A 72,089-nucleotide genomic window follows, 5' to 3' on the forward strand; every position below is an offset into this window, starting at 1 on the left:
GCTTAAGCTTGAGTTTCGCCGTAGATAATTCTCTTGATAGGTAATTTGTAAAAGCCAAAAAAGAGCTTAATATGCTCTAGCTTTGAAATGAAGTAGTCTCATCCCCTAAATTTAATGTCAAAAAAAAAACTTTAAGAAAGTTACGCAAATTTGAGACATGTAAAACAAATATTAACAAAAAAATAAGAAGGATATTTTTAGGTCTAGCCAGAAACGAGAGGCAAGACTTGGCGTATGGGACTTTCTGAAAAGACTGCTGATGTCTAGTATTTGTGAAAAGTTGGGAAAGCAAATATAATATACAGGAAGTACCAACTCGGATTTTGCTTAGATACATTTTTGTTTTTATCTCTTTATTTATTTATCCAATTGAGATAAAGCTCTACATAGATCAAGTGATGGACTTGAAAAGCACCCACATCCACTTGGCAGTCCCCTCAATGACACGAGTTCAACAGAAAACCGAAGCTGCTTGTGTTGTTTTGTGTTGCGTTGTGTTATGTGTGGCAGTTGGATCCACAACTTTCTTAATAAGTTTATTGTGGTAATCGAAAGTTGTTTGATTGACTAACCTGCGTTATCAAAATTCAAATGTATTTTGTTACGTCTCTCTTTGTTATAAATTACAGTTTGACACGTATATACAAATTATTATCAAAACTTCAAATAGAAAAATCCATCGATAGAGTTCCAACTTAGTGAAGGAGGGTGGTATGCTCCATTTGTTATTTCAATTACTTAATAATCTTTTTTTCGTCGCCCACATTTTCTCTCTTTCTTGATTGAAAGAATACGTGGCAAGTCATCTGTCATGATCAATAAAGCAGCAGCCGATATGCATGCTACAATCTGTTGTGCCGACATGCACGCTACAATCTTTTTCATGTTCATGAAAATAAAAAAGAATGAAAAAAATAAGAAATAAAAAAAGAATATTAATTAATCAGCACGCAATTTGAGCACGTGGAGTATGGGATGAGATGGGATGGCTCTAATTAATTAAGCAAATAATTATACATCTGCGGCGTGTTCATCCCTTCTACTCTATGATGTTGACTTAGATATCGGGGCAGGGAATATTGTGCTCAATTTTTTTCGATGAATATTGTGATTCAAAAGAGTATATAAATTTTAGTAATAATTAAGTAGTAAAATGATATCGAATTTAAGTGATTTTTTTTTTTTATAGAAATGATCTTTGAATGAATATATACAAAAGAAATTATTTGACTTAGTGAAATACAATGTAGAGTGGACCTTACAAAGGTGTTCATCAAATAAACTTATTTGAGGGATCCCTCAATAAAAGCTATATATATATATATATAGAGAGAGAGAGAGAGAGAGAGAGAGAGAGAGAGTTGTAGAGGGTCCCTTAATTGTGTATTTGAGTGTATTATATTTCCAAAATCCAAACTAACTATCTTTTAGATATTCCTTCAAAGAATATCTATGCAAAACACATTTGACCACTCAATTAATTGAGGAATCCATCAGTAGAAGGGGGTTGTGTGTGTGTGTGTGTATATAGTGTGGGAACTAAAAGATACAAGGCTAAGATGAAGACACAAGTAATTCGGTAAAACCGATAAATCACCACAAAAAAAAAGAGAACAAACAACTAAGGAAGAACACACGAATCTAATGATGTTTGATTATGTGTTTTATGCACTCTTTAGTGATCTCTCATTTCACTAGAATAATATGAATAACTTTGATTTACAATCAAACTCCCTTAGCCTCTATGCAAAACCTAGTTCTCTATTTTTCCTCACCCTTACTCAATCTTTTGGCGCCTCTCTTGTACTCTCGTCAACTTTATTTAACCCTCACAAAATCCTATTTATAGTACATAGGTTACAATTAGACTTGAAGTAGGAAACTAAAAGTCTCAAAAATAATAGATAAACCACCTGACTGGCTGCCTTGTTGCTGCTCCAAAAACCACACTCTCAATATTCAGGGCCGGTCCTCATATTCCAGTTGTTTTTCCTACTTCAAAACTTCAATCCAAAATGACGAGCAAACTATGACAATCTCCACATTTGCGAAGCATCACCCAAGTGTGGTTGTTGTACATTCTATGACCTCTTTAACCTATTGAAAACTGTCCTAACATTCTTCCAGAAACTTCACCTTGGGAAGAGACCATTTCCCTTAATGCGCCTCAGGAGAGGAAAGAATAGCACGAAGGTTAAAGTTTACCGGGATAAGTTACTTATTTGGACAAATTCTCTATTTGTCGGGAAAGATATAATTTCTTTGCAGTGAGGGAGCTGCCACATGAAAGTTATTATTAATTTTGAAAATCATAGAACCGGTCCGGATCTTGGAATTTAAAACCCATTTTTAATCGATTTATTTTAGAGATATCTAGTTATATATCCATTCTTAGCACTAATAATATGGATAAACTCTACACCATTTAATTTCTATAAACAAACCCAAAAAATAACAACTAGCCCTATTGAATTTAATTTTGATTATTAAATTACTTTGATGTAGGGGTGAGCATCTCATCCGAATTATCCGCGTACCGACCATACCGCACCAACGGTTTGGTTTGGTTTGGTTAAATAATTATTTTTTAATTTTAATTATTCCGATCCGATCCATACCGAAATGTTTGGTTTGGTTAACGGAAACAAAATTCCTAACCCGACGAAAACGTACCGATCCGATATTTATACTTATTTTATTATTTAAATACAAAACAAGAAACCAAAGGTAAATACAATCAGCATTTTGTATCACTCATTTATCACCACTGTATCACTACTTTATAACCATTTTATCACTACTTTATCACCACTGTATCACTTCTTTATCACAATTGTATTACTTATCATAATACTGTAGCATTGTTTGGTCAGAGAGGAATTTATGAACTTCCTATGTTTTTCAGTTTCGACCTTTGTCTCGTTTTTGACCTATAACTTTCCAAATGTTAGTCCAAATTTTATGTTCTTTATATAGTTAGATTTAACATGAAAAACTAAAGAACTCAACGCGGAAAAAATGTCAAAATCATTTACATAAATGTAGAAGAATTCAATAAAAGAACACTCAAATGTTCAAACAACAAATACAAGTGGCTCCTAGTACATCTTGAGTACATATTGAATGATATATATAGTTATTTGATTTCATACTAGGATGAATTGACTATGGATTTCAAGGATAATTTGATGTATTTTTTCAAGAACTTATGTTATGTGAAAATATTATAAATTGTATTTTTATTAGTATGTTTTTATTATCGTACTATCGGCGTACGGGCCAATCCGAACTGAATATTAGGTTAACCGATCCGAAATCTACCGAAGTCTTTGGTTTGGTTAACGGAAGAGAAAATGGTCTACCGAAGTCTTTGGTTTAATTAACGGAAGAGCCTTCTACTATTCCAAACCGATCCACGCCCAAGCCTACTTTGATGCCTTATTGAGTGTTTTGGACTTCTTTATGAGATTTTGGGGTTGGGTATGTTTTAAGAAATCAATGACAATTTTGTAATTTAAAAGAAGTTAAAAGCCTTTTTGTTATGTTGTAAATGAACTTTGGGTGTGTTTTTTTTATATATAATTTAGGCTCCTATATTGGGTATAATAGTGAATCTCCCTTTATTTCAGTCCCTTTCAGCCGGTTGTGGATTGTTCTTGTTCGGTCAAAATCCCAACCCTAAGATTTTTGTAACTATCTTAGTTAGTGGATGCGTTTGTACCTATCATATCTTTTCCAACCAAAATGGTGCACAATAATTTGTGCGCACATAATAATATTTAGAAAGAAAAAAAATTTAAATTTTCATCAAAATTATTGATGTTGATGTTCCTTCTTAGGAAATATAAAATAAAATAAAATAAATGCTGGACTTGGAGGCATGACAATAATAATGTGCATGTCCTTCTTTCCCTGCAGAAAGATGTTAACGTTTGCCTTGTCCTCCCTCTGTTGTGCCTGCATGCAACAGATGACCCAACTGGCTTAGCAATCAGAATTGACTGGCGTACCAGCACTGTGCTTGCTGGATAGGGATAAGGATATAAGAAAGTGACAATTAGGCCAATGTTTATATGCAAACCTACCAAGACAAATCCAAATTTTCAAAAAATATCCGTGAGGGACATAGGCATCGGTTTTCATGAATAAGATGTGATTTTCATATTTATTGTAGTCCTTTTCTTACGTGTTTTTTTGTCCGGTTTGAAAAATAAAAACAAAGAAATAGGCAAAATACGCGATACCGGACACAATCAATGTGTAAATGACTAGTTTATATGTTTGGACACGATAAATGCCTAAACCCTAAACCCTTTGCAAACCTCCCAAAACTTCAACAAAATGTTTTCAGCCTCAAGAAAGAAACAGGCGAACTATAATACTGCTGAGCTCAGCCAGAAAATGCTTCTGAAAATTGCACGGTAGTTTATGGCTGTCACTGGATTAGAGAGAAAGGAATATCAAAATAAATATGCACGGTTGCTTTCTTTGTACCATTCGAATTAAAGGGCGAATGCCATGTAGCAGCTGGCTACATGAGACAGACTAGTGGCTCACGAGAAAATCAGACGTACCCTAGGACACATGTCAGCAGGATGTGGTTTGTGACATTAAATGACCAATATTGTATTTTCCTATATATATATATACACAGTGGCGGAGGTAGAGTTTGATATTTGGAGGGGCCACAAGCTTAAAACTATGGGATTTTTGTGCAATCTATATTACACTCTTTATACAGTCAAAGAGGTGAGAAGATGTTATCTCAGGCCTATGTATAGCTCCTGTATATATATATATATATATTTTTTTTCTTTTGTGACATTAAATGACTGCTTCGTCATTGTAATTGTCTTTTTAGAATTTCTCAACAAAAAAAAAAAAAAAAAAAAGGAGGGGGGAAGGAGAAAGAGAGGTTGGTGAAATATTTAAACTACCAAAAAGTATCATTAGACCATCTTCAATGGAGCTATCAATTTAAAAACATCAAATTTTGTATTTGATGTATTAGAACATCTACAATCATACTCCTTACTTTTTAGTTAAAGTCTAGCTAAAAACACTATAAAGCAAGAAACTCCTTATAAAATTTTAACTCCAACCGAACTCCCTAATCATAAATGCTTTCATTCCTTTTTAATTTAACATAAATGCTCATAACATAAACTATTATTTTACATAATGTGGTATGTATACATCAGCTCCCACATCATGTGGTATGAAATTGTGGTATAAAAATGTGGTAAGATTAGTATTAGCAAAAAATTAGTTAACATTAAACAAAATGTTTGAAATAATAATATTAAAGTAAAGTAGTATTTAATTATAGGGAGTCACTACGAGTCATTTCTCTCTTCTCAGATTTAGGAGCTCTTAGATACATCTCTCTATTTTAGAAAGTGGATACAGCATATAGGTGAACTTGTATTTTTCTAATTCCTCCCTAAAATTTGTCTAAGAAGGTAATTTAAGGAGTCCATAATTAATAATTTAATATCTTTGCCTAAATCTCCTTCCATCCGATGTGTTAAATAATGGAGTTATTTTATCTATTGGATAAAAATTGCATCCAACAATGAAACTGATTGAAGCCAAAGCTCTAATACCAACTGCTGGAATGACACTTTCAGCAATATACAAATTACACGTTGTTGATTCTAAGAATACCCAATTAATTTCAGAAGAAACAAACGTTGAAGAAAAAAAAACTCAATTAATTTCGTTCAATATTCAGAATTGTCTATTTAGTTAGAGTATCTGTAATGATGAGGGTTATTTCAATAAATTGAACTTTCGAGTTGAAGTAGTAAAGTTCAATTCATTTCAGAGATCAATATTTTATTGGGAGTTTCACTAAAACACCCAAAATGGAGGTTGAAATTATAAAAAAACCCAACACCCAAAACACTTTATAAACACACCCACAACCCATCATTACACACACTCAAAACCTATTTATAAACACACCCAAAAAGTTGACTTTGGGATTGATTTTGGGTGTGTTTTTATGTTTAAATAGTACTTGGGTTTTTTTATAAATACATGTCTAGGATTGGGTTTATTTATAAATTTGTATATTTTATTTTAGGAATTAATAGTTCATTTCAGAGGTCAATAAAATGAACTCTGAAATTAAATTCATTTCAATAAACTGGCACATCATAACAACTCTACAACCTCTCTCTTATTGACACATGGACAACATTACTTTTTAATTTTTCCATTACAATTAGTTAGTGTAAACTAACCGTTACTTTTTATTTTTTCAAAGCAACTAGCTGTTTCTAATTTATTTCACTTTTAAAAAAACAAATATCTAGTTATTATATATACTAGCCATTACTAATTTGTTTCAGTTTTCGAAAAATGGATAGCTAATTATATATAATAGTCATTGCTAATTTATTTCACTTTTGAAAAACACAAATGGACGACTAATTATTTACCTATAAATACATATATAGCAAACAACTCTCCCAAAACTTCCTACACCCACAAAAAAATTGTTTGTGTTGAAATTTTATTTTTCAATAAAAAATGAGCAACCAAAGAAAGGGAACTCATTTAACTAGGGAGCAAGAAAAATTACTGTACACAGCCTATGTTGAAATTTCGCAAGATCCGATTGTATGTACCGACCAACATTTAGATGATCTTTGGGTTCGCAAGAAAATTTTGTTATTAATTATATGTATATATATATATATATATTAAAAATTAGTCACTTTTTAAAGATTTATTTAAAATTATTTTAATTCTATAATTCTTATTGTAATTTATTTTTTATTTTATTTTAGTCAATCATTTAAAAAGAGATTTAAAAAATATATAGTTTTTAATTTATAAGCTATTGAACTGCCCCAGTGCAAGTGAAATTGTGCTTCAATTCAATAGCTACAAAAAAGTTCAATAAATCGAACTATTGAACTAAATTGTTAAGCAACCATTCCGGATGCTCTTCTACGAGCAGGAGATAAGATAACACTTGCATTGAACCAAGGAAAACCTATTTATTATAAATAATTATATCATGAACCCAGATAATACTTAGCAGATCTTAACATAAAAAAATCTACTCCAAATGAATTTGCTTCCTCGTTCATGAATTTTATCTTAATGGTTCTGATGGTAAATACTATATGTTTGCATCACACTTCCTTGGTATCTGATTTTCCAATTCTCCTTCAAGTGAGACAACTAAATTTTTCTATGACGTACGAAATGTTAGGATCCCTAGGATAAATAAACTTATATATACATAGAGCTTCAATTGAGGGACCCTTGTAGGACCAATCCGCATTGTATTTTAATGATTCGAACTATCTAGTTTTTAGGTATTTCTTTAAAGATCTTCTTTACAAAAACTCACTTGAACCATGAATTCATTTGACTAGTCAATTTTATGAGAAGAAGATTTCATTCATAAGCCAAAATGGCATACAAAGACTAGCATGAATGCTATAGCCTCATTAAAACCATAGTAGGAAAACCACTTGGGACAAACCCTAGTGTACGAAAGAGTACCATACATGATAAAGACTAACACGAGTCCAATCCAGACTACAAAAAACCGTTGCAAGAATAGAAAAAACCCAACTAAACACCAACACAGTAGACCCATAAAGAGAACCGCATCGCATTCCAACTGTCAAAAAAAGACTTATATGAGAAAAACTCGTAGTCTTTTGACCGCCCACGAATTGCAAAAACACACCAAGAGCAGAAACCTAGGAGCACACGGGGGGAGAGTACAAAAACAATTATGTCCTGAAAAGCACCCTAACTCAACTCAGAACCGACAAAGAAACTCCTATGACCAAACATTGGTCTTCGGGCAACACATAGCAGAGACGAGCTGCAAAGGAGCAACATAACAATGGAAAAGGAAAGCAAAACAAATGCTAAAACCGAAGACGAAACCCCTCAAAAGGCACACCACCACATCCCAACAACTACCACCAGCGTCATTGTGGGAACATATATTTCGCCGGCCAATGAAAGACGACATGTGGAAAAGGAATATTCCTTATGTCAAACTAATTACCCTAATTATATTCTATTTAATTAGGGAAATTATCTTTGATTTAAGATATGAATATCTCCCAAAATCAAGAAACCAATTTCCACCAAATATCTTGGAGTAATTCCTATCATCTTTTTGGGGAAGAAAAATCCTAACTAAATAAGGTTTATTCTCCCAAAACCCTACCACACAAGGAGACTATAAATACATAGCTACACAAGACATTCGAGATTTTTCTAAATTTCTAAACTCACACTTAAAATCCTAGAAAAATCCTCTCTCTCTCTCTCTCTCTCTCTCTCTCTCTCTCTCTCTCTCCCCTTGCCATTCACCTCCCTCACTCTCTCTCTCACACTGCTAAGCGCCACCACACACGACGAAGGCCATCCGTTTCTCCTCGTGAGAGAAAAATCCATCCATTTTAGCTATTGTTGTATCTTTGTTAAGATCCAATTGAACTAACTTAGGCATCGGAGAGCTTTTGGCCAACACTCTCCTGGTATGGTCTATTTACTCCTATTTATTTCACAGAGATCAAGAAAGACAAAAAAGGAAGATCGAAGGTCGAGGAATCAACTTGCGAATATTCCCCGTGCGGAATTTTGATCAAACAACCGTTGCTGCCACCTTCGAAGTAGAGACAAAACATCAACCACCAGGTATCACAACTCTCCCAAAGAAAGACCAAATCCAGCGTTATTACTATTTCCGCCACCTAGAGAGAGGCAACACCAACTACTTAGAACATTGCAAAAACAACCAAACAAAACAAACACATGAACAAACCTAGATCCGAACAGATTGAGGCTAAAAACCCAATATCCAAGTAGATATGGGGAGGAGAAGAGGAAGGGAATAGAGGGGCCAGCAAGAGCCCCCAGGAAAGTGGAAAGAGATGGAGGAAAAAAAGGGAGAAGAGGAGAGGAATGGAGAAGATGGGTAGAGGGGAGGAGGGGCAGTGGCCACCTCCCCCTAGCTTGAGAAGGGTTGGTTGTCGGCAAGGAGAAAGAGGGAGGGTTTCTAGGGTTTTTTTCACTCTATGCTATGATAACCACTTTTTTTCTATTTAATTATACATATTTGAACAATCAATTAAATGGTAGTTATTTTAATAGTTTCTTAAACATTGTGTTAGTATATTTATTGGTCATAACTAAATGTCTAAATGATTTTTAATTTATTTTAATTTATTATAAGGATGATCTTTGAATTGCCTTAAAAAATTAGGGCTTGTCTAATATAGATCCCTACATTTTATATTTCCTAGACATATACTCATCACTCTATAAATCTATGTGTAAAACCCAATTTCAAATTTAAATGACTAGTAGGATATAAGAGGTCATAGTATTTCTATGTTTTTACATCATTGCCACCAAACTTTTATAATTTATTTCAAGCATTTCATTAACTGCCATAATTGTAATTAATATACTCCCTATTAATAGCATATCAATCACCCCATTCCTTTTAGTTGTCATTCCCTCTCACATCTCGCCCCCTAAAATTACAAAAAAAAAAAAAAAAAAAATCTGTAAATTACATATCCAATAATGTACCTATGAAAAATATAATATAAATATATACATATAAAATATAGGTATATTATTTACCCAAAAAAAAAAAACAAAGTCAGTTACTTTGTAATTGCGTATATTTTTCATAATTAAAAATAGCTACACAATAATTTATATAAAATATAGGTACATTATTTACCCACAGGTAAATTATTTTACAATATATCTGTAAATGTGTATAGGTACATTATTTGGAATAGATAATTATGTACACTTTTCATACTAGGTAAATTATGTTTTTCATAAAACAAACAAGTAATAGGTACATTATTTTTTCAACATAATTAGTATGTACAGCTTTATTCATAAACAATTATAAAGTGGATTATTAGTCATGTATAATTCATAAAAAGAAAATAACATAAACATTTTATTAAACAAACCGATTACCTAAATTTGAATTTATTGTTAAATTTTTTTAAAATGTTTCAAAATTAATTCCTACATCCATTACAACCATTTAGAGATCTTTCCAAATTCAACATCTGTCATTATATACAATCCAATTAAAAACTGTTTCTATATTGATTCCTACATTAATATACAAAATGCAATAATGGCTTAGTTGAGGGTATTTTTGGAATCTGAAAAGTACAATAAATCAGATTTTATGCTTAATTAGGTAACTTGCTGAGTTAGATCCTAGTCATGAGTTTTTACTTATACAAATTGGGTATTATTTAAGGGTTTTAAGTACGGCAAATTGAATTTGAAGGGTGTAAGCCAAATTTACTAAAAAAATTAAACAGACAGATGGTTAAAATAAAATTCATAATAGGCCTGAAAAAATCTATCAAATAAATTATTTGAGTCATACCTTATTCCTTAATAAAAAGGGACAGTGGTAGAAACGTCGAACAAAATGCAAAAGCACCATTTTCGAACAAGCGAAACAAGCCATTCAGAAAAGCACAAGTTGCCAATTCGACAAATCTTAAAACCACTATAAAAAATAAAAGTGGATATGCATCGATCAAGGGATTGTTTGTCTAAGAAATAAAAAACCATTTTATATATCTTTGAAAAGTGATTATTTGTCTAAGCATAAAACATTACCTTAACTTGATGAGCTGGGCCTTTTTACATTTCTACAGACAGGATATAGCTTCCCAAAATTATTTTTTTCTTTCTTGTTTTGGTTACAATTCCTTGTATATATATTCTTTTGGCGATAGGATAGAACAGAAAACTTGACTTGGTAGCCACTGAATCAAGAGCTCTTGGCTTTACGGCGGCCTTATTCTAGGCCTACCTGTCGAATTTTCTTACATATAAATAATCAATTATGTACATACATATATGTTTATCTTCTTTATAATGTGATCTGTTTTATGATGAGAAAAGTACGTAATTTTATACAGCTGGTTGTATGTAAGAGTTACTCATGTATTAGCTAGCTAACGTTATCTACATTTTAAATAGTGAGTGAACAAGCTAACGTCAGTTAAGTCAGTTGGTGAATGAAGTGTGTCTGACCGCTTCAATGCTCTTTACAATATTACTTTGTCCAAATAAAAATTAGTGGGTGGACATGAACTCAGCGGTCCCGTCAAGTTTTAGAGTCATAAATGACTGAAAATTCGAGGGGTCCCTCGAGTTCGACTTGCATTAGCCATGCACAACCTCCCCAGACCACCATTAAATCATTCTCTAGCAATATGCAACCACTCAAATAACCAAAAACAAACCACAAAAGCCCCATAATTTCAGAAATCTAAAGAAAACGACAAGGCCAGAGGTGGCAAAGGTGACAACGGATATCGCAAAAGAAGGGTTGGTATATGTACGTATCTTTCTTGATGGCACTGTTGTTGAGTATTTAATAAAAAGAGAAACAATGCCTTTTTAAAGTCAAAAGAAATGAGAAAGGCCCAAAAGAGGAAAACATGTTCATGCCATCTCATTCTTACATCAGTGGCAATGACACATTTGGCCGATTCCTCTAAATAGAGTTTACTTCTTAATCTGTTTTTATTTTATATTATTTTATGTATTATTCCAGTGATATTGAGGGGATTATGATTCAAATACAAAATTTCGAGTGAAAAATGGAACTACTCTTAACCAATTGAGTTACAAGCAGCTTGTTGTTCCTAATCTATTTTGTTTCTTATTTAAGGTTATAATTACAAAACACGTGTTATTTTAACTTTTTCACAAGGAGTCACAATTTTGTTTTATATAAACCCCCCAAACTCCCCCTACAAATTCAAATCAAACCTCATCATATTGGCATATAGCAACTCTTTTGATAATTCAAAGTCTCATATTTCATAATTCAGTGATGGCTCACCACCAAAACAACCAAAACAACACCCCAAATGGCTTTAACCAATCCCAAGTTGTAGTGGTCATGGTGCCCTTGCCAGCACAAGGCCACCTCAACCAACTCCTCCACTTCTCCCTCCTCGTCTCCGCTCACGACATCCCCGTCCACTTTGTGGGCTCTCCCACCCACAACCGCCAAGCCAAGCTCCGAGTCCACGGTTGGGATCAAGCCTCGGTCTCCAACAACGTCCAATTCCACGACTTCCAAATCCCTCCTTTCCCCTCCCCTCCTCCCAACCCCAATGCAAAAAACAAGTTCCCCTCTCATCTCCAACCCTCCTTCGAAGCCACCACGCATCTCCGCCAGCCTGTGGCGGATCTCCTACGCCAACTGTCACCCAAAGCAAGAAGAGTCATCGTCATCCATGACTCCATGATGGCCTCAGTCATCCAAGATGTTGCTTCCATACCAAATGGAGAGTCGTACACTTTCCACACTGTGTCTGCCTTTGCGTTATTTTTGTACCTGTGTGAAGCGATCGGACGGCCAGCAAAGCTCGAGGAGCTACACGTTGAGATCCCAGATGACACCCCATCTCTTGAAGGCTGCTTCACCAATGAGTTCTTGGATTTCATTGCTGCACAATATAAGTGCCAAAAGCTGAACAACGCAGGGAACATTTACAACACTAGTAGGACTATTGAAGGACCTTACATGGATTTTCTGAATAGGATTGGAGATCACCAGAAGCATTGGGCTCTTGGGCCATTCAACCCAAGTACAATATTGAAATCTGGTAATTCAAATGGTGGCAGGAGGCACATGTGTTTGGATTGGTTGGATAAACAGGCACCAAACTCAGTGATCTATGTTTCTTTTGGAACAACCACAGCCATGAAAGATGAGCAAATTGCAGAGCTGGCAATTGGGTTGGAGCAAAGCAACCAAAAGTTCATTTGGGTACTGAGGGATGCTGATAAAGGTGACGTTTTCAGCAATGAAGAGGAGAGAAGAGCTGAGCTGCCACAAGGGTATGAAGAGAGAGTCAAAGGAAGGGGATTGGTGGTGAGAGATTGGGCCCCACAGTTGGAAATCCTGGCCCACAAATCAACTGGAGGGTTCGTGAGCCACTGTGGCTGGAACTCATGCATTGAGAGCATCACCATGGGGGTGCCCGTAGCAGCTTGGCCAATGCACTCAGACCAACCAAGGAACACAGTTTTGATCACAAGGCTGCTTAGGGTTGGTGTTGTGATGAGGGATTGGGCCCACAGGGATGAGATTTTGACATCACTGAATGTTAAAAATGGTGTGGAGAAATTTATGGGATCTAAAGAAGGGGATGAGATTAGGAAGAGGGCGGCAGATTTGGGTGCTGCCGTCCGGCGGTCCATGGTTGAAGGTGGAGCTTCTCACATGGAATTTTCTTCTTTCATGGATCATATCACCAGATACTAGTTAAGCAAGTTAATCTATTTTTATTTTATTTTTTCTGTAAAATGGAATTACTATGGAGCTTCGTAATCCTGGTATTATAAGAATCCGATTTTCACCCTCCTCGATTCAAGTCTTCAGTGTTTTTGCACTAAAAACACGGAAAATTTAATACGCAAGAGGCAAAAAAGAAGGGAAAAAAAGAAAAGAAATATGCAATACCACACACTTTATCAAAAAATTTCAAGCTATATTTAAGAATCAGAATTCGACTCTCACCCTCCTCCATTCAAGTCTTTAGTGTATTTCGTACTAAAAGAAGAAAACAGAAATGCAATACCCCACACTTAATGCCTGTGTACTGGGGATAGCTTTTGCACCAACTGAGATCACTTTCAACCTATGGCCAAAGGAAAAAGGATCGCTTTCAACCAAATTTAATATTTATTTCGTCAAAAAAACAATATGGACCATTAGTTGAACAATATAGCCGCTTTTTAGAAATTAAAGTGATCTTGCCTAGAAATGGTTGCTGCACTTCCTTGTCTACTAACAAAAATTTGAAGTAAATTGAACTGGACATCGGGGAATCCTTGGATACCATTTTCTCACAATTACCAGCAAAAAACATTTCTCTGCAAATAAAACAACAATAATACTTTAGACATTAACAAATTAAACAGTACCACATCATGTTGGGGTGGAAAATATTAGGGGCCGTTTGATATCTTATTCACATAGAGAACTCAAAAACTTTGATTTTTCTTAAAAACAACGAGCTCTTAATCTATTTTAAGATTCAAAAACTTGTTTGGTATGCAACTTGAAAACTGTTTTCAAATTTTAAAAATTTGAGAACTTGTGGGTTGTCAGAAAAAAACTAAAAAAACATATATTTTTTATTTTTAATAATTGTGATGTTTTTTAGTTGTTCTTGAGTTTGAGTTTTTAAAAATAGGGTTACCAAACAGGTTTTCTTTATTTTGGACTCAAATTCTATTTTTGAGTTTAAAAAGTTGGATCCAAATTGAATACCAAACATGCCCTAGCATTACTCTAACGTTTGACTCTTTCCACCCAACACTTGATACATTTTGTCAATTCCACCTTAGTAAAAGTTATACATAAATTGTTAATTTTTTATTTTTAGAATAACTCATTAAGCTAAAACTATTCTCTATCCACACGTCATAGTCATCGTAATCCTTTCATCAAAAACTCACATACTCAAGTTACACTAAACCCTTTTGAAAGAAAGCTAAGTGAAAATTATTTCTGTCACAATTAAAAATATATATATATATTTTTCTATGACAGTAAAATTTTCAGTTGAAAATGATATGTATCGTTAAATTAACTTCTCATATTTCATCTATTGGAGCATTTGGACAAAAGCAGTTGGGCTTCATACATGGGCGAATCTAATTTTGATACCATATTAAAATGTGATAATCTAATTCAAAATCATTTGAGGCCCAATATCATTTAAAATATTATAAGCAAAGCTCAATTTCCCGATATAGAATTAACATCAACAAATGACTATGATCATGAAGGTTTAAACTAGGGATGTACAACATTCGAAACTAATACAATTTCACCAATCTGCATCCAATCCAATATAGATTGGATATCGAATTCCTTCACAAAGTCCTTCTTTCTACACTTTTCTTCGTGGTGCTGTTCTTTGATTTCTAGTTCGTGCACAGTTTTCTTCTGCGATACCTCAAGCTTTCATGGCGACTTCTTCTCCGTTCAAGATTGAAAGTCTTCTAGGCATGCTCACTATCAAGTTGAATGATGAAAACTATCTCAAATGGCGTTATCAGATTGAATCCGTTTTGGAAGGTTATGACCTGTTTGGTCACTTCGATGGAACGCTAATTGCTCCTCCTAAGTTTGCGATTGTGGGAGAGGAACGCGTCACTTCTACTATTACAGCTGCTTATCGTGAATGGTTGAGGGCTGATAAGGCGTTGCTTAGCTTACACATTGCGACCTTGTCTGATGAAGCAATTGAGTATGTTATTGGAAGTAAGACTGCTCGAGAGGCTTGGTTGAGTCTTACTGATCGCTACGCCACCGTCTCCCGTGCTCGCTTTAATCATCTCAAAACAGAGCTTTAGACTGCTCAGAAAGGTGCTGATACGATTGAGAAATTTTTGCTTCGGCTTAAACATATTCTCGACCAGCTTTCGATTGCTAGAGTCTCTGTGTCTGATGATGATCTCATGATTGCAGCCTTGAATTGACTCCCTGCTGAATACGATATGATCAAGACCGTGCTTGTGGCTCGTGACACTTCTATTTCATTGAAAGATTTTCCTAGTCAACTACTTGCTGCTGAGCAGAGTGTATGGGCACGTGTTGTGTCTTCTCCGACTCCAATTCATGCTATGGTTCATCGTCATACCTCCACTACTTCTACTCCTGGATTTTCTCAAGAAACGGCCCTGTCTGGGGGTGCTGGTTTACTTCCTACTCCTGTTGCCTTTTTTGGCACACAACACAGTTCTCGACCTTCTTTTGGACGTGGTTGTGCATCCATGGGGCGCTCCGTGAATTCTATCCCAAGGCCCGGTGTGGTACCGGAGTGTCAAATTTGTAGTAAGGGTGGACACACTGCTCCAAACTGCTACTATAGGCATTCTTCTTCAAATTCCTCCACTACTGTGATCTCTTGTTAGATTTGTGGCAAGAAGGGTCACAGTGCCTTAGACTGCTATCAACGTTCCAATTATTTGTTTCAAGGCTCTGCACCACCTCCTATGTAACTACTCGGTCCTAAATAAACAGGTAAATATTAATTTATTCAGATAAAAGACCATTTTACCCATAGAATATTTTATTAGGGTTAAGTTGACTTTTTCACCTGGAAGAAATTTGGGAATTTCGACTATACCATTGCATAGAGCACGGTGAGATGAGTCCGTAGACATGTAGTGAGCTTGAATTGGAGCTGTGACGAAGAAGTTATGAGCAAAACATCACCAGTGGTACAATCGTAAATATTGTGAAAAGGGTTTGATAAAAATCAGAAAAACCCTCATCTCTCTCTCTCTCTCTCTCTCTCTCTCTCTCTCTCTCTCCGCGCACTCTCTCTCTCTCTCTCTCTCTCGCGGCAGCGGCCACGTTTTGGCTGGCCGTTCTCTCGTCAGCCACCAAAGTTAACTGGTGGTACCAAAATGATCAGGCCACCATCCTCTTCCAACCTCAGCCAAGCCATGCCGCTTTCTTGTCGTGATTTCGCCAGAAAATTGAGGAGAAAGCGGTCGATTTTAGCTGAATTTCTCGACTTCGTTCCCCATCATCCCGCCACTGATTCCGGCAAGTGAGGTATACTTTGTCACCTATTTTTCATGATCTAGCTAATGGTTGGGTAGGATTGCATCAATTTTGAGCATAGGTTGCTTGATTTTCGAATTGGATTTCGGCCAGTTTTGGGATCGAAATTTCCAGCTACTTCCGGTCAGTTTTTGGGGTAGGTCAAAGAACAAAATTGGTTCCAATTAGGGTGTTATACTTTGGGTAGGAGTCTTGAGCCGTGATTTTGAGTTTTTCTAGCGATGTGTTATCGCTTTGGACACCCAAGCACTGCCGGCGAGTGGGCAATATAGAAAAAGGGCATTGTGTCCCGACGTAATCTCCTAGTCCTCACGAAGGCATAGGTGTTATCGCTTTGGATATCGCCTATTGTGCGTTATCTGGGTTCGATAGGTTTGAACTGTTGGATAGTCTTAAATTTAATATATGTCAATCTAGACCTTCTTAGGATCGTGTAGGAATTCACGAATCGTGGATCGGAGCCCCGGATGTTCCGATTTAATAACTTGAAGTTTGTGTTTTATAATAACCATCCGATCGTGCGATTGGGAGTGATCCAACCGTTCAATCGGGACCACACTTGCAGGATGTGTATCCTAAACCTTGTGGGACCCATTGGAATTTTTAGGATCGGAAATCAAAGGTTGTGGGCCCCGTGGGCCCGTTTGACTAAGTTTAGGTAGTTTGACCCCTCGGGTGACCGTGAACCTTTGAGGTAGCTTCACCCTTCGAGGAGTACTAGAATGACCGTTATTTGAGTTAAGTTGATTACGTGGGATTACGGGATTAATTTATTATTTTAAACTGGGGGATTGTGAGTGTTTTATATTAGTGTATGAAAGCTCTTGGATATTAGGTTAATAATTGAAATGATGGGTTAGATGAGTATGGGTAAAGTGATTTGGTAAGTTGTGAAAGGGCATCGTGGGCTTGGATGTGATTTATTAGGTCTCACGTGGCATTGGATTTTCCGGCGTGAGACAGACCCCATATGTGGCTTTGGATTTTTCGGCGTATGGGGAGATTATGTGATGGTTAGGTCACACGTGGCGTTGGATTTTCCAGCGTGTTGGCAGACCCTATACGTGGCGTTGGATTTTCCTGCGTATGAGGAGATTATGTGATGGTTAGGTCACACGTGGCGTTGGATTTTCCGGCGTATGGGGAGATTATGTGATGGTTAGGTCACATGTGGCGTTGGATTTTCCGGCATGTTAACAGACCCCATACGTGGTGTTGGATTTTCCAGCGTATGGGGAGATTATGTGATTATTAGGTTTCACACGTGGCATTGAAATTTCATGCGTGTGAGACAGACCCCATATGTGGTGTTGGATTTTCCGGCGTATGGGGAGCTTATGTGATGGTTAGGTCACATGTGGCGTTGGATTTTCCAGCGTGTTAACAGACCCCATACGTGGTGTTGGATTTTCCGGCGTATGGGCAGATTATGTGATTATTAGGTTTCACACGTGGCGTTGGAATTTCATGCGTGTGAGATAGACCGCATACGTGGCGTTGGATATTTCGGCATATGGGGAGATTATGTGATTATTAGGGAGATGAATTAAGGATAAAGGTTTGAAAAAGATTAGGTTTGGTAGGTTATGATTTAAAGAAAAGGGAAATGGATAAATTCTAGAGTCTATCTTTTTGTATTGCTGTAATGGATTGTATGTTGTTGGAATCGGGATTTTTGTGGAAAGAACTATGTGTGGCTTGATTCCTTAGTAAGGGTACGTAGGCAGCCTAGGGTAGTGCCTAGGTGCAGCCACGGGCTAAACTTTACTCATGTTGTTTTATTGAGATTGGTTCGGACCTTGTCATTGGTCTTGAAATTTGGGTGAAAATGAGATGTAGTCGTGTTAGGAGGTTAGAGCCTAGTATGTTGGATATTTGGGAAGTTAGATGATGAAAATTGCATTTGGCATTAATAATTATGTTTGAGCTTGTTATTTGCATTAGTTAAGGTACTATTTTTGACTTAAGAGTTTTTTTGGTAGGTTGTTGGGAGTATTTGAAGGCCGAAGGCCGATTATGTGAATTGCATGGAATTATCTTATGCATGCTGCCGGTTGGTGATATCAAATGTGTTTTATGCAGGTTGAAAATGTTAGGAAATGTTCAAATTACAGGGGAGACTCTGTGAAATTTTGGTAGAAAGTCTCATGCCTTTATTCCTTTTTGGAAAATGAGGTTATAGTTTTAGTGAGTGGGCCCGACATCGGTGTGATGTCGGGAATTCCACAGGATTTGTCATGGGTCCTGTCATCCTACCTTGGCAGCTATGATAGCTTAGACCTCGTTTTCTCCAGACACAGTATGGTTTGCTGACAGTTGTGCTAGTCATCATATGGTTTCTGATATGCATATGCTGGAAACTACTGCACCTTGTGTTAATGAGGGCAATGTTAGGCAATGGTGCAGGTATGAAAATTGATCATGTTGGGACTACTAGTATTCCCTGTGCTACTACTGCTCTTAAATTGCCTATTGTCTTTCATGTTCCTCATCTAACTGCTAATCTTCTTTCACTGCATCAATTGTGTAAGGACAGTGATTGTCTCATTGCTTTTGATCAATTTGGTTTCTCAATACAGGACAGAATTAGCAAGCAAGTTCTTCTCACGGGCAAGAGTGATTTGAGTCCTATATTGTTGTCCCAGCTCTTTAGCACTTCAGCATAAAAACACAGAGGCAAAAGCTTATCTTGGACAACTTGTCAAATCTTCATTGTGGCATGCTCGGTTAGGTCATCCTACTAATATTGTAGTTAAGCAAATGCTAAATAAATCTCACATTTCAGTTTGTGATAATAGTCAGTCTTTCATCTGTCCTCATTGTTTGAGTGGGAAGATGCATCAATTACCATTTTCTCGTTTTCATAGCAAGTCTACTGTTACTTTTCATAGAATTCACAGTGATGTTTGGGGGCCATCATCATGTAAATCCTTGGATGGCTATCGGTATTATGTGTCATTCATAGATGAATGCATTGGTTTTGTATGGTTGTATCCCTTACATAATAAATATAAGGTTTTTGACAAGTTTGTTTTCCAACCATTTTTCTGCTTCCATTAAGTTCTTTCAGAGTAATGGTGGGGGTGAGTATGTTAGCAAAGCATTCATTGAGTTTTTGTCTTCTAAAGGGATTGTTCATCAGCTGTCTTGTCCTTACACCCTTTAGCAGAATGGACTTGCTAAGTGGAAACATAGGCATTTGGTAAACTTCTCTTACTTTGATGAATGATGTTGCTTTACCAACTCAGTTTTGGTTTCATGCTGCATTCTTGATTAATCGTATGCCCAGTGTGGTGTTGGAGCATCAATCTCCTTATTATCGGTTATTTCATCATGAGCCTGATATTAAGCACCTTAAAGTCTTTGGTACTGCTTATCTCAAACCCTATAATTGTCATAAGCTACAACCTAGGACCACACAATGTGTTTTTGTTGGATATGCTGCTGGTTATAAGGGGGTTTTATGTTATGATAAATTGCAAGACAAGTGTATTGACAAGGTCATAATTTCACACATTTGCATCCCTTCTTTGCTTAGTAATTTTGTTTAGTTTTTCTTTATTTTGAGTCACTTACCTCTTTTTGTTTGTTTTATAGGTTAAGACAGCAAAGATCACATTTGATGCAATCCATGCTTGTTAAGGGCTGATTGGGATAAGAGGAATATGAGCTTAAAGACAAACCCAATTTGGGCCACACTCCTTGTCAGTTCAGTTTTGTAGGTCATTTTGCAGGCCTCATTTCAGCAACTTACACAGGTCGGATGAGGAGACATCCTTGATGGAAGTTATTCCAATGGGTGTCTATTGTAACATATCCAAATTTCAGCCCAACTGGATAATCTGGAGCCCTCAGCACGTCAAAGACTGAACCAAGTTCACAGAAATGTCATGTTTGCTGCCATCACATTTAATGTGGCTACATCCCTAGAGCCATGTGCTACACATGGGCAGCCATACATGGGAGTCAAATCAGCTTATGAACTCAGAAGGATGAACAAAAGTCAAGATTTCCATAAAGAAACCATACCAAAGCATGTACTTGGCAGCTGGAGCAGTTGGCAAGTATGGGCAGCGATTGGCAAGTATGGGCAGTTGGAGCATTGGCATGTATGGGCAGCTGGAGTAGTTGGGAGCAGCTGGGAGCAGCTAAGTGAGGTGTGCTTTACCAGCCAAAGGGGAGGATGAAATTGCACTCTATAAATAGAGAGCTGCACACTCATTCAAGAAGGAGATAGGGAGAGTCAGATACACATTTTCACTTCATCCATTACTCTCATACACACATTCAGCTTCACCACAAAAAGAGAAGAGAGCTTAGAGCTGTCCTGGGAACTACATTGCTGCCAGCTAGTTCTTCTCTTCTCTTTTATCTTATCTATGTATTTCTTATTTTCTATATTCATAGTTATGTTTAACTAATCCATTTAGTTAGGGCTTAGGATGAAGCCCTAGTCATGAATATTCAATGTTATGGATGATTTTATAGTTAATTGATTTCCTTGCTTTCATTATCAAGTTGTTAATCTCTAGTTTATTATGTGCTTGATATATGTTTTCTTGGAGTAGCTAACTAGGATTTTATGCATCTAGCACAGGTTGGGAAGGGGTTTAGATTCACAAATTCTACTCTCCTTTTACAAACAACATATGAATGGCCTAAGAATCATTCAAGGGGTTAATAACCATAGGTTGACTAGGACAGATACCATGTTCTAGGACTTGTGTGATTATCATATTCTCATGGAGCTTAATGACTCTTGTATGCTTTATTCTAAGTAGATACCATGCTTAGGTTGCATATTAGAGATCACGTGTTGTGTAGATACCATGCACAATTACATGCCTTAGGAGAATCATGCATCCTGCACCTAGATACCATAGGCTTGTATGCGATAATCTATTGTTGATGAAGCTTGAGTCAATTTCTATGCATTCATAACTTGGATAGGAAAACTAGTAGTGAATTCCAATGCTCTAACACCTCTCAATTATTGTTTCACAATCTGTCCAGTGTTCACTTTCAAGCACTTTCATTTCACTTTCTTCCTTTCATTTCAACAACAAAACCCCCCATTTCGAGTGCGTGTGTGGTGCTAGGATTCTGTCCTAGACCTTGAGTAATTAGCAAGAGGCATTGTTGAATTCGACCTTGCCTTTATCTAGTTAGTCAGTTTCTTTGTTCTATGTTTTTCTAGCATTCTAAGTAATTTAACTTGAAACCAAGTTACCATTCTCCGTGGAATTGACCTAGTATTTACATAAGCTATACTATAAACGGTTCATGCACTTGCGAGAATTAAAGTTGCTGTTTTTAATAACTCATTTTAGTTGTTAAGGATAGACTCAACATGTATCATCTCCAGACATGTAATTCATGATGAGAATACTTATCCATTCAAAATTCCAAAGTGTGCAAAGCCTCAGTCTCAGCCTGTTCCAGTATCCACATCTCCTAGTTCTATTCCTATTCTAGTATCTCCTTTGCCTCTCACTGCAGAACCAACATTATCTTCTTCCTCCTCTCCTTCTCAACATCCTAATGTGCCTCTTGATGATGTTAGTTCAGAATTACGCGCTTCAGATTTTGCATTACAATCTTCTGATCATTTTCTGGCTTCTTTAGCTTCCAAACTTCAAGTGATGTCATTCCCTCTTGGGTCATCTTCTAATGTTGATACTGGTTCACAGCTCGTAGCTACAGCTGCATCTCTTTCTTCTACTACTATGTCTATTCCTCATAATACACATAGTATGCAAACTCGAGCAAAGTCTGGTATTTTTTAGAAAAAGGATTTCTCTGATTATCAATGTTTTAGTTCGTGTTTTCACACAGCATTGGATGAACCAAATAGTTATAGGTTGCTTCCTCTAGCCCTGATTGGATTAAGGCTATGAGTGAAGAAATTAAGGCTTTACAGATGCAAGGGACATGGTGTTTAGTTCTTCCACCTCCTAACACCAACATAGTTGGCAGTAAATGGATTTATAAGATCAAGCGGAATGCTGATGGCACAGTATCAAGGTATAAGGCTAGGCTTGCCGCACTTTGTAGGTTTAGCCGAAGCGGTTTTCACTATACTGAAACATTCAGTCCAGTAGTTAGGCACACTACTGTCAGGATTGTTTTGAGCATGGCTGCTATGAAAGGTTGGGATCTTCGACAATTAGATGTTAAAAATGCATTTTTGCATGGAGAGTTGGAAGAGGAAGTGTACATGAGGCAGCCACAAGGATTTGAAGATCCTATACATCCTCACTATGTGTGTAAATTGCATAAGTCACTATATGGCTCGAAACAAGCACCAAGGGCGTGGAAATCAAAGTTTACAAGGTGTCTCCCAGCTCTAGGATTCAGGGCCTCTCATTCTGATCCTAGCTTGTTCGTGAAGTCCACATAATATGATCTAGTTGTGTTACTTTTATATGTGGACAATATAATAATTATTGGTTCTAATGAGCAACTCATTCAAGAAGTTATTGGTGATCTTGGATCCGTGTTTGATATGAAAGACATGGGTAAATTGACTTACTTTCTAGGTCTGCAAGTGTCATATCCTACACCTAGTACAATCTTTGTCAATCAGACCAAGTACATACGGGATCTATTGCATAAGGCTGGTATGACTACAAGTAAACCTTGTCCAACACCTTGTAAGCCGCATACTCAGGTGTTGTCGACTAGTGGTGAACCTTTGAAGGATCCTACTCTATATAGAAGCATTGTTGGAGCTTTACAATATTTAACTTTTACCAAACCAGATATAGCGTATTCAGTAAACACAGTCTTCCAGTACATGACCAATCCAACTGAAGTTCATTTTCATATGGTTCAAAGGATATTGAGGTATATACAGGGTACTCTTACATATGGTATTCACTTTGGTCCTGGTCCTTGGCACTTGTCTACATATAGTGATTCTGACTGGGCTACAGACCCTTCTACCAAAAGATCTACAACAGGCTGTGTTGTTTTCCTTGGTGCAAATCCAATTTCATGGCAGTCTAAAAGGTAAGGATCTGTGTCTCGCAGCTCCACTGAGGCAGAATATTTTGCATTGGCTCATACTGCGGCAGATTTAGCATGGATTCATCAAATGCTTGCAGATTTACTTATGTGTCTTCCTACACCTCCTATCTTGTACTGTGACAATCTATTTGCATTGGCTCTTATCTCCAATCTAGTGTTTCATTCACGTATCAAACATATGGATATTGATTTTCACTTCGTGCGAGAAAGAGTTCAATGCAAAGATCTTGAAGTACAATATGTGCCAACAGAAGAACAACTTGCAGATGTTTTTACAAAAGGATTGCACAACCCCATATTTCTTAAGCATTGTACCAATCTCATATTGAGGAATCAGCTGAGTTTGAGGGAGGGTAATTGTATAAACCATTTGTATAACAGCTAAGCTGAGTCAGCACTAGATTAATTATGGTGTCACATGCTGTTAGTTAAGTTGTTACTGTGTTATTTAGAAGCTAAGCAAAGCTAAGGCCAAGTATATAATGCAATCTCTCTGTAGAAACTGATTAACAGAACGATTCAAGAAATACAATTCTCTTTGAAATTTCCTTTCTTCTTCTTCTTATTCTTCTTATCAGTACTATGAATGTTATCACATTAGAGGTTTAAATTTGATCTGATCCGATCAAATTGATATTGGATTGGATTGGATTTGATGATCAGTTTCCATAATGAAAAAAGATAATAATGAAACATAAAACATTTATCATCAATTAATACAATCAAACATTTTAATATACATAAATGTAAAATATAAATGAAATGTTAGAGAAAATTATTTTGATTTTATATTATATTAAACATAACTTCATCAAATTACTTAAAATGTTTATAACTTTCTTAATGAAAATTACCTAATGAGCAAAATACCCATGAAACTAACTAGATTGGATTGGATCCTCACAAGCAAATCCAACACCCGATCCAATCATGTCATTTTGGAAATTAGGGAATCCAATCCGCCAAATCATCGAAACCGATTAAAGTTGGATTGAATTGGATTTGATCGATCAATTTAGGCGGATTAAATTGGATCTTGTACCCCTAGTTTAACTTTCAAGCCCCCAAACTAGCATAAAATAATTTTATAAATTGTGTTTTTTGAACAACAAATGGAACTTATGTTCAAACCCTACATAGACCACTACACGTGGGTCCATGCACAAACATCATTAAATGTCCATTTAACATTATTTACTTTGTTGCCTAAAACTAAAAATAATAATTAAAAAGTTGAAGGCTTGGCCATGTATTTCATGTTTTCAATCTTATGTTCAATAATAAAAATGTGTCCCAACATATTTGCCTCACCATAATTTCCCAATATGAACATGTGTGTCGGTTGGGTGAAACTTTTACATCAAGTTATGAATGCACCATAATGTATGTCTAGTCAATTTAGAATGCTTGTTGCTCCTTTTTTTTTTTTTTTTTTTTAAAAAAATTATTTTATTTTATTTTATTTTTTACACATTGGTTTGCCAATTAAATCTCTAATTAAACAAAATGTAGCCAATTTGTTTTCCCAACCCAATGAAATTGAATTTTTTCACAAGTGCTTTTTCATGTAGACATCAAAAACTTTGGTGACATAAAAACACATTGAGGAAGTCACATAACGTAACATGTAACTCATCAATCACCAACATGTCAAGCACTTTTTGTTTTTTTATAGCCGCAACAATTTCATTAATAAATTGGCATTACAAATACAGCCCCATAGAAGGCTCTTGCAAATAATAACCACACTATTGCAAGACAATGAGCAAACAATTTTACATCTTGAAAACCCAACTCATCGGGAACTGAAAACATAAGAGGATCCATAAAGCCACTGCATCCGGTGCTGTAAGAAGACTATATGAGTGATGATAACTTTCTACCGATTTGGGACTTGAGGATAGGAAACACCTACAAGTGGAAAAGAAAATCCCACTAAACTTCCACCAGGACACATGGTCACAACGTCTCCCAAACACCCCTAAACTCAACACACCAATTGATAGTAGATCCCCAAAATCAAAAGTTCCACTCAATAAGGAGATTTGATGGAGATCCACCTCATCAACATCAAAATTCAACCAAAAAGTTGGTAAGAAGACCCTAGAACAATTAGGTAAGTATGTGCTAATATATTAGTATGATACCATGAAGTTAGGTATCTCATTAATTACGAAAAAGCTCATTTCTATTGATTAGGTTTTGGCATTGGGTGAGTGAATGGGTAATTGCTACATTAAGTATAATTATTTTTATTCACATCTAAGTGAATACAGTTTGCAAATATATGCTACTATATTAGTATGGTAGTAATGGGTTCTCGAAATCATGCAATACTTAGGGTTTATTGCAATATTTCATAAAATGGAGGATAACATAAAGGTGGAAAACCTTGTTGAAAGTCCTTGAGGAGACAGTGATCAAGTACTCAGGGATGGCATGTGTGTGGTACTGGGAGTAAGTGTCAAGTTTGAACCAAAATTGGGGGTTGAGTTTGATACTCTGGACAATGTATACAATTTGTATAATATGTATGCAAGTAAAGCTAGTTTTGCCACTCGGATAAATTCAAGTAGAAAATCAACTTACACAAGGGAGATTTTGTGGAAAGCATATGTGTGCTATAAAGAAGGGCTCGATCGAAAAATTTAGTCATCACAAGAGATACAAGGGTGCTATGTTATCCAGAACCAAAAATAACCAAAATAGTATAGTGACGAAATACATTAGTGAAATACATAACACGTTTTGATGAGGCGCTTGCCTAGGAGCGACATAATGAGGTGGTTGTTGATCATGTTGATTAGTACGAAAAACCTCAACCTTCACTCTGCACGTCAGTGGAAACTCAAATGGCGGGTATGTGTGCAATACTTGAATAGTCTTTTATGTTTTCTAAGCTCTTATTTCTCTTTGATTGGTGTCATCTGATATTTGTCAACTCTGCAATTTCATGTGTATTGGCTTCAAACTCATGAATTATTTTTTTGAAACCTATTTTGCAAGATCAATTGTTAATCTAAATGACAACAAACAATGTATTAAGTATTATTCAACATTTTATGTTTTCAAGTATGTACACTTGTCCAATACTTCACAAGGTTCAGGTGGAGGAATGATGCAGTGAGTTTAGCAAATACATACATGGACCATTGGGATCACGTTCGTGTATGAGGAAAGTCTTAATAACCTATATCAAATAAGTGTCTCAAATAAGTGTCTCTTCGTATGTGAGAGTTATGTAGGTTCATGAATAAAGTTATGAAGAGTCTTTTCATCTTTGTGAGTTATGAGGAGTTATCTCATCTTGATTGAGAGACATCTATAAATAATGCATGAAATTGTAAGAAAGGGATGTTTGTTATTGAATGAAGATTGAGATTTTTCTCTCATCTCTTTACTCTTTTCCTGGGTATTCTCAGAATTAACAGATTAGAGTTTAGTTCCGGGCATTCTTAGAATCAACGGAGTTAAAATTATATATTTTGTTCTTGTTTCGCTGCATCAGTTGGTATCAGAGCGGGCTTTTAGCTTGCACTTCGAAATCCTGGTGCCCAAAAAAAAAAAAAAAAGTCTAGCTCTATGGCTCTAAGGGGCGGAGGCCGCGGTGGACGACAAAATGCTAAGGATGTAAGGTACGCACGTTTGGAGGAACGAATCCAGCAATTTGAGGAGCGGTTTGACATGATCGCAGAACAGATTGCTGCACTGAATATCGAGAACCGATCTCAAAGTCGTCATGAAGATGAGGAAGAACATTATGAAAGTGAAGAAATTGAAAATCCATTTGGGAATCATAGACAGAGAAGACATGTCCCTCCACGAGATCATGGACGATGGGAGTCAGGTTTCAAACTCGAAATTCCAGAATTTAAAGGATGTTTGCAGCCAGAAGAATTCTTAGATTGGGTTGCTGCAGTTGAAGAAGTTTTGGATTTCAAGGATGTGCCACAAGACAAGCGGGTTCCCTTAGTGGCTACTCGATTTCGAGGCAGAGCGGCTGCGTGGTGGCAGCAACTGAAGCAAACTCGAGTCCGAAAGGGAAAGCAGAAAATTGATACGTGGGAAAAATTGCTAAAGTATATGCGATCCACCTTCCTTCCACACAATTATTCCAGAACATTGTATCAACAACTCCAGAACTTGCGGCAAGGTTCTCGCTCTGTCGATGAATACACAACAGACTTCTATCAATTGATTGCCCGCATTGATTTGGGAGAGTCTGAAGATCAGTTGGTATCTCGCTATATTGGAGGTATGAGAATTCAATTTCAAGATTCATTGAATTTATTTGATCCTATTTCTGTTTCTGAAGCACACCAGCGAGCTTTGCAATTAGAAAAGCAAATGAATGGAAAGCCAGGAATGCAAGGTAGTGGTAGTAATCGCCAGAATACCTCATCCCCAATTCAGTCTCGAAGTGTCAATTCTCAAGCACCAACTGGAAAACCACCAGTATACCCTTCACCTACCCGTACAGCTGTTAGCGGAACCAGTGGAGCTGCAACACGCTGTTTTAAATGTGGTGAACCTGGGCATAGAATGGCTGACTGTAAGAAGGGAGATCGGTACGAGAAGGGATTATTCATTGACAATGAAGACACACCAACAGACGAGCAATATAATATTGAACAAGACCCCAAGTTTGATAGCCATTATGACGATTTTGAAGAAGAACATGTTCATGGTGATAATGGTCCTTTATTAGTGGTTCGAAGGGTTTGTCTCACTCCACGAGCAGCTGATGGTGATTCATGGCTTCGTAATAATATTTTCCAGTCCACATGCACAATTAGGGGCAAGGTTTGTCGACTTGTTATTGACTCTAGTAGCTGTGAAAATGTAGTTGCTGAAGAGGCAGTTCAAAAGTTGGGATTGGAGACAGAGAAGCATCCTCATCCTTAAAAATTATCATGGTTAAAGAAAGACAATGACGTAAGTGTTTCAAGACGCTGTTTAGTCTCTTTTTCCATTGATACTAAATACCAAGATCAAGTGTGTTGTGATGTTATCACTATGGACGCGTGCCATATTTTGTTGGGGAGGCCGTGGCAATATGACAGGGGTGCAATTCACGATGGAAAGAAGAATACATATAGCTTTTTGATTGGCAAGACCAGACTTGTCTTATTTCCCAATAAGGAGATTGTTTCCAAGCCATCAATAACTGTGGAAACTAATACTCTATTAACAAGGAGACAGTTCAGTGATGAGATTAAAAAATCAGGGATTGTTTATGTGTTGATTGGAAAAGAATGTGAAAAACAACATGGCATCCCAGAAGCAGCCCAAGGTCTGATTGCAGAGTTCCAAGATATATTTCCAAGTGAGCTTCCCAGTGGTTTACCTCCACTTCGAGAAATACAGCACCAAATTGACATAGTGCCTGGTTCGACTTTGCCCAATCGACCACATTATCGCATGAGTCCCAAAGAACATGAAGAACTTCGTCGCCAAGTGGAAGAGCTTCTATACAAGGGACATATTCGGGAAAGTCTTAGCCCTTGTGCAGTACCCGCCTTACTCACACCAAAAAAAGATAGCACATGGAGGATGTGTGTGGATAGCCGTGCAATTAACAAGATTACAGTCCGCTACAGATTTCCTATTCCGCGGTTGGATGATCTTTTGGACCAATTGAGTGGAGCAAAAATCTTTTCGAAATTGGATTTGAAAAGTGGGTATCACCAAATCCGTATACGGCCTGGTGATGAGTGGAAGACGGCGTTTAAAACTCGTGATGGCCTATATGAGTGGTTGGTAATGCCTTTTGGGCTCTCTAATGCACCAAGCACTTTTATGCGTGTGATGAATGAAATTTTTCGTCCCTTTATTGGCAAGTTCTTAGTGGTTTACTTTGATGATATATTAATTTATAGTGCTAACCACAATCTGCATGTTCAGCACTTGCGAGAAGTTCTGAAAGTCTTGCACAGGGAAAAAATTTTCGCAGCCATGAATAAATGCGTGTTCATGACAGACCGTGTTATTTTCCTTGGATATGTGGTGTCTAAGGATGGAATTTCAGTTGATGAGTCCAAGGTTGAAGCTATTTTAAATTGGCCAATCCCAAGGAATATTCATGAAGTGCGTAGCTTTCATGGGCTGGTGTCCTTCTATCGCCGCTTTATTCCTAATTTCAGCATTCTTATGGCGCCAATAACAGATTGCATGAAGGCCGGACATTTTCTATGGACTGAAGTTGCAACGGAAGCTTTTCAACAAGTCAAGCAGAAAATAACTTCAGCTCCCATCCTTATCCTGCCAGATTTCACTCAACCATTTGAGTTACATTGTGATGCTTCCAAAATTGGCATAGGTGCTGTACTTAGCCAAGAAGGAAGGCCTCTTTCATTTTTTAGTGAAAAGCTGAGTGGTTCTAAGTCAAATTACTCCACTTATGACATTGAGTTTTATGCCATAGTTCGAGCACTTAAGCATTGGAGTTCTTATCTTGCCTACAGTGAGTTTGTTCTTTATTCTGACCATGATGCTTTGAAACATATTAACAGCCAAGACAAGCTCTCCTCTAAGCATGCAAGGTGGGCTGCTTTTATTCAACAGTTTACCTTTGTTATCAAGCATAAATCAGGATCTTTAAACAAGGTTGCCGATGCCTTGAGCCGTCGTTCAACACTCTTGGTTTCTATGCAAAATGAGGTACTTGGTTTTGATTCGTTTCGTGAATTGTTGTCATCTGATCCATATTTTGGACCAATACTTCCTGATGTTGGTATTGGAAAGCATACAGATTTTGTTTTGCATGATGGTTTCCTATTTAAAGGAAATAAATTGTGTGTTCCTGCTAGTAGCCTACGCTTGAAAATTATTCGAGAATTGCATAATGAAGGTCATTTGGGTCATGACAAGACCTTGCAGCTTGTGATGAATACTTACTTTTGGCCTTCCATGCGGAAAGAAATCACCAAATTTGTGGAGGGCTGTCGTGTTTGTCAAATTTCCAAAGGTGTCGCTTCGAATGCTGGCCTTTATATGCCACTTCCTGTTCCAAGTCAACCATGGACCAACATTAGTATGGACTTTGTCTTTGGTTTGCCATGCACCCAACGTGGAAATGATTCCATTTTTGTTGTTGTAGATAGATTTTCCAAGATGGTCCATTTTTTGGCTTGCAAGAAGACTACTGATGCCATCAATGTTGCTCAACTATTTTTTCGGGAAGTTTATCGTCTTCATGGGCTGCCTTTGTCCATTGTGTCAGACAGAGTTCCTTAGTCATTTTTGGCGTTGTTTGTGGCGTCTATCTAACACCAAACTTGATTTCAGCAGCGCTTACCATCCACAAACCGATGGACAAACCGAAGTCGTGAATCGATCTTTGGGTAATTTATTACGAAGTTTGGTGGGTGAACATCTAAAGTCTTGGGATCAGAAATTATATCAAGCAGAATTTGCTTTTAACCGCTCAGTTAATCGTAGCACTAGCTTTAGTCCATTTCTTGTCAATTATGGCTACAATCCCCGAGCTCCAATTGATTTAGCCCATGTTGCTGATTTAAAGAGAGTTCATGGCAAGGCTGAAGATTTGATTTCACAACTCCAAAATGTCCATCGCACAACACAACAGCGCTTGGTGGACGCTACTAGCAAGTATAAACATGATGCTGATAAGAAGCGTCGTTTTATGGAGTTTAATGTTGGAGATTTTGTTTGGGCCATTCTTACCAAGGATCGTTTTCCTGTTGGTGAATATAACAAATTGGCTGCTCGCAAAATTGGACCTGTGGAAATTCTTGAGAAGATTAATCCGAATGCTTACAGATTGAAGCTTCCCAGCCATATTCGCACGTCTGATGTGTTCAATGTGAAATATCTTGTTCCTTTCCGTGGCTCCAACTCCGATGATGATCCAAATTCGAGGGCGAATTTTTGTCAACCGAGAGAGGATGATGCAGTGAGTTTAGCAAATACATACATGGACCATTGGGATCACGTTCGTGTATGAGGAAAGTCTTAATAACCTATATCAAATAAGTGTCTCAAATAAGTGTCTCTTTGTATGTGGGAGTTATGTAGGTTCATGAATAAAGTTATGAAGAGTCTTTTCATCTTTGTGAGTTGTGAGGAGTTATCTCATCTTGATTGAGAGACATCTATAAATAATGCATGAAATTGTAAGAAAGGGATGTTTGTTATTGAATGAAGATTGAGATTTTTCTCTCATCTCTTTACTCTTTTCCTGGGTATTCTCAGAATTAACAGATTAGAGTTTAGTTCCGGGCATTCTTAGAATCAACGGAGTTAAAATTATATATTTTGTTCTTGTTCCGCTGCATCAAGGAATGGAAAAGTCTTCTTTGTTTTATGGAATTTGTAAAGGTGGGGTTTTAGTAGTTAAGGGGATTGTGCATGATAAATGTGTCAATCAAGCATATTGCAGTTGCAAATGGTATGAATTTTACAAGATTATATGTTGCCAAGTGCTAGGCTGTATGAGAATGAAATAGGTTGAGCATTTTCTAGATAAGTACACAGTAAAGGTAGTTGAAAAATGCAGGTGTGGTTTGTAATAGTGAGGGCAAAGAAATTAAGGATTTTGTTAACACTTGTACAATATGAAGAGATCGATGTTGTCCAAACTTACTAACGAGTTGATTGATTGTGCGCTACTAATAATGAAGGTAATAAAGTACTTGTAGGGAATATTGTGGTCTCACACAACTTTGTGATTAGACATAGGAAACGAAGCACTAGTCGGCTAGACGTACACAACAAGTCCACACGAGTTGTTGATGATCCTATTGAAAATAATTTCTGATCATGGAATATGTGATCTATAAAATCGAGGATGAGCATAGAGTCTCGCGAAGATTGTCATGATTGTATTGGAGAAGATGCAATAATGTTAGTGCGCACAACATACCATGGTAGACCATAGTAGTTGTAAAATTCTGATTTTGATCATCGTGGTGCTCTCTCATTTAGTGACACCAACGGCGACATGCCTTCACTTGGGGATTTCCTTACAAAGAAAACCTTGGGCTTGATCATACCTTCTTAGAGTAATAGTATAGAACAAGCAACAATCAGGGCATCAACATCATGTGGGGCGCGCATGGGTACTCTAATCATCAGAGGCGATTGGTGTAACAAGGCACACTAATGAGGAGAGCGAGTGTGGATAAGCTAACTACCATTCTAAAGAAGCTGAAAACTGTAAGTTTGTTCCATTTAATTTATTTGGGTAGATTTCTATTACTCACAAAGGTCATATATATTGTAAGTTTGTATGCATCCCACTAACATATAAATTAAGGAAAAAATCATGTGTTTTAACCATTTGTATATAAAAATAATAATATTGTATGATACATTTTGGGGAGTTGATCTAACTTAAACCCCAATACTCCACTATTTTTCTCAAGTTTTTCACGTCCCTTTTATTAGTTTTACTTTCTGATATATTTTATTTTCTTTTATTATTATGCATTATTTGATACGATTTCTTCTAAATTATTGAGTTTGACGTTTTGACATGACTCTTTGTCTAATATATTATATGTAATGTTAGTTTGTATAGTGTCTCTTTAATAAAATTAGATTGTTAGTTTGTCTCTCTTTTTGATACACATGTGCTTTAATGTCATTAGTATTACCCTCACATAACAAGTACGTCTTGACAACACTTACAGACAACCTAGCATCGTATAACAAAAACATGAAGAATCAGACATGACCATCAAACCTTGTACTACAAAATGTTCATATCTTACCGATGTTCCCAGTTCGTAACGACTATGCTCATTGTCATCAGGGTATTGTGGCCACCACAGTTGTCTGGGAGCCACAACAACACTTATGCAACACTCAGAGTTTCAACACTTGTCACACTTCGCAAGCACTATTCCTTGGGGACAAAAACTTCGTACAACCCAATAATCCAATCACCCGATGTGGCAGATGGCATAAATGCCATTTTCCCTACACTCTTTGATATTAATATCTCCCACATTAGTAAAGGACTCCAATATGTACATAGAATTTTCACTCATTTCATCAGATATGTTCCATAAGCATATGAGATACAAGGCCGACTTGTGTCCACCACGTGCAGCCATGATGAGCTGTTGGATCCCTCAATGATAACTTTCTTTCTTGAAAAGATGAACATTGCCGCACTGAACTAGGCCTCCAATAACGATCCATAAATTTTCGTACAACATCCAGTGTTTCGAGTTTGTGCCAACCGAACTTGTCAATGTCCATGTGGCGCCAAATTGATTTAGCCTGTCAATGTCAATGTTCACGCGCTGCATCCTTAATGACGGTCGTAAGTGTGGCAAGGGAAGTCCAATACAAAATGAACAGGAAAATTAACTGATCTTCGCTAAAGTGGGAATAATCAGATAGTTTGCAATATTACAAAATATTCCTATAATTTGCGTACATTGTTTCAAGGCTTCATCCAACGCACAAACTTTTGAAAGCAATTCACTGAACCGCTCCTTCTTCACTCCACTTGCAAATCTTTTGTGGCATGCAAAGGTGTGTGCACTCTCCAGACATAGTTTATGGTGATGATCTTTCACAAAATTATGAACATGCCATTTTCCTATTTTTTCACATGTAAGATTGCCTTGTAATCTGTTTTCAAGAAAGGTTTGGGGGTTAAGAGAGTTACTTTACTCTTTTTTCCGTACCTTATACAAGAAAATCTTACCTCAATCCATTCCTCATGATTGTAAGAGCGATGACCACCAATTTTTATAACAACAAACCTTATATTTCCATTAATTAAACATCCACCATCAATATGCTCTTCACCATCATCATCATCATTGGGACTCAAATTTAAGTCAATATAGAGTCCCATCACCACCTAATAAAACATATTGGAATGAGAATACACTTATAGGAGCAAACAAATCAAACTCACAAACCATATTAATATTTACTATAATAGAACTCCAAACAATTCAGAATGTTGGAAATTGAATTTTTATTTAAAACAATTCTAGTATAAAGATAGATTAGTGTAATAATTGGTCATTTCCATGGTTCCATTTTCATTAGGAACTATTCCAATATAAAGAAGTTTTATATATGTTATGGTTCCATTTGTAGAAATAAAATAAGAAAACTATTCCTAGTAATTCACTTAGCTTTGACAACATAACTCAGAATATTTACTTGTGTCTACAAAATTCAAGTACTAACTGTTTGATTGCTAAGTTATGGTTCCAACATTATTGATCGAAAATTATCAGTTTTCTACTTTTTCTATTTTTGCAATGTAATTGTAGGCAACTCCTAATTAAAGATGCAAATTGTGTTATGTTGGAGCTTAACCCAACACATAATGTTATCAATTATCTTAATTTAACATACCACAATTTTCTTTTTTGTTTTACATTCTCACATCTTAAAGTTGTCATAATATACTATTAACTTAAAATCAAAGATGATTTCAGTACAATAATAATAAGAACATAGAACCTAGGCTTAGATTTGTTATAACCTGCGACTGATATGGTTTAGGAGATGCATGATCTATGTGGTAGCATGTGCCTGCCAGAAAGGGAAGCAGAAGGCTTGTGGTTGTAAACTGCCAATAGAGAGAGAGAGAGAGAGAGAGAGAGAGAGAGAGAGAGAGAGAGAGAGAGAGAGAGAGGATGGCGCTTGTAGATCAAAAGATGATAGACAATCTTCAAAATTCCATTGGGTTTTTGAAACAAGTTTAATTAAGAACCCTTAAATCCTCCATTTTTCTACAAATAATTCAAAATGAATTTGTTGCACGGATATGGGTGAGTCGCATACCCTACTATGGAAAATGATGACAGATATCAATGCTACTAAAAAGTAAATCTTTTTACCAAAAAAGAAAAGACTAAATCATATCATACCTCATTACTGACCAATATCTAACTCTACTACCGGCCAGTATCTAACCCCACAATTGTTTGCCTTGTTAACATAACCTGTTTTAAAATACCCTGGTCACACACTCGGTGTTTTGCACCAAATTTTAATTCGAATAACCTTACAACAACATTTTTGGTACCAACACCAACACCCGAAAAAATAACACCAACAAGGTCAGTACTAGTCCGTAGTTGAACTCTTCCATCAATGTCTGCTTTATTTTTTTCCATCACAAAAGTTGTGGGTGAAAACCATTGGTCATCTCAGAATGTGGGAACATGTTAGCTCTCATACATATTGGTGATTAGGCAAGGAAAATCGAGCATGATGCGAGAATTATCAAAATGTCCATAGGACATGGAGATGATTGACATAAAAATAAGTTGGGATAATGGAGTAAGTTCATGCTGAATTAATTTGAGGATAACACGAGTGGCTTATGAGTCTGGTGATCTATGTTTCGGAGGAGAGGGAAGAATTTTGGTGCGCACAATATACCATAGCAAACTATAATAGCTTTCCATATGTGATTTTGTCCCTATATGTGGGGAGCGGATCCGCTGTCCCAAATTCCATGTCTCTTTGTGTCTCCTTTCTAATATTTTGAGATGTGTGCACCCACTTAACCCTGAAATTAAACCGTTAACTTTGTAAAATTTAGAAAGAAAAAACCTAAAAAGAGAAAACAAACGCAACAGCAGCAGCCACCACCCCCATGACTTCCATGCCCTTTACCCTTCCCTGACTTCCTCCCTCGGCCACAACCTCACCACACCAACAATACCTACCTCTTCACGATTGATTGCCCCACTTTCGAAAGTACAGAGTTCATCCCGGTCAGATTGAGGGAGGCCATGAGTGGTGGCGATGTTGTATGGAGACAAAGGAATCCTTTTGCCTCATACAGGAACAAAGCAAGGATACCTTCTTTCTAGGCAAGGTCTAAAATATCGATGGTTTCGGAAATATCGATAGTCTAAAAATATATAAATTTTGATGAAAATATCGGGATATTATCAATATCACTAAAAATTGAATAAAAATCACAAAAATTATAAGAAAAACTTGAAAATTTGGAGGATGTTTATTTAGTTAATTATCTGTTACTTTATCACAAAAAATTGGAAGGAAATGCAATGCATGATGGGTTTAACTGATTTAACTTGATTATTAGCGAGCTGACAAACACTGTGAGTGTAGAAAATATGTAGTAATTAATGAAAGAATATTAAACACATCATAATTATTTATTTATAATGATCTTCTACAATATTTTACACTTTATATGTTGCATGATGAGATATATGAGTGGCTTAGTACCACATAGAGTTCCTATAAAGTTCAAATTTGAGTTATTTACGCTAACAACTCCTGAGGTTTTTGACTTGTTCACAAAACTCCTTGAGGTTTTAGAAATTACAAGAAGACCACTTGAGGTTTTAAATTGTTTTCACAAAACTCCTTTTCATCGATAATGATGATTTTATAAAAAATAAATTCTCCAAATGACAAAGTTGGTCTTTGAGATTAGATTACATATACTTCATTGAGGTTAATTTCATCATTGGTATAAGTTCTTTTTTTCCAATGAAATCATCAATTGTTGGACAAACAATCAACGAAAAAGGGTTTAGTGAAAACAAACTGAAACCTCAGTGGGGTGTTCGTGTAATTTTTGAGACATGAGGGGGTTTTGTGAATACGCACAAGAAACCTCATGTGGTGTTAGTGTAAATAACTCTTCAAATTTTTGATTGGCTTCATCATCTTGTCAATATTATAGCGATATATTGGCCAAATGTTACTGAAGTGTCAGAAATTATCGACGTCGATATTTTTCCGATAGTATGATACTTATACGATATGTGTATGGATATGTTCCAAAATATCCTAGACCCAAAAAACCAATAATATCCTCAATATTATCGATATTTTAGTGATTTTTTTTTTGTGGGTTTGGAATGAATTCTTTCTCCGAAAAAAAAGACCTAAAAATTCAAAAACAGAATTGGGAAATAATCAAGGAATTATAGCTGCAAATTACTTTGTCTTATATTGGTTTAAGCTTGTGAACTAATAAATTTTATTTAACCAGCAGCCTGATGATGATAAGTTGAGCATGGAGGGCAATCTCTTTGAGGGAATCGAAGTTCCTGTTAGGAAGTTTTGAAATTTTTAGCAAATGTTGTAGAGCATAGCTTGGGGGAAAAAACAAAAACAAAACAAAAGCAAAAACTTTGACCTATCTTTCTTAGCAAATAATTGTTGTCTTGTTTGAAGTATTAGGCTAGACGTACATAATTATGTGTCCAAACATCTAAAAGGAAGACTAAAAAGACATTAATAATATTAAAGATATTATTTTTCTGACGTGTAGGTTAATACAATCAAATCTTTAATTAATAATACTTTAATGTCAAATATTATACCATTAGCCATGGTGCTGCATTATCAAGTTCATTAAAGATTTGATTGAGTTTGATCAAAATATTATAGGAGTAATATTTTGCAAGGACCAGAAACATTGGGGCTCCACACTACTGAGCTAAGGCTAATGGACCAATTTCATTTGTTTTTTCTTTTCCAGGGATATATCAATCATACGATTGCTCATAATCAAAACCTTATAGCCTTTATTAGATTGTTTGATGAGTTGGATTATATGACTCGATAGGATTCATAAATTCTAGCCAAATTTTTAGTAGCCTAAAAACAATATGGATTGAATTCTGTCTAAACCTACTAAGGCCAAATGAAATGGTTGGGATTAAGTTGCATCGGATTATGTCTAATCTTGCTAGCCCATGTAATAGCATAGTTTAGTTAATGCAGCTCCTTAATCATGGTGTAGTACTAAACACATCCAGTGGATTAACATTATCCTCTCTAATCCAATGCAATCTAATTTTACCTCATAATCCAGTCCAATCCAATCCAATCCTAGTCACTAAACATCCCCTATTTGTAGAAATCCAAGCAATTTTATTTCATTAAATAAGAAAATAAACTCCATGCGAAATCAGAAAGATAATATATATATAAAAATTTTCAATTCACCATCTTTTCAGATTTTTCAGCCCAAAATATAAAGTCAGAAAAGAGGTTCAACGCAGATTCAAGACAATTAGGTTTTATGCCCCTCTTTAGTACAAACCAACATCAACTTCAGATGTCAAGGTAGGACAGGAAGTTCCACCTTGTCAAAGGAAAAGAAACTCACCCACCCCTGCTCTTCATGGCAAACCTTCAAAGGAATGTTCTGACATTGTCTCTCGAGGGCTTCAAGGTCTGCTTTGGATGGTGGAGGACCCCTAGAACAGAGAAGGCAAGTGTACAATTAAATACTATTACACAAGATTGGCATACTCGAATCGGTTACTAACGCATAGAATTTTGAAAGAACATTCTTTTTATGAATGCCAACCTCCAACTAATTTGTCCATCTAACATTCAGCATCCACCTTCCACCACCTATTACTATTGATGAAGAGTCTAAACTTTCAAAAGATGATAAACAGGGATGCATTAAATTTTTTAAGATGACAATTGCTAAGGGACAGCATCAAATTTAAGAAGATTTCCAAATAATAATTGCAAAATAAGAGTGCACGAGAAGAAAATACGAGATAGGCCTTCTTGTTCTGTTGCATAAATAAATTTGTTAACAAAATGCTTCTCAACAAAGTAACTCCTGCACAAACTCCGTCACATACAACCTCGCCAATATGCAACTTAACATGGTTTTCTAGTTACTACTAAGGAACTAACTGTTAATTACTCACAAAATATGTAGTCTTTGGACTATTCAAGGAATACATATATCTTATGATAATAACAATTGATACTTCAAAGAAAAGAATCATGGCTAATCACAAACAGAATTAATTTTGCTAAATTCTCAGGATTGCCAAAATATGCATACCTAGTAAAGCAGAGCACAAAACTTGGATCACCAGGAGAAGACTTCCTGAACTTGCTATTTGGGAGATAAACATCAAAAATCAGCCTTGCTTCATTTATTTGCATCCCATTCAACAATCCAATGACAGACCTAGTCTCTTCTGATCCCAAGTCCACCACCTCATCACTTTCTGGACAAGCTTGAGAAGAAACAGTTTCATAATTACTCTTCAAACTCTTCATAGACCAGGGGATACCATGCCGCCCAACAATGTAACCAAGAGACTTGAGTTGCCTATAAGCTTGAAATTCCTCCCAACAACACCCATTCTTTCTATCTGAAATCTTCATATATATATCTTCCAAGGAAAGTGTACCACTATCATCCAAGAGAAGCAAGTCGCCTATTTCAACCAAAAACCTTTAAAAAGATTGTTACAATTTGCAAGCACTTCCATCTCAACGGAACAAGAAATAGGAAATTTTCATGCTAATGAGTACTACCAGACTCTGAATTTACATCAAGCCCCTGCTAGATTTTTTTAAAAGTCCCAAGTTTTGGTTAAAGTGCAGGTCAATTGTAGCTGACAATAAAATTTCAGTTCACTTCATAATAGACAACGGTTCTGGCTCTCTACCCAAACTTGTTCCTCTTCATGCACTTTCTTTTTCGTCTTGCTTTAAAATTATTGAAATGGAAAAATTTCAGAAGATAATGTAAGGCCACCAATGCTTGAAAGGTAAAGAGTTCAGATACATACAAAATATTCAAATTTAAGGATCATTGAGGAAAAATAAGACAAATGAAACGAAACAAACCAAGATTGATATAGTTGACTTATTTCGAGTCAAGTCTATTGGTTTTTACATCAACTTAATATTTCAGTAATTTCGCAAGAGATACCCTCAAACATAGAGCACAAGAATCAGAATAAATAGAGTACATTTTATTTCACTTACAAAACTTCCTCAATAGAGTAATAAGAGCTTGCTATGGCGCACAATTCCCGTGGATATCCGATATCTACCCTTTTCAACTATCACCTCAGCCATGCCCATCTGGTCATTCCAGTGAGCCTTGGATGTGATTTTCCTGAAAAGAATGATCAACATGAGAGCAATATGGAAATTGTACTGTATTTTTTTTCTTCATAAAAATAGTCATTTACCTGGGCTGAAACTTGGATGCAGACCCAGAAGCATAGTGATTTTCTTCATCAGTGCTGTTGGCATGTTGTGCACGGGCCTCAGAAACACTCTCCCCTAAAGAATTCCCCCAATCCACGACCTCCATAATACCTAGAAATTTCAATCAAAAACCACAGCCATTCAATCTGCCAGCAGCCACTTAAAATAAGGTTACATCATATAACAAATTCAGAATTCGTTTCAATGAATCAATCTATATAAAATAACAAATGCATTCAACAAACCACTTCCATTCAATCTAGCATGAGAATATTAAAATTTAAAAAAAGAAAAAAAGAATTGCAGATGAATGATAGTAGGTGGTACCTGGCAGCGACTGGTGTTGCTGACTTGCTGCCGTTGGCCGGTGATTCTTCGACGCCTACCGGCATGCAAGGGGTGACGGTGACACACAGCAGCGGTCACTCGTCTGCTCTCAGTACTCAGCAGAGGGCTGAGTTTTGCCTTTACTCACTGGTTAGACGGCGTCCGATGGACCGTTTATTTTCAAAGCATGGTTTATTTATTGAAAGTTATGCTCTCAAACTTTAAAATCAATTTGCTTCAAAAAAAAAACTTTAAAATCAATTGATGTAGGTTTACACATAAATTTCATCATTTTCGAGGGCATCCCATCAAAATTTTAGTAAAATTGGTAAAAGGATCTTTTTTATGAGGAAATTATAAAAACCACCATGACAGATAATGGAGAAATTGTAATAATTCTCGAAATAAAAAAATTCATAGGTAGAGGTTGAAAATTAAAAAGGTCAATACATGCCAATGGAGTCTAATCAAATAAAAATAGCGTTAACTTGCATACTTCAAACTCTTATAGCATCGTGATAAGACGTGTGTGAGAAATTCTCATTATCTCTTCGTAGTTTAAACTACTATTTATACTTAGAAAAATATCATAAGCAGAGGCCCATATTATTTGAGAACCACTATTTTGGGCTTTATTTTTCCGGGCCTAAATGTCCCATGCTATTTTATAAATAAAAAAATTGGGATCAAAACACCTTGATGAGGCATCAAATACTTGAGCAAAACATTTCCTAATGGAGTATTGCAGATTGAATTAGCATAGTAAGATGACGTTCAAGCTTTCTTTATTGCACAATTGTTGTTGGGAAAATGCATCGACTTCAATACCACCTTTTCTTAATTAGGCATTCAAAAAGCACGTACTATTTGGATTGGATTGGATTGGATTGGATTGAAAACACCATATTCCAATTTATAATCTTCGTTCATTGGAAGGGTCAAATATTCAAATCCCAATCCTATCCCGGTAATTGGAAAACGCAAGTTCCAAGTATTCTTAGCAGTTCCAATGCTGGTTCTATTAATTTTCACTTTTGACCGTTTTAATTCTTAGAATCAAATTGATGCACTACAATCAATCAATCTGTGTATATATATTGCAATGCAGCCCTCCAATTCCAACTAAGCCACAGAACCAGAAAAGCACTTTGGAATATTGCAAAAATGGGAGGCAGCAAAGGATCTAATGGTAATAGTAAGAGCCAGGCGGCAAACCCAAATGCTAGTGGGGCCAAGTCATCCGATGTGGCAGGCAGCAGCAGCAAGTGGTGGTGGAGCCCATGCAGCAGGGTCTATGAAAGCTCCTGGAAGAGATGATACAATCTCCAGGGAGAGGTTTGAGAGCAACCCAGCTGCCTATTTCAAGGATTTGCGCAAATAAAATAGTTATGAAATAACTACTCACTCACTACTATATCAATAAAAGAGTAGTAGTCTTTGTTGCTTTTGTTCTGTCTATCAATATTTATTAAATGAAAGTACCCTTCTCTTGGATTTGGGATTAATTACTAATTTCATGTTGTGTTTAAGTTTAAGCTTTCTTTCTGCTATTATTTTGAAAATTCGTTTTACTAAGTGGAATTCCATGTGAAATCGTAATGGGAGAGCCTTGCTCTTGTTTATCAAACGACATTCTCCTAAATGGATGAACTATATTTTGACGAAAATACTCTTTTAAGGTTGGTCATGTGATGAGACGATATCAATTTTAAAGAACAATGTGATAAATGGGATGGGAATGACCAAATTAATCCCCATTACACTCAAACATCGGAGTTCAGAATAACTTACCTTTCTCATTATAAAAGATTTAAAATCACACACAAACATTGCGGTAAATATGTAATGCGGGTGATTTTGATGCTCATATGTCGCCGGAGAAATCCGACCACAACTCACTTCAGCTTGCCTAGTTGAATTCAAAACCAGGAAATTGCAAATATCCAATTAACAACTGTGCATCAAAGTACTACTGCTACTTTAAATTGTATTTTACAGTTGGTTACATGCATGGTAATATCAACCAAACCATACAGGCATCTTGACCTACCGTAGTTTGTCCGCTTTAAAAGCTCCGGGCAACTTTCTCATACAAATCGCGAGGCCAATTCCTGCTGGAATTATTTGCAATGAAGCTAGCAATCTGCAAAACCCAAAGGACGCGGTCAATCATGAAGCAGAAAACAGTAAATCAACTTCCAATCCATCCATCTTTTTCTAGTATCCAAAGTTAATGTTCACCCAACAGTAAAACATGAAACTATTGGTCAAAGCATACCTTAGCCCTCAAGGCGCGAAGCGATCCATCAGAATCCACCATGTTGTCCAGACAAGTGAGTGCAACCTTCAGGAGGTCTGGAACACAGGCTTGGACATGAGGAGATAAATTCTGGAACACATCAGTGGTAGCATCTGGTGTCCGAGGATCTAATGGAAGAAATGGAAGTCTGGCAACCTCCCTCAAAGCATCAGCATAATGGCCTCCTCTTGCCAATTTATGGATTGACAGTACGGCCTCAAGTTGTCTTAACACAATATGCTGCTCTGAAACACTTTCCCTCTCTTGAGGACTGCACAGCAAATGACTGTTACGTCAGAGAAATTGCATAAAAAGTGAAAATTTCATTAATAATGAGAAAAAAGAGTTAGTAAGAATTGAAAGAAAGAAAGAAAAAACCATCCCGAAAATACAGTTACCCAATGTATATTCTTTACAAAAATAAACACGACTCTTGTATATACTTCAGCATCCAGAAAAATACAACATGTTTATGGTGAACAACTAATTGGCACAAGTCATATTTATGGTGAATCAATTGCCAAACCATATGAATGCCAGAGGAAAATATGTTTTATTTCATGCGCATGTTTGTAGTTCTTGAAATCTGATTTACACATCCTAATCATATCTTTGGGAGACACAATCTAAACAGCATAGAATTCAATACCAACTGTGAGAGCATCCCTCAAAATTAGGCACCACTGTAAACAGAAACATCATTCAAACTAACTCAAATTTAGAGGAAAAAAAGTACACATAAGCTGTTGAGTGTCAAAATGACCTGATTTCAGGATAATATTTGTGCATCTCCAAGATCTCATTTCCAGAGTGAATGAGACCAGCAGTTCGACTCTCACCATCCAATCTACCACGTGAGAGGGCACAAATAGCTTCAGAAAGGCACTTGTTAATCGTATCCAATGCCATCGAGAATGCCCCTATTCGTTTCTGAATTTCTATAGACTGAATGGACAAAGAAGAGTAGGGGGCGAACACAAGATTACAGAAAAGAGCAAAAATAAGTGGTTATAGCATCAAATATACATATGTGCATATTTTCTTTTTAAGAAAGAAACAACATATTAAATAAGGAAGAAGAACATCTGAAGAGGGCAGAATCAAGATTAAAAACATTTATCTGGTTTTTTTTTTTTTTTTGGGATAATAAAGCACTTCCCCAAAAAGTTGAGAGCAAGAAGATGGGAGGAACAATCCAAGAAAAATCAAAATCAGAACCAGAAGAAAATTGCAAACTATTGAGGGTTAGAATACTCAACTCAAATCAAACCCTATATCCTAAAACTAATCGGAATCAGCTGCATGAGGTAATTTATAGGGCTTTCACTACATAGTTAATACTTCATTATACCCAAAATAAAAGAAAAATGGTTCACATTGGAGTCCAATTTTGGCTCAAACAAGACCCACCACCCAAGTAGTACTAGAAGGAAAAGGGTAAACCCATGAACAAGGCCAAAAAAATAAAAAATTAACAAAAGAATAATTATTATTTTCCCTTTGAACCGCCAAACAGCAACTAAGATGGGAATCAGAAGGAAAACTTACATTAATAAAAATAAAATAAAAAAATAAGCCCAAACAGAGGAAAGAGGATAAGTACTACTTGCAACTTCTCCATAACAAGAAGCATGTAAAGCAGGGAAGATATATTACCTTTTCATACAATCCAGCTTCCTGACATTGGTGAGCAGCTTCAAGCAGAAATTGTTGTCTCTCTTTTACATCAGTCAAAAATCGCCCCAATTCACCTTCTTCTCCGGCACCTCTTGAACCAAGTAAAAGATAGATGCCCCCATCCCGTAACAACAGTTCTGTAAGGAGCTGCTTCAGCATCAAATTTCTCTGCCTTTGCTGATCCACATTACCTCTTCCAGACCATGACAACTGCCCACCACCAACTGCAGCAGCAGCTTGTGCATAATATTCTAATGCCATCTGAAGATTACCAAGACGTAAATACACAGACCCATACTGCCTGATTATGCTAGATGCCTCTGCGTAAGCATCCATCACGCCCATTTTCTGTCCAGCCCCAGCTCCTTCAGAAAGGACCCCATGGTCTGCTAGCACAATTGATATGTGGGCAGCATCAATGTTATATCCTTCATCTCCAGTTTCCTTAGACAAGTATACCACACCTGGTATCAACTGGATGCTTAAAAGCAAAACATATGGGTACACCAGAGGGTCCTTTCCATTTTTTGTATAGTATGAGGGGTCAAATTTGTTCAAGTAAATCTGCAAATCATCCAAAGTGTATGGTACCAAGCTCTCATTCATGACAATGGGTGCAGCTCCACCAGGGCAGTCTCTTACAGCTGACAATTTGAACCACAAGAAATCCTCTATGGTGTTAAAAAGAGTTGGTAGATCTCTTAGTAGGCGGTCGATTTGCCTATGAGAACCAGATATGAGAGCATATAGTAACAACTTTTTCTTGTCATATGCAGCTCGGCCCACGCGATCACCCGTTCTTAACATTTTTTCACATTCTTCTGATGCAGCAGCTGCAATCTCCGCAGGCACCATACCTCCAGTATTAATCCACTCAGTAAGCTGTCCAAAAATGAAGTAATGAATAAGTCGGCATATGCTATAAATTTAAATGAATATAAAAAAGTCTTTACCAGAGGAGCAAACTGGTTTGACACGCGAGATGACAGAGCAACAGCTCTTGCTTCATCATAATACCCAGTTCTCAAGCAAAAGTAGATCTGCCACATACAAATAGAACTTAGTGACAAGCATGCAAAAATTATGTATTACAAGCATTTTGCTTTCGACATTTCCTTATTCTTCAAATAGTTTTTCACACAATAAAGTCATCCCCTTTCTCTGATACATATGACATACTTAAAATTTGATCTAAGGAACGATTGAAATTTGTGAAAATGTGCAAGTATTAAAACTTGTAAGCTGAATATATTAATTATATTAAAATTCAACTTCATATATTAGGATATGTGGTAAAAAGAAAAAGGTAAACAAGGAGTGAAATTGTAACTTCAGAAATGCAAAAGTGAAAAACAGAAGACCTGCTGCCAAGTGGTATCAACAGGAGGCTGCCTACGAGCATCACCTGCATCAAAATCTAGAACTCCATAATCTCTTAAACGAATCTGCAGAGAAAAAAAAGAATACAAAATTGCATGATAAAAGATCCTGAAGGATAGTATTATAACATGTAACAACATGCAAGATCTCACAGTTTAAAGAATTACAAACCCGAAGAAAGGCACGAATTCTTTGTAAATTTCCAACAACTCCTCCGAGGGCTGCCTGCAATGAGATCAAGAGGTGACCATGAATTGTGATTGTTGTGATGAAAAGTGAAATAAATTACACACAATATAAAGAAAAAGCTTCTTGCAGAAGTAAAATTGTAATGGTAAACCATTAGAAGTCCAAGAAAATTAACCAAATGGGTTGATAGACCAAATGCATAGCATGTAACCATTGTGAACAAAACATATTTAACAAATCTGTTTAGCAACCAACATACAAAACAAATTTAGTACCTGCGCAGGATGGCTTTGGATTGTATCCATGATGTACTTTTCATGCCCCCATTCCAGGTGGCGCCTTGCCCCAATAACTAATGACATCCGTTTTGAAGCACCCCGTTGTATGGTTATATCTTCGCCCATTAATGTCTGTCAACATAATGAGAAGATCGTCAACCATTGATAATTTAATGCATATAATAGGGGCAAACTCCAAAAAGGTGTGCACACTAACATACACCAGATTAACGAAGCACATGTCTAGAAGTGTACCTGAAGAAGGTGCCATATCTTCTGCATGTTAACTGATTTTCCACCAGATGCATCAAGGCCTAAACTCTCATAAGCACCCTTGAAAGCTGAAGCAGGCTAGTGAAAGTAAAAGATATAAAATTAAAAATTAAAAATTAAATAAAAATTAATAGCAATCCTTTGATAAATATTGCAGAGCTCACTATCTAGTAACATCCACATTTAGACAGGATGGTTATTGCCAACAAAAAAATATATATTGTAAAAGGCCAAGGCCACCAAACTGAAAGGACAGTATCATGAAGCACTCAAGTTAGACTCATATAACTGCCAAGTTGACAGCATATTGAGGTTCATTGTAATTTTGTAATTCAAATACACTCAATCTCGTAATCTCAGATTCCTCACAATATAATATGATAGACAGATACAGTAAGAATTTGAAGCCTAAAAGAATTATACATTTAAAAAGAAAACTTACTTTAAACGGTAATCCACGCTGTCTTGCATTATTCAGATTTTTAACAACTTCTGCATAGACAGATGTTTTCTTCTCAAGGATGGGCTTGCTAGCTGAAGGTTCAAGCTCCATACCAGATGGAGTAGATGAAACTTGAGGGCTAGAAGTTATGGACGCTATTTGACCAGAACGACTACCAGCGCTGGTAGTATAAGTCATGTTAGTCCTGGGTAATGTTGAAATCTGACTCAGGCTTTGAAGGAAATCACGTTTTTCTTTCTGCCAATCCTCCTGCAAAATATCAAATTCCGCTGATAACCAACATTGACCAATGAGCAAAAATAAGCATCTCACTGATTTAAAACACTTTCATGTCAATTCTTTTTTCTTTCTCTAAGTAGCATTTTATTTTTCCTGTCACAGAATTAATCCTTGATACTGCAGCTTGCAATCATTCATTATTTCATCCAACAATAACAAAAAAAGAACAAAAGAACGGAATCTTAACAATTCCATTGGGTGTGAATGGCCAAACATAAAAAGAATAGTCAAAACTTAAACAAGGGAAAATCCAGTGATACTGATATCCATTGGGGTACACTAACCTCCAAAACTTTTAACATGTAATCATTAAAACTTCTAAGGTTATCCTTCTGAGCTTCTTGAAGAGCTGAGACCATTGTCATTTGATGGACCTAATGAGAAAAAAAAATTATACACATTATGATCAAGGTACCACTATCAATCTCTCAGAAAGGAGAATAAGCATTTCCTCTGAAAAGTGAATAAAAGCATTTTAAGCTATGCATAAAGAAAAAAAATGTGCAACCATATTAGATAATATTGCTAATTCATTTGAAGAGAAATTAAAAGCACGTCTCTAAAAGCATTTTAAGGTAAGCAAAATAAGGCCAATATGTAAGGCCGTATTAAATGATTTGATCACATTTTATAAGCTGCACTCTGACATCGCAATAAATGGATAAATTCATATGTGAGCCATAAGGAGAAAATTCATAAATAAAAAATCATGAAACACTACTCTATCAGGGACCGTTAGACAAACAAATATTCGGAAAAAAAAAAAACCAAATAGATGTATCTTTTATTGGAGAGTAAATAAAGACAAATGTAGATGTAGTTTTGACTTTGGAGGGAGAAATATAATTAGATAATGTTGAGAGCATAAATCCACATGGAAGTAAAACCTTGCATAATTTTGCATCACCCACAGAAGAAAAAATAAAAACAACGCAAGCACGACTACTTATGATCGTTCTCTTAATACTTTTCATTGGCAGTGAACAGTGAAAGATACGTAATTACACATGAAGCAGAAGTAATTAACCGAGATGCCACTGAATCATTACAAGCAAGGATAAAAATGCTGGTATGAGGGGAATATCATTGAACAATTAACCAATATGTCATACTGATGTCAACATGCAAGGAAGAAAAAGAACAATCAACTGGCAACAAGCATTATAAGATATGTTGGAGTTGCATCTTGTAATACCTATATTAATAGCCAAAGTTTCAACAACAAAAATTCTTTCAAAATAAATACATAGTTTCTAATGGCTAATTCATTAGTTCCATCATGTTATTCCACACAATTTAAAGCCAACAATCAAATAAAATCATGTTTTAGCAAGAAGTACCGAATGTTAAAGTAATGAAAAGAACATATACTAAACTAATCAGATCATTAGTGAATAGAGTTAAATCTACCTGCTGCAGATACTCTTCGACAGTTGTAGCTTCAGACGGAAAAACATCTTCAAAGGTTGTCTTTGAATGATGAAAGAAAAGGGAAAATCACCAAATTAATTAGTATAAGAAGGTCAAGAATGAGTAAAAGCATTTCTGAACCTAGAAGATTATGACACAATTGTTCTCTAGATGTCTAAGCGCAGCAAGAGAAGTGAATAGGTAGCAGAAGACATAACGCAGCCATTGACCTAAGAAAATAACTCAAAGCAAGTACAGTTAAATTTGAACAAATAGTTCCTTGATTGAGCTGAACTGAGAATAAAGAGAACCATGACTTACAAATAAAATTTTGGAATTAAAGAATAATCACATTTCGCTTGTCTTTATATGAGGAGATTCCTCTAAATATTAATTTTACTTTTACATTGTTCGTGAAACACACAAAATTTTAATATGAAGTATCCATTTTTTATTTTTTTATTTCTTTGAGAAGAAAGGAAATTTATTGAAGCAAAGGCAAATATGAAGTATCCAAATTGACTCATCAAATGTTTTGGCATGGTTAACAATGCCAAGGAGGCAGATTTATACACAGTACAATGTATAAGTATAATTACCTTCAATTCAAAGGACTTAAGGTCACGCGCAAGCTGCTCCGCATTTAGTCCCTCACGTGCAAGAAGCCTGTAAAATATCAACAGGATGTAGTTGAACAGAACGTACCATCTAAAAGGTTAAGCACACGACACAGAACGCAGAACAGAACTTGATACATACCCTCAAACTTATCTGCAAATCCATGTTTCAATTCACTTTTTTATGTTTTAAGAGCGAGTAGACTGAATTAAAGTGACTTGTTTTAGGAATAGAACTTTATTAACATGAAGTAAAGTGAATTTGAGTAATAAAATATCTTTTGAGACAGTAATCATTCAAATACCTCGTGGCAGCAATGGATTGTTGAGGAGTCTCAGTTCGTAAAGTTTTCGCCTTGAGTTTCTTTGATAATGTTTCTAACTGATCCAAATTTCTCTGAAACAGATAGAAATATGAATTCAGAGTCCTGTAAACTAGACACCTGGATCCATAGAAAAGTTGATCTCTTTTTGGTCTCATAATATATAACCGGAAAAATTAAATTTCCGCAGTTGATCTCCTTTTTGTCTCAACTAGACACCACCAGTCAAAAAATTCCAAATACAAAAGGAAAAGGCACAAGTCTAGGGTTTTGATTCAAAATCTTATCTAAACATCTTTTCAGCAACCCAGCAGAGCATCAGTGGAATGGAAGGCGAAGAAACACACCAAAATATGTGCATTACAGTCAGTGGAACAGCAATAATATTATATGAACCTAAAGACTAATATTAGGACTTGATTTTGTATACTTCTTAATCAAATGGCATCTAATTGCTTCAGCGGTGGACCCTCAAGGTGCAGAATAATGTGTCCCAAAATCTGGGTAATGAATCATCCAACATTCAGATGTCTAACTTTTCCTTTATCCTTCATTCTTTTAGCAACCACACACATTGTTATTTGATGGACCTAGCGAGAGTGCAGCTAATGTGAGCTTGCCTTTTAATTTCTAAAGAATTCAAAATGACGAAAATCAAACACTAGAAATGAAACTTTTATTTTCTTTTCCCGAATTTTCTTGGAAAACTAAAGCAAACACAGCCATTACAGAAAGATAACAAAAACCTAAATGGTGAATTAGACTATGCCTAAGTTGATAAAATTCTTTCTCGAATGTCAGTGAAACCCTAACACTAGAAGTTTCTCGGGAAGATGTCAAATTTCCTTCGTTTTCTCGAGAACCAAACGGAAAGAAAGTAAGGAGAGATGAGCTGAACCTGTAGAGGAGGGAACTGCGCGGAAGGAGCGGCTTGTTCGAGAAGCTTGGTGGAGGAGTGGAGCAGATCGGTCCAGCTACTCATGTTTTGGTCGGTGGCCATGGCTGTCCAAGAGAGGGAAAGGGTTTAAGAGCTTTTGCAAAGCCCTAACACAATTTAAACGGCCATTGTATTGTTATTGCTAAACAGCAGACCGCTGCAGAACTACGCTTCTCTAGCAATTTCTTGTCCCTGCCTAAAAATTTGAAGGCGTTAAAAGGTGAAACTTTCATTATTCAAAACAAAAAAAAATTAATGAAATATTAAAAATAAAATCATTCATTAATAAGAATAATATGGTAAATTAACGAATTATTTATATTTAAAAACTTATACAAAAAAATGAGGACATTTATTATATATACTAGCCCCTTGGCGCATGTGCCAATTGGTTTTATTTTTTATTTTTTATTTTATTTTTAGAATTAAGAAAAGATTAGCATCTCTACACGCGCTTCCGTGCTTGCGAAAGACATTTTTTAAAAAAATTTAAAATTTATTTTAGAATTCAAAAAGATAATAGGTAGTTATGTTCCATAAAAATATGGTTCATTATCTGATTTTTCTTTTAATTTTAATTTTTTATAATATAAAAAAGCTTGAATTTACCATATTATCCTCATTTAATTAATAATTTTAATTCTTAATGTTTAAATTAACCAAGGGCATTTTCTGGTATTTTGAATGTTTTATCATTCTCTTGCCTTTTGCTTTATATATATATATATATATAGGGAGCTCTCAAATAAATGTTATTTGAGGGACATTTTTGTATGACCTACTCTGCATTGTATTTCACTAATCCAAACATTTATTTTATGGATATTCATCTGAAGATCATCTCTGCAAAAAATCAATGAAATCCAATATCATTTGATAATTCAATTAAATTATTGAAATTTTAGTACTTTATTAAAGTACCGTGTTCATTGATTTTGTAGAACACAATTAGATGTCTAAACGGTTTTTGATTTGTCTAATTTTTTGTCCAAAGATAATCTATTAATGAAGACCTTAAAAATAAATTGTTTGGTTCGTTGGAAAAAATAATAATAATTATAGTGTACCCTAAATATACAGGGAGTTTTCATGGTGGGATCTCTCAAATAAAGGTTATCTGAGGGACATTTTTGTATGGCTTACTTTGCATTGTATTCACTAATCCAAATGTCTATTTTATAGATATTCATCCGAAGACCATCTCTACAAAAAAAAAAAAAAAAAATACTTGAATCCGATATCATTTGATAACTCAATTAAATTATTAAAATTTTAGTACTTTCTTGAAGCGTTGTGTTCATTGATTTTGTAGGACACAATTAGATATCTAAACAGTTTTCGATTTGTCTAATTTTTTGTAAAGATAATCTATGAATGAAGACCTTAAAAATAGATAGTTTGGATCATTGGAAAAAAAAAATTATAGGGTACCCTAAAGGGCATCCTCAATAGAAGGGTGAAACATTCAAAACCCTTGCCCGAGCCCTTAATATCGCTTGTATACAAATAAAATTAAAAATTAAAAAGAACAAAATAAAGACAAAACATGTCAATTGACACACTATTAAAGAAAATAATAGGAACAAATAGAAAATTCACTCTCGTGCGGATGCAAATAAGGCCAATTAGTTGAATAATGTGTTGTTTAATTCCTCTCATTTTTATCACTACTATCATACATTTATGCCCTAACTTGTGATGTCACAGAATTCACCAAAAATAATTATGACAAAAATGTCCATTAAACAAAAATGACGACAATCACATTTTTCTAATAGTTTACCAAAGATTATTCCCGCTCAAAATAAATTATATATACCTGATTTAAAAATTAAAATATATTCCAACCAAAAATTTATATGCACACAACGAAAATAAAAAAAATAAAAAAATAAAGGAAAACCTTATTGGTTAGTTATAATATAAAACTTAGAGATATTATTATCCAAATAAATTTAATATTCATATACGATTTAGGGCTTGGCACTCGCCTCGTCTCTGGTCCAGGAGAGCAAAAGCCCAAAAAGACCAAGCAAGGTTTAAGAATTCCCACAAGTCTATTGTCGAAGGCACTGCCATTCTTGTTTCTGAGCTGAGACTGACATGCCACTGCCATATAGAATGTCGAAGGCGAACGCTGCATTACGCCAGGGTGGCAAAGCTCTCAAAGATCTCAACTTGCTCAAGGTTTTGCAGTCTGAGATTCAGCATGAGCTTTCCTTTAACCCCCTGAGGTTCTCTCTCTCTCTCTCTATCTCTCTCTCTCTCTCTCTCTTGTTTTTGTTTCTGTTGTTTTTTGAGAAATTAGCTTGTGGGTAGACGAATATTGGTTAACTAATTGATGATACAGGTAAGCCGAAGCTCTTCAATGGGTGAGTTTGTGGTGGATTGCGATTTGCCACAGTCCCAAGATTTGGTTTTGAGGAGAAAGTATGAGAGTGGTGAGGAGGTTGCTGTTTCAGCTTTGTTGGGTCCTTTTAGTCCTGATGGCTTGGAGGGAGTGGAATGTCTTTACACAAGGGATGTTTTGATGAAGGTATGTTTGAAGAAGCCTGGTTTGAGCTCAATGCTGCAGTTTGATTGCAGTGTTTATGAGAAAGATGGTATTGGGTCTGGGTTTAAAATCCATAATGCCTATTGTTTTCAACCATCTGTTGGTCTTGGCCCTTCAGTCTATAACCCCCCATTCAGGTTAGTCAGATTCAGATATGCATTTACTTTATATCAACTTATACACCATCTGAAGATAAGCTTTCTGTTTCTGTTATGATCATTACCTTTGGGACTTTGGTTGAAAAGAAACGTTTGCTTGTTGTCAATTATTTTCACTTTCTTTCTATAGAACATAAACAGGACAAAAACAAAATGCAACATAAGGTTTGCAGACACAGCAAAAGCACTGTAATATCTGAAGAGGTGGTTCTTTCATTGTTTCAGTCGAAACTTGTGCTTTGCAAAGTTATCCTCAAGAAAGCCATTCAGGAACTGAGCCATTTTTTTTGGAGCTGAGTTTTCTTAAGCAGAGTAAATTTTGAATAACCATGATGAATTTATACCTTGGGCCTCTCCCCTCTCTTTTTTATTCCATGAGCAGGTTATGTTATTTAGAATTTTTTTCTTTTTCCTTCAAAACGAGTTAATGTATTTTAGAATTATCCCAAAGGAATGAAATTGATCTTATCTATATGAAACCTTCAATTGTGTTGTAACAAATCAGAAATATGAACTTTTGCTATTATTGGGAATATGACTATGGAGGAACGCTGAAATCAGAACCATATAATTAGTGGATTATTGATCGAGCAAAAGTGAATCTGATTGTTGCTGCACTAAATCTTTTGGGGGTACTTTCCAGAGACTACTAGAACATTTTCATCTATTTGTTTGATAGGGCATCCTTTGTAGCTAGACTGCACCAGAAGGCATAAAAACCTAATTGAATATGCTGTTAAGGTACTGTGAGAAGTCCCCACAATTACATTAATTAATCTTTTTTTTTCTTTCTGAATTTTTGCTTGAATTTTGCTTGATGGTTTCTTATTCAATAGTAACCAACTTTGCATGCTAGAGAGTTCTTTGTAAGAACAAATTATTAGGGAGTTAGTCAGAAGTTAAGACTTTGGCTAGTGATGGATCAATATTATTGGCCAAAGAACTGAGAATTGGGAAGCTTGGTGAAGAGATGCTGTGTGTAATAGCATGTCCTTACAAAATACGGGTTGTACACTCCAGTCCCACACCTTGGCTTCATCTTAGCATAGACTTTGTTCTTGAACTTCGAAAGGCAGTATCACCGCTAAGAGGACTCCTTTTTAGGTTGCTCGTGTAGAGAAGCTGCAATATGCTGTATTCACGAGTTAGTGAAGATGGAGCTGCCTATGCTGATCATGTAAGGCCTATTTATGATGAGATCATGCTCCTAAGTACAGAGTGAATGCAAACCAACAATGCCTCTTCAAGGAATTTACCGAAAGTTGATAAAGTTTTGGTGCATGTAAGGAAAGTGATTTGCGAAGTTAGTTTATCATAAGCTAGACTCTAGGAAGATTGGTCATGCTAAATATAAAGTACATTAGCCAAATATAGAAGAAGATTAGCTGAAATGCTTAGGGTATTTCTACCAGATGACATAATGTCAGCCCTACTTTCAATGTCGTCGAACTTCTTTTATGGTGGAGTTGAGAACCAGCAGCAGCACCCCAAGGCTATGGCAGAGGGAAAAATGGTGTGGTGTTAAGGAGTGGTGTGATGGCTGTGTATTGGATGGTAAGAGTAGAACGAAATAGAAGAATTTTGGACATCATTAGGGGAGAGGGAGGGAGGTTTGTATGATAGAGTGCGATTTTGGTCATCTGTGTGTGTATCAGTTTCTTCCTTCAATTGTCTTGCTAACTGCTTAGCTTTGGTTGTCAGCAGACAAACTTAGCATCTCCAAGTTGTTGTAATATCAGATTGTCCACTTCTTTATGTCTGAATGAAGTGCTGTTTCTTTATTTCAGATTGTACCTGAAAACCAACCTATTTTGGCTTGCTTATCCATCTTGCATTGCTCTGCTTTCTACTTAATCTGGACTATCTTTTACATGCTTAATTTTATAATTTCTTTTGTGGGATTACCCTACTTCAGTTGCTTTCTGAAAGTCATCCATCCTATTATTGTTGCATATAAATACTGTGTTTACTTGCCTAACTATATGTTTGCTTTCTTGTCTTTGAATAGTGAAACTTTCTCTTCCTTTTTCTATTCCTAGATTTATTTTCTTATTCTAGTCTTTCTTGTTTTTTGTCTGTATCTTTGGCAGCGATTTGGACAAGAAATTACAAGTTGAGCTTAAGAAATATCTAGTATCCAAGGGTATTGGAGAAAGCCTGACCAACTTCCTCCTCCACCACCTTCACAAAAAGGAGCAAGCTCAATATGTGGACTGGCTGCACAAACTTGAATCATATGTTGCAAAATCAGAGTGACAGAATTCAGTCGCAGTTTCGAAAGTCTTTAAATGTTCGTTTTACAACTATGAAATTAGGCAATTTGGGAAGTTCTAACAATGTGACCTGCTGGTGGTGTATTGGTTGCTTGGGCTGAGCACTCTGGTGCTCCTGTTAATGGATTCCTATATTCAGATCAAGATAGGAGGGGGGGAAAAAGAGGCAATGACTAAAGTTTATGGTCCTGTAAATCATGATTAAGAGACAAAAGCTATTGATTTCTTTTTTGGTTCCCCTTATGGTGTGTTTGAACAAGCAATTTAACAAGAACGAGATTTAGGTCTCGTCTGGTGATGTTTTATTTTCTATTAAATTGGTGATGTGATGTGGCAAGCGTAAGACCCTATTTTCATACTGACGTCGAAGCCACATCCACCACATGGACACAAGCCAAAAAAACAACTCTCTAAGAATTCTAATATTTTCTATGCCACCCCTGCCTTGCTCTTTCCCCCTTCCACCTAAACCCAACCCACGTCCAGTTGCTCTTTGGTATCCTTTTCTTCACTCTTTGCTTGACTCACCTACTGCTACTGCTATTGCAACCAGCATTAATATGTAATTGCTTTGCTGGGTTACACGAAGCTTCCAATTTTGTTAGTGTCAAGACATGCAAAACTTATACACCATCCAACCTAAGCTTTCTGTTTCTGTTTCTGTTATCATCATTGGTGATGTGGAGTGGATATTTGAAATTTTTTGGTTGTAATTGGTTGTGTGGATATTTGAGAAACACAAGTGTTCTTCTATCCATCACTACAATCCTTGATGGAGGAAGCTGAAAAGAAGAACTGAATAGAATTATAGAACACGCATGCACCATGAATGGTTTTCAGTCTTACCATGAATGCATATAGTGTGGTCTACCTACCACTACTGCCAGCATTAATATTGCAGCGGAACACCAGGATTGGTTCTTATTGGCTCATCAGTTGCTGCAGCATGCTGACTTATATATACCCCGAGGGATCATGGTGCAAGTGTCCTCAATCTTATATAAACCCCCCACCAAGTATCCAAAACCTTCCCCAAAATCTTCGTCTTCTTCTTCTTCTTTTTTAAAATTCCGTCGTTGTTATTTTTCCTTCTCTTCTTCTTCTTCATCTTCGCATTACAGAAATCTCACTCGCGTAAAGAAGGTCTCTGTGAAATAACGCCTATTCAGGTGTTACTTACTCTTGGGACTTCAGCCTCCCAAAGTTCCTCTTTCAAGTTGCACAAAATTTCTGAAATCCTTTATCATATGGAACTTTCAAGTTCCACATTCCCCAAATCCCATCTCTAAGTCCCTCATTCAAACAGTGTAAACTCCATTCCAAAATCCCTGAAGCACTCCGTACGCTGCGATTATATCCAATGCGGGTTTTTCGAGCCGTTTTGCCAGTAAACAACGACGTCCCACATTGCATTGGCAAGTTTGCGATGGATGATGGGTTGAAGTGGAAAACTCGATATCTCAAGTTTGACTAGGAACGAAGTCTTGATATATCGAGTTTTCCTCTTCAAACCATCAGCCATTCGCAAACTGAAGTCATGTTTTAGAGAAGGTTTCGTCCTTTTCCGTTCTTATTTTTAAATTAAAGAAAGAAACTAAATTGAACTTGTACCAATAGCAAATACGGTAACGAAATTTTTTAACATACTTGAATAAAAAAAATACCAAACACTTGAATAAAAATTTATTTCAATATCATGTCCTTTTTAGTCATTTCCACAGCTCACAGCTGTTTTACACAAATATTTACCAAAAACTTTTAAATAGATTTTTGTATCAAAATCACTTTCAATATAAAGTTTACCAAACGACAAACTACTTTCATTCACAGCTGATTTCTCTTACAGCAAATCCGAAAGTAATTATTTTCACAACACAACAATCCCAAACTGGCCCAAAGACTTTAGATTGTTATTAAAAATTGTGGTTTTTCATTTTCTATAAAATTTCTATTCAAAACTTTTTAGATATAAATAGTATATAAAATAAAGTTTTAACAGTAAAGTAAAAATTAACAAAACAAATAAATAAATAAATAAAAGCTAAGATTAAAAAAGCAAGCCTGGTATAGTGAAAGCACATTAAAGACATTGTCCTAAAGCCTTTGTAGCCTCTCTACGTCCAAGTAACGACGGTGTACAAAACTCCAAGATACGACCCCAATACGCAGGCTTAAAGTCTGCTATGAGTGCGTTCACAGTTAGATAGACATCTTCAAGCCACAAAACCGTTGCCCAAAAATAATATGGAAAGTAGGGAATATATGAAAGTATGAGAATAGAGAAATATGATTGTGATTAGGGCTGGGCACAGTATGATATGACACGGGATGGAGGTCATCTCGGTGTCAATCTCGATAAGGGAATCGGGATGGGATGACACGGAATGAGAGTTTTTGAAAACACGTTCAAACCATACCGGACCCAAACGGGATCGGTATGATTCGGTATCAATGTTGTTATTGTAAAAAAATCTGCAAAATTTCATGGATTTGGGTTCTAATCACGCAAGTGCAATGACTGGAAGAAAATTTAATTCCTCATGCAATTGAATTGTTCCTGTTAAAATGCACCATCACCATTGAGATTTAATTGCTCATGCAATTGAATTGTTCCTGTTAACACAAACCCCATCATAAAAAGTAGAATCCTTACTCTCTTTTTTTTTTCTTTTCAATGAAGGCATGATAATACACAACAGACCTGCAACAATTTTGATACCCAACCCAAATAACGAAAGCGCTTAAAAATAAAAAATAATCAGGAAGATCCTTCAATTAAAAACAAAAATGGCAATTAAATTTGTTTTAAAACACAACAGAGTAACAAAAACTCAGAGACTTCGGGTTGGGGCTTTCCTTTTCCACTAGTTTGGAGAAGAACAGAGAGAGAAATTGGAGGAGAAGGAGGAGGAGGAGGAGAAGAAGTTGAGATTGATTGATGGTGGAGGATTTGGGAATTACGGCTTCGAGAACGGAGAAGAGAACAGAAGAATTAGACAGAGGAAGGAAAGGACGCAGAGAAACAAAGAGAAAGAGGAGTCGAAGAAATGTGTGGAGGAGAGTAGGGGTGGAACTGAAATTAAATTAGAATTAATAAAACTCATGTATTGTTCGGTACGGTATGACATCAACCGGGATCACAAATGTGAAATCGATGTCGTGCCAAACAGTAACGGGATGACACGGTATCAACCCGTTTACACGTCAACACCAAACGGGATGGCACAAGATTGGCATGGTTTGACACGGTTTTGGGATGGTTTCGGTATTCCGGTTTTGATGCCCACTCCTAATTGTGATGTGTTGAAATGTGAAGGAGGAGTGGCCTTTTATAGGCATCCAATACTCGTAACCTCTAGACACATTTAACTAGAAAAATTAAGGCAATGAATAGAAAATAAAAACTGAAAACCTAAACAATTGTAACTCCCATAATAAATAAAAGAAAACAGCCAAAATATTAAATCAAAATCAAAACGTTAAAAATTTAAAAACCTTTCAAAATAATAACATTTTTTTTCCTCAAATCATTCTTAGAGAGAGAGAAGGGAGAAAAACAGGATTTAAAAAAAAAAGAAAAAAAGAGAGAAATATAGATAAGAGATAATGAATAAAGAGGAAGAAGAAAACTGGTGAAGAGAAAGAAGAAGAAGAAGAAAAAAAAGACAGAGGAGAGAGAGATAAAGGGATAAATGAGGGAAACAAAGAGAGAAGAGAGAAGGAAAGGAAAGAAAACAGAAGCAAGAATTAAAAAGAAAGAGAGAGGGGGAGAGAGAGAGAGAATGAACTCGGTGAAAAAAAGAAGAAATGAAGGGTTTAAAGTTGATATCATCGCACGGTCAAAAATAGATATTCGTAACCAATCCGCATAGTGGACTCCATAACGAAGAAGGACCCTATATACAGTCCCCTTCTATTGAGGATTTCCTTAAATAATTTTATTTGATGAATACCCTACAAATTATTTTTTTCAATGATCCAAATCATCCATAAAATGTCATTGGTTAATGCAAACATTAAAAATTAAAATTATTAATGAGGATAATATGGTAAATTTGCACTTTTGTACATTAATTTTTTTTTATAAAAAAAAAGCATGTAATGGGTCCTATTTTTATGAAACACAACTACGCATTATTGTTTTAATTCTTAAAAAAAGACCAATGCACATGCACATGTGCTTAGGGGCTAGTATATATATATATTCTCATCTATTCAGGTTTAGGGTTTAGGGTTGGGCCACATTGTTGTCCTATTATAAAACAAAATCCAAAACCAAAATACTTAATTTATGATATCTTAATTATTATTATTTTTATCACTAAACTATACTCTCTCTTTTTTGGCAAACACTAAACTATAGTCTATACATTAATTTTTCTTATATTTTAGCCTATAAGTCAAACTTCGAGAATTTCAGAATTAGGGTATTTTGGTCAAGTTATTATTATTATTATTTTTTTATAACTAAAAAGTCTGGGATAGTTCTTCATTACTAACGTGATTTTCACAAAAAAGAAAAAAAAAAGAAAAAAAAAAAGACAAACGTGATGAGTCCAAAATTTAACCACAATAATTAATCCTCAAAGGGAAAATTAGTGTCACTTTATAATTTGTATAATCCGCCAAGGAAATCAAAATCATGTGACGACGCTTTCCCGCTAATAATGCGCACGTAAACAGTATCCTCTGATTAAATAATCCCACCAACGCGGTAAACTACGTGACGTGGCCTCCATCTATGGCAGTCCACAGGACAAACGTTTTGCGCGCATATGTACGGAATCTTCCCTAGTCGTCCAACCATCCGCGTGTGGACTTCTGGATCTTAAAAGTGCGTTCCCTTTCCCGCTTTCTAGTCGTCCACACCTTTGGCTTCCCCTTCCTGTTCCCTTCCCTCTCTCCCTCTAGTCTTCGCTTCTGAGCGACTCTCTCTTTTTCTGCGTCTCTCTGAATATTGTGAGGACAGAGAAAAAAACAGTGGAACTGGAGAGGTGCGTGAAGGACTTCGTGGTGGAGAACAAGAATCCTTCGGAGGAAACTATTCGGAGATGAGAAAAGCCGTCGCGCTCGTCAAGAACCCTCTTAGGAAGTTCCGCTTCGTCGCCGATCTCGCTAAGCGGTCCGTGGCCAAGAAGAAGAGTGTCCGTGGCCAAGAAGAAGAGTCAAATTCAGGTCTCTCTCTCTCTCAGCTTATGCAGTTTTTACGTTTTTGTTTTGATTTCGTTAAAAAAAAATGAACACGCTGCCGTTTATAGAGGTTTTTGGCCCTGGCCCGATTGTTTGGTTACCGAGAAAAAAAGCGCAGGAAAACAAGAGAAATTAAAACGATTTTCAGTATTTTAATTTGTGTAATTTGGACTGCTAAAAAGGTTGTAAATTAAATCGTCATTTCCTACTGAATGGATGATATTTATTTAGATGAGCATTTTGGATTACAACTCAAAAAATGAAAGAAAGAAAGACAAGAAGTTTTTTCTTTCCTTGGTTTTCTCTGCTGCCAAACAAGCAGGCATAAGGATTTGTTTCGGCTTACAATGAGCCGGTCAATTCTCACTTTAGCTCTTGAAAGTTAAAGTGACTTACTTTGCTCCATTGACGATGTTCTATATTGCCCTTTACCGTCAATTCCATCGAAAAGTCTATTAAGTTTGATGACGTAGTAGAGGTGTTTTAGTAATTTTGTGCACCTAAATTTTTATTCATAAATTTGAGTGGGTAATATGGTAAAATGGAGCCCACCTCCATCATTGATAAAAAAATTAATAACTTTAAAAAATTAAAATACAAACATAAAATTTAAAACTTTAAAAAATTGCTCTCTCTCTCTCTCTCTCTCTCTCTCATCTCTTCGTTTGTTGTTGTTTTGATTTTTGGGACGGGAGGCATGAAACTTGAAAGCTAATTAATGGGTATTATGTGGGAGTGAGATAGAAAAAATCAGAGGGAGGGTTGTTTTGATTTTTGGGATGGGAGGTATGAAACTTGAAAGCTAATTAATGGGCATGGGGGATGGGGTTCTGTGGGAGTAGGGTAGAAAAAACCAGAGGGAGGGGAGGCGTAAGAAATCAGTGGGGTGGGGGGTGGTGGGTTTTGGGTTCTGCCCTGGGAGAGTAGTTGTCGGGGAGGGGGCAATGGGTTTCTGGGTTCTGCAGGGAGGGGTGGGTTGCAGGTTGGGGGAGGGGGAGGAATAGGTTTCTGGGAGGGTGGGTTGTGGGTGGGGGGCTTGTGGGTGGGGGATTACAAGGACAAAGAAGGAATGGGAGGATTTGGTGCGACTGGGGGAGAAGGGATGGGTAGGGTTTTTTTTTCCACATAAAATCTATTTTATTTTCAATTTTATGTGTGTATTTTAATTTTTTAAAGTAATTAGAAAACTTAGGTGCACAAAATTACTAAAATACCACTGCCACGTCATCAAACTTAAAGGACTTTTGGATAAAGTTAACGGTAGGGACAATGTGGAACATCAAATCTTGGATAAGGAGGTAAAGTGAGTCACTTTAAGTTTTAAGGGGTAAAGTGAAAATTGACCAATGTTTCAGGGGGCATTGTAGCACTTAAGCCATTTCTTTATTGTAGTAATGTTTTTCGATCCCCTTCCGTTTTGAGAGCTCGTTATATTGATGCCCCCACCCTAAGGTTGGACTCACGTTTGATTGACTACGAAAATGTAAGGAGATTACATTTATAGACAACTTTGTGTATTAATTTATTGTATTGACGGGCTCCATTACGTCATAGAGATAGGAAAATCATACAACCTTGTGTACTAATTTATTGTATTGGTAGGCTCCATTATGCCTTGGAGATAGGAAAATCATCCGCGTGCATTGCTAGAACAAAAAATGTGAGGTTTGAAATTTTCTTAGAAAAGAAAATATCAATTTTCCGATGCAGTACTTTTTATTTTTGTTTGTGAAGGGACGCTTGGTCGAAATTAGGTACTTGCGTTTAAAATTAAAAACCTCAATTTCATTTGCCTCAACAGAAACGACGCGTAGTAGGTTAGTCTCTGGTTTACATAAAAACGACGCATAGTCAAAAACGTTAAAATAAAAAAAGAGTTTTTCTGGTCGCGCTGATGGGTACGAATATAATAAAAAGACCTGACTTCATCTTCCAATGCAAGGGAACAAAAAATGTAAAAAAATAACGTCTTGTTTGATTATAAAACCAAAAAGGGAGTTGCAGGAGTTGGCAGATCATGCTCAACTATTTGTTTAATTTCAGCTGATTGTGATTTTCAGTCAAACACGGTGCACACACGGATTTGGTCGTCTTTCTGAAATAATAATTGTCACCACCAATTATTACTCCACCAAATGATCATGATAGTTGTTGAAATCCCATAATATACTATTTCAAACCTGGAAGATTATTTTGTTCAAAACAAACAAAATTGAAAAATAGGCTTTTGAATTCTCCCTTTAGAAATATAGGAAAGTTTTTTTCGGTAACATTTGGGCTTCATTTAGGGCTCGTTTGGGAGTGCTTCTGAAAGAGCTAAAAGCGCTTTCTGACAATCGAAAACGCTTTTGACGACATTTGACAAAAAAGTTTAGAAGTGGTTCTAGGCCATAGAAGTGCTTTATGGAGAAGCACTTGCCATGTGCTTTTTCAGGAAGCACTTCGATTTTTAATGAAATTTTCAACAACTTTATAATAAAAACGCTTTTGTTAGAAGCGCTTATGAGCAGAAGTGCTTCCCAGAGAAGTAGTCCCAAACAAGTTATATCAATTGTTTGTTAATAGTTTTGTAAATGTTTGTGTTTTCAGACCTGCAACAACTTTTAATACCTTGTATATATTGAATGCTGAGATGCATTGAGAGTAGTTCAAATCTGATGTAATAACTGATAATAGGACAAGATCTTATTTGAGGACCGTACAGGAGAAACAACTGCATATATGCGTGCAGATGCACAAATTTGGTTGTAAGCTATATATGTTTGAATATACTAGGTGGTTACTCTGTTATTTTCAGTTGAAGACTTTGAATTGTGAACTTCTACTGCTACTATAGTTCTGGGGGACTATGATTGTCATCTGTTTTTTGACTTTGTTATTCTTCTTTGTTTTACCAGGAAAAGATTCACGTTGCTCTTTGCGTTCAGAAAGCAGCACTGCAGTTTATTAAAGGTATCATCTTTAAGTTTATAGGTCAAGTATGTATTCATTCCTTCTCTCTCTTTCTTATGTGATCTTACGAAGCTGGTGCTGGTGATCAATCCAATGAAAAGCCAGGACAGGATGAATACAAGCTGTCTGAAGATGCCAGAACTGCAGGTTTGAGCATTCACCCAGATGAACTTGCATCTATCACGTGTGGCCATGATATTAAGGCCTTGAAAATGCATGGTGCTGGTGATCGATCCAATGAAAAGCCAGGACAGGATGAATACAAGCTGTATGAAGAGCCCAGAACTGCAGGTTTCAGCATTTACCCAGATGAACTTGCATCTATCACGCGTGGCCGTGATATTAAGGCCTTGAAAATGCATGGTGGAATTCATGGGATTTTAAGGAAAGTCTCTGTCTCGCTAGATGAAGGTGTCAAGGATAGTAACATACCAATCAGGCAAAATGTTTATGGCTTAAACCGCTATACGGAGAAACCTCCCGCAACATTTTTTATGTTTGTATGGGAAGCCATACAAGACTTAACATTAATTATCCTTCTGGTATGTGCTGTGGTTTCAATAGGAGTTGGAATTGCCACTGAGGGGTGGCCAAAAGGCATGGACGATGGTGTGGGAATTTTAATTAGTATAGTTTTAGTGGTTATGGTTACTGCCATTAGTGACTACAGACAGTCATTGCAATTCAAGGATTTGGACAGGGAGAAGAAAAAGATTTTCGTTCAGGTCACTAGGGATAAAAAAAGACAAAAAGTTTCCATTTATGACTTGGTTGTTGGAGATATTGTCCATTTGTCAATTGGGGACCAAGTTCCAGCTGATGGATTTTTCATATCAGGATACTCTTTACTGATTGATGTGTCAAGCTTGTCAGGTGAGAATGAGCCGGTGCATGTATATGAAGAGAAGCCTTTTCTTCTTTCAGGAACTAGAGTGCAGGATGGGTCAGGTATAATGCTGGTGACAACAGTTGGTATGAGAACTGAACGGGGAAAGTTGATGGAAACTCTGAGTGAAGGAGAAGAAGGTGAGACCCCACTGCAGGTAAAGCTGAATGATGTTGCTAGAAAGATTGGTAAAATTGGTCTGACTTTTGCTGTGTTGACATTTTTGGTATTGGCAGTAAGATTTTTGGTGGAAAAAATACTTAACAACGAGATCACTGATTGGTCTTCAACCGATGCAGTAATCCTATTGAACTACTTTGCTATTGCGGTAACTATAATTGTTGTTGCAGTTCCCGAAGGATTACTATTGGCAGCAACGCTGAGCCTTGCTTTTGCTATGAAAAAATTAATGAATGATAGGGCACTCGTAAGGCATCTCTCAGCATGTGAGACAATGGGTTCTGCTAATTGCATTTGCACAGATAAAACAGGGACATTAACCACAAACCACATGGTAGTTAACAAGATATGGATATCTGAAAATCTTTTAGATGTAAGAGGTAATGAGAGTAGAGAAATATTGAGATCAGAAATATCTGGAGCATCAAGCATCCTGTTACAGGTTATATTCCAAAATACAAGCTCTCAGGTTATTAAGGAAGATGGAAAGAACTCCATTTTGGGGACACCAACAGAGTCAGCATTATTAGAATTTGGTTTACTTTTGGGTGGCGATTTTGATGCCGTGCGCAGAGAGGTTAATATTCTTAAGGTTGAACCTTTCAATTCTGTGAGGAAGAAAATGTCTGTGCTTGTAGCTCATCCTCATGGTGGGAAACGAGCCTTTTGCAAAGGTGCATCAGAAATAGTACTGGGAATGTGTAACAAATTTATTGACTTTAATGGAGAATCTGTTATTCTCTCCTTAGAACAGGTAAAGATTATCACGGATGTCATTAATTCTTTTGCTTCTGAAGCCTTGAGAACTCTCTGCTTGGCTTTCAAAAATATAGATGACTCTTCCATCGAAAATGACATCCCAGATGATGGCTATACATTGATAGCGGTTGTTGGTATCAAGGATCCTGTGCGCCCTGGGGTCAAGGATGCAGTTCAAACTTGTTTAGCTGCTGGAATAACAGTACGAATGGTCACTGGTGACAATTTAAATACGGCTAAAGCCATAGCTAAAGAATGTGGCATACTCACAGAAAATGGTTTAGCCATAGAAGGACAGGAGTTTCGTAACATGTCTCTTGAGCAGAAGAAAGCTGTTATACCGAGAATTCAGGTTACTAAATAATTTCATTGGAAAATTTTCACCCTCAACCATAACTATTTAAAGATGTTCACAAAAAATTTAAATGTTCATGTGGGTACAGGTGATGGCTCAGTCTTTACCGTTGGATAAGCACACCTTGGTAAAAACTCTGAAAGATGAAGAGGTAGTTGCAGTGACTGGCGATGGGACCAATGACGCTCCTGCTTTGCACGAGGCAGACATTGGACTTGCTATGGGCATAGCAGGAACAGAGGTTTGTGTCTCAGCTACTTTTTCTTGTGTGTATCTCAACCTTGATTACCAATCATCATCTTACTCAAATACCAAAGAGGCATTCCAGCAGGTGCGTGCGTGTAGGAAGGCCGACCACTACATAAGCTAAAAGACTACGACTACAAGCCAAGCCGGAAGCGACTCACTTCTTTTAACTCATTCTATAACACCCATTTTCAGACTGATGATTTAATCCTATGTTTCTCCTTGGAATTTTGGTTCCCATAACTTCTCCTTACTATCACTTTGCAGCTTTTTTTTCCTTAAAACTTTCATATGTTTTCATCCAATAAAATTGATTTACTCCATGACAACTAACATGATTTGTCACATACTCAAACTCATTTCATGTATGTCGCATGTAGCATGCATTGACAAGACACATAATCTTTGATGGTAGGACACATGGCGCATCATGTTACTGAGTAAAACAATTATGTTAAAGATATATTCTTGGTGCCTCGTGCCCTTGTTTACCCTTGGACAGATATAACCTGAAAAAGCCTTAGATGTGATAAGAACTGCCCTCTTCAGTACCCTCCTACCAAGAAGCTGGTGAATGCAACTTGATTGTTGTAGCTTGTATAACATTTACTCGAAAAAGAAATTGGTGTCTTGTTCTTTTTGTCAATTTATGTTGCTTTCTAACACCTCTTGGCTGCTTGATAATTGGATGTTGTTCCTAGTTCTAAATAGCCAATTCATGGATGGTATATGCAGGTTGCCAAGGAAAGTGCCGATGTCATCATATTGGATGACAATTTTAAGACTATAGTAAATGTGGCCAGATGGGGACGTTCAGTGTACGTAAACATTCAAAAGTTTGTGCAGTTCCAGTTGACAGTTAACGTTGTTGCTGTAATAATCAATTTTGTTTCTGCATGTGTCTCAGGTATATTGGTCTGGCAGATTTTTCTCGCATGCTACACCATTATATTTGTTTAGAAATACACAAATAAATAACAATAAATTTCACATCTCTTTCAGGATCTGCTCCCCTTACCCCTGTGCAATTGCTTTGGGTCAACATGATTATGGACCCTCTTGGGGCATTGGCACTGGCAACAGAGCCTCCAAATGATGGACTTATGAAAAGGCCCCCTGTTGGGAGGGGTTCAAGCTTCATAACCAAGGCCATGTGGTGGAATATCATTGGTCAGAGTTTCTATCAACTGATTGTCCTTGGAGTTCTCAATTTCTATGGGAAACAGCTACTTGGACTTTCTGGTTCAGATGCAACTGAAGTTCTAGACACTGTGATATTCAACGCATTTGTGTTTTGCCAGGTACATTTTACTGGTTAAAAACAACACTGGTTTTCTCTTGCATCATCAGCACGTTTAACTTTAATACAGCCTGTAACTTCTTCTGGGCTATGCATGTGTCTGTCTCTCTGAAATCTTAACACACCAGCATAAGTACTTGAATCCCGCATACATATGATGTTTGTTTGCTTTTATTTTTATCAGGTGTTTAATGAGATAAACTGCCGTGACATAGAGAAGATAAACATATTCATGGGCATGTTTGACAGCCAGGTATTCCTAGGCGTCTTGGTTTGCACAGTGGCCTTCCAAGTTATTATAGTAGAGTTCTTGGGAGCTTTTGCTAGCACTGTTCCACTAAGCTGGCAACTATGGTTACTCTGCATTTTACTTGGATCAGTTAGCATGCTTGTTGCAGTTGTGCTCAAGAACCCTCGCATGAGGTTCCGCTTTGTCGTCGATCTCGATAAGCGGTCCGAGGCCGACAGGAACAGTCAAAACCTGGTTTCTCTCTCTCTCTCTCTCTCAGCTTATGCAGTTTTTACGTTTTTGTTTTCATTTCATTAAAAAAATATGAACACGCTGCTGTTTATAGAGCTTTTGCTGGCCTGATTGTTTGGTTACCGAGAAAAATAGGGTAGGAAAACAAAAGAAATTAAAACGATTTTCAGCATTTTAATGAGTAATTTGGACTGCTAAAAATTCTGTGATCGCTAATCGTCGGTTGCAAATTAAATCGTCATTTTTTACTGAAGCCCTCTCAAGCCCATGATCGTGGCTGTAAGTATTGCTAGGCCTCAGAATCCCATTTCCTGGTTTTAGTTTGTGACAGAACCTAACTAGGGCTAGTTTATGCAGATGCCCCTTCATTCTGTCCCAGGCTCATCAACCACAGCCTCCTTTGCTGATCCAGAATTGGCAGAGTTTGAAGCTATGGACTTGGATGCTCAGCTGCAGAGGATTGAAAACCTAGGAGCCACTCCAAGCAAAGCCAAGTTCAAAGCAGTGGATGAGGCGGTGGACAGAATAAAAATCTGGCAGTCGACTGAGCTGGATCTGGATGAGAACAAAGAAATTATTGATCAACTAATGAAAGATCTGGACCTGCTGCACAGGGAGAACATGGCTCCTCGACCTATTCTTGAGATCAGCCTGGGTCTGGCCAAAGATGTAATCAAACTTCACAGCCGATATGAAGATCTCAGACCCTCCTTTAGTGCTTCTGAATTCTGCAAGGCTATTCATGAAGCCAACCTGGTGGAATATCATAAGCAGAAGTCAAAACTGGAAGTATTGGTTGCAGACTACAAGGAGACTAAATCTGCCGCTGATAAGTTGGAGAAGGACATTGAGGACCTCAAGAAGCAACTAGTTGCACTGAGGGAGAGGCAAAAGAATATTGGAGCTGGATTAGGTGCGAAGACCAAGTCCACCTTCCTTATGCAGAGCATGGTCTCAGCTTCAAGGCATGAACTAGAGATTGCAGAGGTCTCCATTCATCAAGGAGTGCTTCTCCAGAAGGAGATCTCCATTAAGAAGGCTGGATTGCAGGAGACTCTCAAGAAACTAGGCCTCTAGAAAATATCTATTATGTAACATTTATTAATGACAATTATGAATGAAAAGTTCTATTTATTTATGCCAATCTTGCATTTTCGTGTTCTCGCCTCATTCAAACATCACAGATGGGTAGAATAGACAAAAATGAACCACATATATACATAAGCTATTCAAAAGTCAAGCAATTGTTCTATCCACCTCTCCTTCGATCCTTGGATCTGTGTATACTACTTGTGAATCCCACATAGTTGGATAGAACTTCTTTAACCATTTGCCATTAATCGGTGCAGCATGGACTTCTTCATCTTGGTCCTGTAACCTTTATGCCCCCAATCCAAGGACTTGTTTAATTAGAAAAGGGCCTTCACATGTGGGTGACCATTTTCCATAACCAGCCACGTGGGATCCAAAGGGCAGAACTACTCTCCAAACAATTTCTCCCTCTTTAAAACTATTGTTTTTAACTCTCTTATTATAAGCTCTTGCCACAGCTTCTTTTCCTGCTAAGAGTTTGTTGCGGGTATCAATTCTGCTCGTGTAACATTGCATGTGAATAGTCTTCTCCAACTAAGTTATGCTGTTGGGCAATGACACATGGATTCTATGGATATAGCCAATGCAGATTTGCTGAGTAGAGCTCACATTTATCTCAATAATCCCATATTCTTAGTCCATCTCACCACTTGGAAGTTGTATTTTGATGGGTCTAAAACCGACATGGCTTATGGAGCAGGAATTATTTTAGAAGATCCATTTTGAATCAGACACTGTTATTCATTCCAGCTAGATTTTCAGTGCGCCAACAACATAGCAGAGTACAAAGCTTTGATCATTGGCCTCGAGATGCTGGGAGATTCCATGCTTGTTATGAAGCAGATTGCTGGAGAATGCAAGTGTTTAAATCCTTCCTTAACTATTTATTTGGCGGCAACCAGAAATCTCATGGCAGAATTTAGGAAAGCCACTTGGGAACGTATTCCAAGGAAAGAGAATTTTATAGCCAATGAAATGGCTCAAATAGCCACATGAGTACAAATACCTGAAGATTGCGTACAGAGAATCATCAAAGTGAGGAAGAATAGTCTACCATCTATTCTGACCAAGGGAATGGAGATAGATGTTAATTCTGCCATAATGACTGAAGAGGATTGGAGATTGCCTATAATTAGTTATTTGCAGTAGGGGTGGGCATGGTACGGTATGGTACAGTATTGAGTCCGTACTGCTACCGATAACGGAAATTTAAATCGGTATGGTACGGTATGGGATTATAGTTTGCCAAAACTGGTACCGTATCATACCGTATCAAATTGGTATCGGTACGGTATCGGTATCATTTCGGTACCAAAATGATACAACTAAAAAAGGAACCAATTCAATATTCAACACCAAAATAAGTGATGCCTAAGTTACAAATTCAAAATATCCAAATCCTAATCAACATATTCAATATCCAAATCCTAATCAACATATTCAATATCCAAATCCTAATCAACATATTCAATATTTATCAACATATTCAACATCCAAATCAACCAAATCAATATTTATCCATTAACAAATTCATCAAACCCAAATGGTTAAAACTCATGCATTATGGCTTACAAAACAAAATAGTTAAAATTATGCCTTATGGCTTACAAAAATACAAACACAATCCAAACATAAATGACAAAAACATAAAGTTATACTATTCAGTACGGTACGGTATTGACCGGTACCAAAATCTTGATACCGTTACCATACCATATTCTATTGGTACGGTACAGTACGGTACTGAATATCTCCCCATACCAAATGAAACGGTATGAAATCGGTATGGTACGGTGCGGTTATGGTAGGATTTCGGTATTTTGGTTTAAGATGCCCACCCCTAATTTGCAGTATCCAACACTTCCTTCCGAGAAGAAGATAAGAATCATGGTTTTGAACTATCTCATATGGAATGGAGATTTGGTCCGAAAGAGCAAGGATGAGCTACTCTCGTGGTGCTTGAGGAAGGAAGAATACATGAAAGTCATGGGAGAAGTTCACGAGGGAATCTGTGGAGCTCATCAGAACGGAAGAAAAATGTGCTAGCTGATCAGAAGGTACAGTTATTTCTGGCCTACCATGATGAAAGACTGCATAGAATATTCCAAAGGTGTGAAGCTTGCTGGAAACATAGACCAATCCAGCAAGCTCCCTCAGTTCCTATGAATCCAGTCGTTAAGCCATGGTCATTCATGGGATGGGCAATGGACCTCATTGGTAAGATCTATCCAACCAGTAACAAACATCACTGTTTCATCATTGTGGCTACATATTACTTCACTAAGTGGGTGGAGGCTAAACTAGTCAAATCCACTACATCTCAAGAGATCATCACTTTCATTGAGGAGCAAATTGTACACAGGTTTGGCATACCTGAATCAATCACAACTAACAAAAGGACTTCCTTCATATCCAGGGAGATACAAGATATGGCAAGTAGGCTTAAGATCAACTTACTCCAGTCTACTCCTTACTATGCTCAGGCAAATGGACAAGCAGAATCAAGCAACAAGGCGATTATTAATATCATCAGGAAAATGCTTGAGGAAAATCCAAGGCA

At 36.6% G+C, this 72,089-nt stretch overlaps 6 protein-coding genes across 8 annotated transcripts; 4 read left to right on the forward strand and 2 right to left on the reverse strand.

Moving 5' to 3' along the window:
• Positions 1–11,801: 11,801 nt before the first annotated feature.
• On the forward strand, positions 11,802–13,429 carry LOC103342414 (zeatin O-glucosyltransferase-like). The gene has a single exon (XM_008246036.2). It carries the CDS (start codon positions 11,885–11,887, stop codon positions 13,325–13,327), a length of 1,443 nt encoding a protein of 480 aa, XP_008244258.2. The 5' UTR covers positions 11,802–11,884; the 3' UTR covers positions 13,328–13,429.
• A 13,810-nt stretch (positions 13,430–27,239) lies between these two features.
• Positions 27,240–28,641, forward strand: LOC148914808 (uncharacterized). Its single transcript, XM_089042961.1, has one exon. The coding sequence runs from the start codon at positions 27,260–27,262 to the stop codon at positions 28,580–28,582; it is 1,323 nt and encodes a 440-aa protein (XP_088899087.1). The 5' UTR covers positions 27,240–27,259; the 3' UTR covers positions 28,583–28,641.
• A 9,957-nt stretch (positions 28,642–38,598) lies between these two features.
• LOC103342415 (uncharacterized) lies at positions 38,599–41,192 on the reverse strand. Its single transcript, XM_008246037.3, is given in 6 exon segments — positions 38,599–38,874; positions 39,486–39,884; positions 40,424–40,446; positions 40,448–40,556; positions 40,633–40,762; positions 40,979–41,192. Coding segments are annotated over 5 exon segments (795 nt in total). The 5' UTR covers positions 40,758–40,762; positions 40,979–41,192; the 3' UTR covers positions 38,599–38,735.
• A 1,562-nt stretch (positions 41,193–42,754) lies between these two features.
• LOC103342416 (nuclear pore complex protein NUP93A-like) lies at positions 42,755–51,356 on the reverse strand. Of its 2 annotated transcripts, XM_089042436.1 has the most exons (16): positions 51,065–51,356; positions 50,149–50,240; positions 49,826–49,892; positions 49,227–49,286; positions 48,101–48,190; positions 47,517–47,786; positions 47,057–47,152; positions 46,799–46,933; positions 46,506–46,559; positions 46,316–46,399; positions 45,908–45,994; positions 44,934–45,836; positions 44,041–44,222; positions 43,257–43,548; positions 43,029–43,121; positions 42,755–42,887 (listed from the first exon to the last, which is right to left on the reverse strand). In XM_089042436.1, exons 1-15 carry the CDS (start codon positions 51,164–51,166, stop codon positions 43,044–43,046), a joined length of 2,592 nt encoding a protein of 863 aa, XP_088898562.1. In that variant the 5' UTR covers positions 51,167–51,356; the 3' UTR covers positions 42,755–42,887; positions 43,029–43,043. The 2 variants fall into 2 exon arrangements, with proteins under 2 accessions (XP_088898562.1, XP_008244260.2); XM_008246038.2 differs by having other exon boundaries at positions 42,755–43,121.
• Positions 51,357–53,093: 1,737 nt separating this feature from the next.
• On the forward strand, positions 53,094–56,405 carry LOC103342417 (Mitochondrial glycoprotein family protein). Its single transcript, XM_089043437.1, has 3 exons — positions 53,094–53,337; positions 53,459–53,794; positions 55,906–56,405. The coding sequence occupies exons 1-3, from the start codon at positions 53,207–53,209 to the stop codon at positions 56,069–56,071; spliced, it is 633 nt and encodes a 210-aa protein (XP_088899563.1). The 5' UTR covers positions 53,094–53,206; the 3' UTR covers positions 56,072–56,405.
• A 4,742-nt stretch (positions 56,406–61,147) lies between these two features.
• Positions 61,148–69,581, forward strand: LOC103342459 (putative calcium-transporting ATPase 11, plasma membrane-type). Of its 2 annotated transcripts, XM_089043467.1 has the most exons (8): positions 61,148–61,263; positions 64,176–64,230; positions 64,336–66,407; positions 66,499–66,651; positions 67,392–67,563; positions 67,659–67,957; positions 68,141–68,440; positions 68,795–69,581. In XM_089043467.1, exons 3-8 carry the CDS (start codon positions 64,443–64,445, stop codon positions 69,512–69,514), a joined length of 3,609 nt encoding a protein of 1,202 aa, XP_088899593.1. In that variant the 5' UTR covers positions 61,148–61,263; positions 64,176–64,230; positions 64,336–64,442; the 3' UTR covers positions 69,515–69,581. The 2 variants fall into 2 exon arrangements, with proteins under 2 accessions (XP_088899593.1, XP_088899591.1); XM_089043465.1 differs by lacking the exon at positions 61,148–61,263 and having other exon boundaries at positions 64,189–64,230; positions 64,332–66,407.
• The last annotated feature ends 2,508 nt before the right edge of the window (positions 69,582–72,089 follow it).

This window comes from Prunus mume, linkage group LG8 (assembly GCF_029339155.1).
Source record: "Prunus mume cultivar Tortuosa linkage group LG8, ASM2933915v1, whole genome shotgun sequence".
Lineage (NCBI taxonomy): Eukaryota > Viridiplantae > Streptophyta > Magnoliopsida > Rosales > Rosaceae > Prunus > Prunus mume.

Excerpts from the sequence above, each read along its gene's own strand:
- LOC148914808 (XM_089042961.1), top strand. The coding sequence starts at position 27,260 with ATGGCTCTAAGGGGCGGAGGCCGCGGTGGACGACAAAATGCTAAGGAT.
- LOC103342416 (XM_089042436.1), bottom strand. The coding sequence starts at position 51,166 with ATGGCCACCGACCAAAACATGAGTAGCTGGACCGATCTGCTCCACTCC. Across the intron at positions 49,287-49,825 it reads TTAAGTCCTTTGAATTGAAG|ACAACCTTTGAAGATGTTTT; the intron begins GTAATTATACTT and ends CATCATTCAAAG. Across the intron at positions 47,153-47,516 it reads AGCGTGGATTACCGTTTAAA|CCTGCTTCAGCTTTCAAGGG; the intron begins GTAAGTTTTCTT and ends TACTTTCACTAG.
- LOC103342414 (XM_008246036.2), top strand. The coding sequence starts at position 11,885 with ATGGCTCACCACCAAAACAACCAAAACAACACCCCAAATGGCTTTAAC.
- LOC103342459 (XM_089043467.1), top strand. The coding sequence starts at position 64,443 with ATGCATGGTGCTGGTGATCGATCCAATGAAAAGCCAGGACAGGATGAA. Across the intron at positions 66,408-66,498 it reads CTGTTATACCGAGAATTCAG|GTGATGGCTCAGTCTTTACC; the intron begins GTTACTAAATAA and ends ATGTGGGTACAG. Across the intron at positions 66,652-67,391 it reads TGGGCATAGCAGGAACAGAG|GTTGCCAAGGAAAGTGCCGA; the intron begins GTTTGTGTCTCA and ends TGGTATATGCAG.
- LOC103342417 (XM_089043437.1), top strand. The coding sequence starts at position 53,207 with ATGCCACTGCCATATAGAATGTCGAAGGCGAACGCTGCATTACGCCAG. Across the intron at positions 53,338-53,458 it reads CTTTCCTTTAACCCCCTGAG|CCGAAGCTCTTCAATGGGTG; the intron begins GTTCTCTCTCTC and ends GATACAGGTAAG. Across the intron at positions 53,795-55,905 it reads GTCTATAACCCCCCATTCAG|CGATTTGGACAAGAAATTAC; the intron begins GTTAGTCAGATT and ends TATCTTTGGCAG.